The sequence below is a fragment of the Ochotona princeps genome, chromosome 8 (assembly GCF_030435755.1).
Source record: "Ochotona princeps isolate mOchPri1 chromosome 8, mOchPri1.hap1, whole genome shotgun sequence".
Lineage (NCBI taxonomy): Eukaryota > Metazoa > Chordata > Mammalia > Lagomorpha > Ochotonidae > Ochotona > Ochotona princeps.
This window is the reverse complement of record NC_080839.1, coordinates 44369068-44430015: the sequence shown is the minus strand read 5'-3', so window position 1 is coordinate 44430015 and position 60948 is coordinate 44369068. Positions and strand designations below refer to the sequence as shown.

The 60948-nt window shown below is 46.8% G+C and overlaps 1 protein-coding gene and 2 pseudogenes across 3 annotated transcripts; all 3 read left to right on the top strand.

Moving 5' to 3' along the window:
* Positions 1–3581: 3581 nt before the first annotated feature.
* Positions 3582–44934, top strand: C8H2orf42 (chromosome 8 C2orf42 homolog). 3 transcript variants are annotated; one of them, XM_058667925.1, is made up of 9 exons: positions 3582–3689; positions 16897–17731; positions 19995–20105; positions 23746–23850; positions 26734–26838; positions 36323–36430; positions 37910–38010; positions 40024–40186; positions 44266–44934. In XM_058667925.1, the coding sequence occupies exons 2-9, from the start codon at positions 16909–16911 to the stop codon at positions 44472–44474; spliced, it is 1725 nt and encodes a 574-aa protein (XP_058523908.1). In that variant the 5' UTR covers positions 3582–3689; positions 16897–16908; the 3' UTR covers positions 44475–44934. The 3 variants fall into 3 exon arrangements, with proteins under 3 accessions (XP_058523908.1, XP_058523907.1, XP_058523909.1); XM_058667924.1 differs by lacking the exon at positions 3582–3689 and adding an exon at positions 14541–14692; XM_058667926.1 differs by lacking the exons at positions 3582–3689; positions 23746–23850 and adding an exon at positions 14541–14692.
* Positions 14363–14460, top strand: LOC118760709 (U6 spliceosomal RNA; annotated as a pseudogene).
* LOC131481003 (ATP synthase F(0) complex subunit C1, mitochondrial-like) lies at positions 28639–35984 on the top strand (annotated as a pseudogene).
* Positions 44935–60948: the final 16014 nt, after the last annotated feature.

Here is a 60948-nt window from a genome sequence, read left to right as displayed (position 1 = left end):
ATCATCGGACGGAGGATCTTCCTCTCTGTCTCTCCTCTCTGTATATCTGACTTTGTAATGAAAAAATAAATAAATCTTTAAAAAATAAAAATAAAGAAAGAAAAGCATTGTTCAAGAAATGAAATATTTGGGCCCGGCGGCGTGGCCTAGCGGCTAAAGTCCTTGCCTTGAAAGCCCCGGGATCCCATATGGGCGCTGGTTCTGGTCCCGGCAGCTCCACTTCCCATCCAGCTCCCTGCCTGTGGCCTGGGAAAGCAGTCGAGGACGGCCCAATGCATTGGGACCCTGCACCTGCGTGGGAGACCTGGGGGAGGTTCCTGGTTCCCGGCATCGGATCGGCACAGCACTGGCCATTGAGGCTCACTTGGGGAGTGAATCATCGGACGGAAGATCTTCCTCTCTGTCTCTACTCCTCTCTGTATATCTGACTTTGTGATGGAATAAATAAATCTTTAAAGAAAATTCATTAAAAAAAAAAAAAGAGGGCCCAGCGGCGTGGCCTAGCGGCTAAAGTCCTCGCCTTGAAAGCCCCGGGATCCCATATGGGCATTGGTTCTAATCCCGGCAGCTCCACTTCCCATCCAGCTCCCTGCTTGTGGCCTGGGAAAGCAGTCGAGGACGGCCCAATGCATTGGGACACTGCACCCACGTGGGAGACCCGGAAGAGGTTCCAGGTTCCCGGCTTCGGATTGGCGCGCATCAGCCCGTTGTGGCTCACCTGGGGAGTGAATCATCAGATGGAAGATCTTCCTCTCTGTGTCTCCTCCTCTGTGTATATCTGGCTGTAATAAAATGAATAAATCTTAAAAAAAAATAAATAAAATGGAGCAGAGGATTGAGACAAGATCAACTGGCCGGGTATGAGGGAGTAGCCGGCCATACCCTGCTGCCTCCCATAGGGGCGTGTTTGGGTTGCTGCACTGTCCCCTTTCTAACTTCAGTACCCTGTTAATGCTGAGCCCAACAGCCTAAAGTCACTGACCTCCTGGCCGTTATGGACATTTCAGTAGTAAACTAGTGAGTAGGGGTTCTCACAAGTCAAAACTGGGAAGCAGGCTTTTTACTCAGTAAGTAAGATGACAGCAATCCATATGACAGTGCCTGGATTCAAGTTTCCGCTACTTTAAAAAAAAAAAAACATTTTATTTTGTTTTGTGATATAGTTCTGTAGGTTCTGGGTTTCTGCTGATGCACACTATGGGAAGCAGCAGGTGATGCTCCAGGATTTGGGTCCCTTGCCACCCCCATGACAGAGCCCATGAAGCACCAGACTTCTGGCCGTTTCCAGGCATGCTTCTCACTGTTGAGGGCTTTGTGAGAGTGAATTAGAGATGGAAATTTCTCTTTCACTCTGTCTTTCAAACAAATCAGTAAAAATTATAGACAAAATTTAATAGTCAGATATTTAAAAATTTATTAATTTTTATTGGAAAGGTAGACACAGAGAGAAGGAGAAACAGAAGGATCTTCCATCAGCTGATTCACTCTCCAAATGGCTGCAATGGCCAGAGCTGAGCTGATCCAAAGGCAGGAGCCAGGAGCTTCTCCCAGGTGGGTGCAGGGTCCCAAGGCTTTGGGCCGTCCTCGACTGCTTTCCCAGGCCACAAGCAGGGAGCTGGATGGGAAGTGGAGCACTAGGACACAAACTGGTGCCCATATGGTGTCCCAAATTCCAGGAGGAGGATTATCCAATTGAACCATTGTGCTGCTCCCAAAAATATAAAAATTTAAAAGGAGAAAAACCTACCTGAAACAGGATCATTCACTTTCCTGTAGCTGTCAGTGTATTACTCAGGAGCAGCTATCTGTCTGTGAATTACGTGGATTTGTTTTTAAGTAAATCATGAGCTTATCTTCTTAATTGCTTCAAGTATTTAACAAAGAGCACTGCTCATGACAATTGTAGGCAGGATGTAAACAGAAAGAATTTTTGTAATCTGTAACCATTTCCAACCTGAGGTGTGCATTTTACTTGGGACAAACTGGTAAGGGATGAGAACATCTGAGTGGCGCCCCATGCCATGCATACAGTGGCTGGGAAATGCAGTGTCTTGTCCCCACCAGAGCACACACACACCACACTGCCTTGTCACATGCCTGCTAGCAAGTCCAGGTGAACAGTCCTTTATCCCCAAAGCAGGCTCAGAACATGGAATCTACCCTGTTAAACCCAGGAAACACGCAAAGAATGAAGCCCCAGTGAGTGGCAAACTGATGTCCTTAAAGGGCTGCAGCCTCTGCTGGGCTGCTTTGCTGAGCTTTCCCATGGCAAGGGCCCGGTGGCACGGGGTGGGGGAGTGTCCCACCCAGTGACCACAACAGGTGTCTGAGAGGAGAAGGAGCACAAAAGCTCTTGCTCCGTAGTTTAGGCTTTTTGCTTTTTATGTTATCTGAAAGGCAAAGTTCAAGAGACAGAGGAATCTTCCCATTCACTGGTTCACCCCCCAGATGGCCACAATAGCAGGGGCTGGAGCTGGGCCAGACTGCAGTCAGCAGCCAGGAACTCCACCCTGGTCTCCCCTATGGTAGCAGAGGCGCAAGGACCTGCATCTTCTTGAGAAGCTTTTCCCAGGCTGTGAACTGGAAGGTGGGAGGTGAACAGGAAGTGGACCACTCAAGACTCATAGGGGATGCCAGCATTCCTGGCTGTGGCTTAACTTGCTGCACCACAGTGCTGTCCCTCAGCAGCCACTGAGGCCACCACAGTAGCCACCCCCACCCTGGCTACTCGATAATTCTCTTGTCACAGGTTGTCTTGCATATCGCAGGATCTTCAGCAACATTCACGGTCTCCACTCACTAGATGCGAGTAGCAGCACTTCCACTTTAAAAAAAAAAAATTAGACTGCTTTTTAAGCCTGCTGAAGTCCTCACTTGGCACGCATCGGGATTTCAGATTGACACCGGTTCGTGCCCTGGCTGCTCCACTTCCCTTCCAGTTCCCCTAATTGTGGCTGATTGTGGCTGAGAAAAAGTAGAGGATGGCCCAAAGCCTTGAGACCCTGCGCCCATGGGGGAGACCTGGAAAGGTTCCTGGTTCCTGGCTTCAGATCAGCTTAACTCCAGCTGTCGCAGCCACTTGGGAAGTTAATTGGCGGATTAAAGATCTTTCTCTCTGTATCTTGTCTTTCCAATAAAAATAATCTTTTAAAAATTATACATATAGTTATAAAAACTGCTTTCACCCAGCGGTTTGCGTTAATAAATCAGGCATATAAAACACAGTATTATCAGAATTCTTTTTAAAAATTCTCTTTCATTCATATACACACACGTAGTTTGGTGGGCAAGACTTTGAAGCAATTGCTAAGTCCCAGCCAACATCTGTTAATGTAACAAAACCGGGAGGCTTTTACTTGAATTATTAGTGAAACTAATGCCTTCCATACCAGCCAGGTCGGCCAGAAATGACCCAGCAACAGACTAGCCCTGAGCGACAGATTGTCCAGGTGAGCACAGGTTTTGCCCCACCGCCTCGCAAGCCTCCCTAAGAAACTACAACTCCCATCAGACAGCGCGAGCCGAGGTAGGCGGGGGCTTGCCGCGCGTGGGCGTCTCTGACCAATGACGACTGTCGTTACAGCGAACAGTTTGGCCGCATTTGTAAAAGGCCGCGGCAGGCGAAGAGAGAAGAGGTGAGGGCGGTCATCAGCGGAGGGGTCCCGGGGCCCGCGGGGGGGCGCAGGCAGGTAAGGGGGCTGTGACGAGAGAGGATTCCTGGGCGGCTGCGGGACGGTGGGTGTAGAACTGGGAATCCCAGAGCAGAGTGTCTCTACGGAGTAGGGCGCCGGCAAGGTGATGCTTCTCTTCGGGCCTACTCGGGACCGGAAGTGAGCGGCTGCTCGGGGAGGATGCCGGGAAGCGGGTCCCGGGAGCTGTGTTTCCCGGCGAGTCCGTCCCGGAAGCCGGGCAGAGAGGGACGCGTGGTTTGTGGCCTGACGCTCCCGGCGTGCGTGTTCGAGGTCCCGGCGGCCGTTCGCCCTTCTTTGCCGGGCAGTCGTTGCCGTTGCCGCTTCCTTGTGCGACGACAGGGAATCCAGCAGATTCCAAACTCGAAACAGAGTCAGACACCTGCCGGGCTCTGATGATTTCGTCCAACCGTCTCGACGGGGACGAAATCAGGGTGGCGAGAGTGATGACCCATCGACAAGGCTTGGCACGGAGGACGCTCAGCTGGTTTCATTGTTTGCTCGCGGTGGTGGTTCTCTTGCCCGAAGTGTGCTTGGCAAGCGTTCTGCCACCCCCTCCGAGCCGGGAAGGTGTCCAAGGGAACGGTGCCTGGACCCAGAACCCCTGCTCTGGAGCGAGGCTGAGCTCGCTGCCCTGGCACCCTCTCGCTCAGTGCTCCGTGGGCGTTGTTTGGGTTGTGGCGATCGTGCAAACATGGGTATGTGCTTTCCATGTCGGATCCTACAGTACAAACGGAGCTGTCAGCTCGATGGCACGGAGACGGAGGTGTTCCCCATGTGCCTCGCTGTTTCCAACACCGCGACTGTAACATCTGACAGAAAGTACCACATCTGTTTCCGTTTCGCAGTACATCTCGACATTTGTTCCTTATCTGTATACATAGACCCGACTGTTTTTTTTTTTCTTAACGTTTTGTTGTGTGTTTAGTCACTTCTGCTGACGAGCTGTGAGTTTGCTTCTTCATGTGCGTGTATGGACAGCTTTCACAGTCAGGGTCCCTGTTGGCACCAGGCGCACACAAGTGAAACTGGAAGGCATAGCATCTTAGAACCGGGTTGGCTAGGACAGCGTTCACCCTGCTCTGCGTTGGAGAGCCCATGGTGGTCCCCGCCGCCACCGAGTGTCGAGGCCTCTTTCTGCACATCTCCCACTTCACACTGATGGCTTACACAGTTTTGTCCCTTTGCCATAGCGGTATGTTGCAATTCGCTTCTTACTGTTAGGTCAGATAACTATCTTTTTAGGTGCTTTATTCCGTTTTCTGAGATTTCTATCCCTTTTCCTTTTGTAGAAGCTTTTATTTCAGAATATTAGCCCTGTGGTGTTTGGATTTCAGATAGTTTTGCTCTTTTTAAATATAACATCTTTATTGAATATGATTCATTTAACACACAAAAAAATCACTTTACAGGGTTAGCACAGTGGTTCACAGGCTAATCTTCGTGCCACTGCTGGGATCCCATATGGACACTGGTTTATGTCCCGGCTGCTCCATTTTCCATCCAGCTCCGTGCTTGTGGCCTGGTGCAGGGCTCCGATCCTTGAGCTCCTGCATCTGCATGGGAGAACTTGGGGAAGCTCCTGGCTTCTGGCTTTGGATTAGCTTAGCTCTGGCTGTTGTGGCCATTTGGGGAGTGAAGCATTGGGTGGAAGATCTCTCTCTTTGTCTTGCCTTCTGTCTGTAAATATCTGCCTTTCAACATAAAAACAACTAAAGCTTTTGTAAAAATCACTTTTATAAGCAGAAGATTTTCTTTTTTTGAAAGGCAAGGAGACATAAGAAGAGAGAGCTCGCCTATCTGGTTCACTGTGAGGTGTCCATGACAGCTAGGGCAAAGCCAGGCTGGCACCCGAAGCTTGATCCCACATTTGGTGCTGCCCGAGCATGTTAGCAAGAATCTGGGTGGCAAGCAAGAGCAGCCAGGGCTCTAGCTGATCTTCCAGTGAGGAAACATAAGCAGCAGCTTAATACACTGTGCCACAACACTAACCCTCCCACCCCCAGTTATCCCTTTTTAAGTGTTAAATTGGGGACTGGCAATGTGGTGTAATGGGTTAAGCTGTCCCCTGTGCGGCTACCACCTGTGATGTCTATGTTAGCATCGTGTTGAGTCCTGACTGTTCCACTTCCAGTCCAGCTCCCTGCTGATGTATGTTGAACTGGGTAAGAGGTGGAAGATACCTCAAGTCCTGGGAGCCCTGCGACTTTATGGAACATACAGATTTTTTAGAGTGGCCATTGCACCCGTTTGAGGAGTGAACCAGTACATGAAAGATCTCTCTATTCCCTTTCTTTCTATAACTGCCTTTCAAGTAAATACAAAAATAAATCTTAAACAAAATTTTAACTATATTGTAGTGATGGGTTCCCAAGTATATAACTAATAAATATTACTGAATTATCCACTTAAAATGAGTTTTATGTTATATGTAAAGTATATATCAATAAACCTATTTTTTTAAAAAAGAAACAAAAAAATAAATAAAAAGTAAAATCATGTATTGATGAAACTTTTCATGTGTAGCTCATGTACTCTGAGTTTTTGTCATTTAGTCTATACCCCTTCTGAGTTCCGTAAAGCTGTGTGTTTTAGAGGCTGGAGCAGCACATTAACCAGCTGCCTTTGAGGGAGTGCCAACTCAAGTTTCAGCTGTTCTGCTTCATATCTAGCTCCCTTTTAATCTGCTTGAGAGAGCAGTAAAGATGGCCCTAGTTACTTAGGCCCCTGCACCCACATGGGAGACCGAAATGTAGCTCCTGGTTCCTGGTTCTGACATCCCCCAACCTGGGTCATTGGAGGCCTTTAGAGGGTGAACCGGTGGATGGAAGATAACTCTTTTGCTGTTGTTCCTAGTGTCCTCCCAGCCCTGTAACTCTGCCTTTCAAACACATACATACATTTCATGGGCAGCATTATGACACAGTGGCTAGTTTGAATCCTGCCTGTTCCACTTCCAGGCCAGCTTTCTGCCAATGCACCTGGAAAAGCAGCAAAGAATGCCCCAAATACTCTGGCCGCGCCAACCATGTAGGAGGCCAGGATGCAGTTTCTGACTCCTGGCTTTGGCCTGGCCCAGCCCAGATTGCAGCCAAGTGGAGAGTGAACATTGATTAGAAGATCAATCTCTCAAAATTTTCTTTTACTGTCTCTTTTATCTCTCCGTCTCTGTTTTTTTTTTTTTTTTTGCCTCTCAAAGAAATAAATCTGTGGACCTAGTAGTTTAGCCTAGTCACTAAAGTCCTCACCTTGCATGTGCCAGGATCCCATATGGGCTCCAGTTCATATCCTGGCGGCCACACTTCCCATCCAGCTCCCTACTTGTGGCCTGGGAAAGCAGTCGAGGAGGCCCAATGCCTTGGGTTCCTACACCTGCGTGAGAGACCTGGAAAAGGCTTGTCTCCTGGCTTCGGATCAACTCAGCTCTGGTCATTGCAGCCACTTGGGGAGTGAAAAAGCAGATGGAAGACCTTTCTCTCTGTTTCTCTTTCTGCAAATCTGCCTTTCCAATAAATAAAAAGAAAAGAAGTGGAGTAGTCAGGACTGGGGTCAGCACCAGAATTGGATATTGATGTTGCAAGCAGTGACCTAGCTCTCTGTGCTGCAGTGCAAGATGCAGTATTATTTTTTTCCAAAGATTTATTAATTTTTTTATTGCAAAGTCAGATATACAGAGAGGAGAAACAGAAAGATCTTCCTTTCATCAGTGATTCACTCCCCAAGTGACTGCAGCAGCCGGTGCTGCGCTGATCCAATTAACTGAAGCCAGGAACTTCTTCCAGGTCTCCCACACAGGTGCAGAGTCCCAAGGCTCTAGGCCGTCCTTGACTGCTTTCCCAGGCCACAAGCAGGGAGTTGGATGGGAAGCAGGGCCACAGGGATTAGAACCGGCTCCCATATGGGATCCTGGCATGTTCAAGGGAAGGACTTTAACAGCTAGGCCACCGCACCGGGCCCTAGAATGCAGTATTATTATTTTTGAAGATTTTTTTTTTAATTGGGAAGTGAGATATACAGAGAGGAAGATCTTCCATCTGTTGATTCACTCCCCAAGCAACAGCCAGCTGATCCGAAGTCAGGAGCCTAGATCTTCCGGGTCTCCCATGCGGGCAAAGGGTCCCAATGCCTTGGGCCATCCTTGACTGCTTTCCCAGGCCACAAGCAGGAAGTTGGATGGGAAGTGGAGCTGCCAGGATTAAAACCGGCGCCCATATGGGATCCCAGTGCATTCAAGGCTAGGCCATGGCACCGGGCCCAGTCATACAGTCTTGAAGCTGGTCCCTGCTACTCCTACCATGCATCTGAGGTCGTGTGTGGACGTGTGCAGGCAGCAAGGTGTGGGCAGAACCTGTAAGCCAGTGTGGGTGCAGGCAGGCATTCACTACTGTACTGACAAATGCCCTGGGGATCAGACTGAAACGGCACCATGGGCCAAGTAGCCCAGTCAACAGGGGCAGGAGACTCCAGTGGAAAGCATGAACAAGGCTCCTCTCCTGGCTCCCTGGGACGCATGCATCAGGATTGCTGAGGTCCGTTCTATGTGCCAGCCTCCGTTGATGCTTTTCACAATTCACACATGGGTATTACAGCAGACCTGGTAGGCGAACAATAATAAGGAGCAGTTGAGTAGACGTGGTGATGAGGTTGCAGTTCTGCCCCAGAATGGGACAGAGAGCACACAGGAGGTTCACCACATTAACAAAGAGATTGTTATCAATTATTGTGTCTTCTAGAAAAGGACTTAGTGAAGTTGACAGATGAGTTTCCTCACCCCAGGAAAACCACAGAGGCCATGTCTGAGTAAAACCTTACTTTCTTACAGATGAAACAGGAACAGTCACCCAGTGTTTCAACAGGACCAATTCCAGCAGTACAGCAAGCTGTTGCAAAAGCAGCTGGTCACTGCAGGGTGTAGACATGTTTAAAATGTAACCATGTATGCTGCAATAGCTAGAAGACCTGGGTTAAACCCAGAGAAGGTCAGCATTCAAGCAGGAGCCACAGCCTTGGGCGTTCTCTCTCTCTCGGAGAATCTGGCTGTTGGCATTCTGGTTAACCAGTTATATACCCTGGTTATCCAGGGTATACTGGAGGGAATGGGTGGAACCAGTGGTGTTCCGAATGGGGTGGGAATAGCAATGTGTGTTTAGAAACTGAAGTCTTAGCAGTCATTCCTACACTAAACTTGACCCTCATTTCTTTGTAAACTCATAAACTACTAAATGACAGTATGTGAAATCTCAAGACCAAAGTGAAGATGAATACCATCTCTACAAGCACTCAGGTTGACAGCTGACGTATGAATATGTAGTAACTAAAGTGTGAGATAATTTCATTTGGTAATGCTATAAATAAAGGAAGAATCAAATCAGTCTCCGCCCCCTCCCCCCAAAAAAGAGTAGTGGAAGAAGCTACCCCTATGGGAAGCTACCCATATCGGAAACCAAAATGGAGGTGCATGCTGCTTCCTTTACCTTGGCCTAGCACTGGTCATTGCAGCCATCTGGAGAGTAAACTAGGGGTTGAAAAGATTATTCTCTGGCAGCAATTCAGAACTGTTGAACTATCAAAACCACTTGAGTAGTGCCCTCAGAGCATGCCCCATACTGGGGACCCTGGGATGGTTGGGAGGCTGAGTGTGGCTTCTCCCTTTATCTACTCCCTTCCCCCAGATACAGGAAGGAAAAATGAGAATGTGGAAACAGTGGTCTCACCCACTTTCCTGTAGCCCTTGACCCTTTGCACCCTAATCAACTATGTAAAAATCATCAAAAATAAAAAAAGATCATTTTGTCATGCCTGTTAAATAAAAATAAATCTTACAAAGGGATTTTTAAAATAAATCTTTATGAAAATGAGACAGAAAAGAGATCAAGAGCCCACTCACCAGATGCCTGCAATGTTGAGGTTAAAGCCAGGAGCCGGGAATGCAGTCCGAGATACCCAAATGAATGGCAGGAGTGGCTTGAGTCGTCATTGCTACCTGCCAGGGTCTGACTTGAGCAGGAAGCTGGAGTTACTCCAGCTCTAGTGTTGGACGTGAGCATGCTAACCAACTTCTACCCTGTTGTAGCGTCATCGTGATTAAATGGTAAACTCTTGGTAATGAGCAGAAATATTTTTTCCATGTTGATGATATTTTAAACCATCAATCACGTTTTTAAGTTTTTGCTAAGTTCATGTATATATAATGTATAAACAGTGCATATTGCTTTTTGCAAATTAAAAAAAAAAGGCCTTGAATCAGGTCTTTTTTTTTTTTTTAAGGCATAAAGGTGGTTTATTCAGGTTAACCTAGGTCTCCCAGCCACCTCCCCCAGCCCAGCAGGGTTTTTTTTTTTTTTTTTAATTTCATTTTATGACACAGTTTCTTTTTTTTTTCTTCTTATTTTTATGACAGTTTCATACGCTCTGGGATTCTCCCAACCCCCATGATGGATTCCTCCACATTGTTGCAGTAGGACAGTTTAAATCCAGTCATGTTTCCTTCATTGCAAGCATGTACCATGCATAGAGTCCAGCATCTTATTGTCTAGATAAACTCAACAATTTCTTGGGGAGATCATCTCTGGTCTGAAAGTAGAGCTGGCAGAATATCATCCCGATCCAATGAAAAGCCACAACATCAACAACAATTTACAACACTATGGAGTTAATTGACATGGTATTGAGTGACCAATATGTTAGAAAATGCAAGTTCTTAACCACATCCTGTGACTACTTCATTGACATTTTAATTTTAGTTTATACACAACCGGCTGCTATACACCTTAAAATGGTTATAGGGTACTATTCAGCTGTCTCGTGTCTATTTTCATTTTTATATTTAGCATTTTATAGTGTTGAAGCATCATTTTTATTGAACTTGGTGAATTTTAGGATAGTCCAAACCGGCTTATAACTCTAACAAGGCATATGTTAACAATTGAGGCGCAGAACAGTTTTAGGAGGGGTGTGCAGATTCAGGTCTTGATCATGGAGTCAGCTGATGGGAAAGAACACACTAGTTCCTTCATGTTTGGACCTTGGAAAACTATTCTCCTAAGGACCCTGTCTGGCTGAGTGAGAATCCCCACAAAAGAAGTTCACTGAGCTTAAAAGGAAATGGTGTGTGAATAGGCTATGCCTCTAGATCATTAGGTTTGAGCCGGGGTGGTGTTACCCCCAGAAGATTTTTGCATTTTATCTAGAGACAATTTGGTTTCTCTCTTTAGAAATTTGCGTATTTGAAAAGCACAGTTATAGAAAGAGAGGGAGAGGGAAAAACAAGTGGCTTACACCCCATTGAATTTCAGAGCTATCCTCACTTTTTTCTTTTTTCTCTCTCTTTTTTTTTTTTTTAGCCTTCATGCACTGTGATGGTGATTGCTACATAAGGCACTTAGTGTTTCCCTGTCTTTTTTTTTTTTTTTTTTTTTTTTTTTGTTCTGGAAAGAGTCACAAGAGAAAGGTAGGAAAGATGTCTTGCATCTGCTGGTTCATTCCCCCAAATGGTAACATACAGGGCGGGGCCGGGCCAACACCAGGAGCTTCTTGCAGATCTTCTACATGGGTGCAGGGCCCCAAGGATACAGACCATCTTCTGCTGTTTTTCCAGATGCATTAGAGGAAGCTATATCAGAAGTGGAGCAGCCTGGACCCAAACAAGTCCCATCTGGGATGCCAGTGTTACAGGCCCCCACTTTTGTCAATTTTTAAAAAAAGATTTATTTTCATTTGAAAGGCAGATTTACCGAAAGAAGGAGAGATGGCAAGAAGGATCGTCCATCCACTAGTTCACTCCCAAATCATTACAACAGCCAGAGCTAAGCAAACCCAAAGCCAGGATTCAGGAGCTTCTGGTTCTGCCATGTGGGTGCAGGGTCCCAAAGTTTTGGGACATCCTCTGCTGCTTTATCCAGGCCACGGACAGGGAGCTGGATGTGAAGTAGGGCAGCCGGGATATGAACTGGCACCACTATGGGATGCTAGCACTTGTAGGTTAATGATTAGCCACTTGAGCCATTGTGCCTACCCACTTCTGGCTGTTTTACAGGTAAAGTGAAGGTACTGCTGACATCTAGTGGCTAAAAAGTAAGGATGATGATGAATATTCCTACAATGGACAAAGAATGATCCAGTCAGTGTCCAAGTCCTCAGTGTCCATAGTGGCAAGGTAGAGAAACTGGTAGAGATCTTACTTCACAAAACTTTGTTCAGCGGATAGTGGATACTCCCTTTACTAGGTCATGGCACCAGTGAAAGGCAGACATTCTAGATTTTCCAGTTTGTTAATCAGTGCACTATGGGAAATCTGGAGGGAAAATATTTCTTCAAGGCCATCCTGTGGAAAGGGGTGGGAGGTAGGGGAAGCAGTGCTAACAGCCAGCCTGCTTCAAGATGCAGTATCTAAGATGTACCTTGTGATGCTCACATCCCTAGGTCCGGCATAATAGCCTAGTGACTGAAGTCCTCCCGTACACACACCGAGCTCCCAAATGGGTGCTTGTTCATGTTCCGACTGTTCTACTTCCCTTCCAGCTCCCTACTTGTGGCCTGAGAAAGTAGCAGAGGTTGGCCCAAAGCCTTGGGACCACACACTTGCGTGGGAGACCCAGAAGAAGCTCCTGGTTCCTGGGTTCGTGTCAGCTCAGCTCCAGCCATTTTGACCACTTGGGCAGTGAGCCAGTGAACAGATCTTTCTGTCACTCCTTCTCTCATGTAATTCTGACTTTTCAATTAAATAAATAGATAAATCTTTTTTTTTTTTTTAATTCACATCCCTTATTGGAATGCCTGGGTTCAAATCCCAGCTGTGCTTCTGAGTCCAGCTTCCTGCTAATATACATCCCAGGGAGGCAGTAGGTGGCGGCTTAAGTACTTAGGTTCCACCACCTGCATGGGAGACCCAGCTGGAGTCCAGGCGACTGTGGCCTGGCCCAGCCCCAACTGTTGCACACATTTTGACAATGAACTAGTGGGTGGAAGATTTGTTTCTGTTTCTCTGATTTTCAAAACCAAAGCATGAGAAAAAAAATTACAATAAAATTGCCTTTTTAAAAAATAAACATTGGGCCCGGTGGCGTGGCCTAGCGGCTAGTCCTCGCCTTGAAAGCCCCGGGATCCCATATGGGTGCCGGTTCTAATCCGGCAGCCCCACTTCCCATCCAGCTCCCTGCTTGTGGCCTGGGAAAGCAGTCGAGGACGGCCCAATGCATTGGGACACTGCACCCGCGTGGGAGACCCGGAAGAGGTTCCAGGTTCCTGGCTTCGGATCGGTGCGCATCGGCCCGTTGCGGCTCACTTGGGGAGTGAATCATCGAACGGAAGATCTTCCTCTCTGTCTCTCCTTCTCTCTGTATATCTGGCTGTAATAAAATGAATAAATCTTTAAAAAAGATAAATAAATAAATAAACATTAAAAATATTAAACTTGAGCCCAGCGCTGTGCCAGAGTCTAGCGGCTAAAGTCCTCGCCTTGAACGCGCCGGGATCCCATATGGGTGCCGGTTCTAATCCTGGAAGCCACATTTCCCATCCAGCTCCCTGCTTGTGGCCTGGGAAAGCAGTCGAGGACAGCCCAAAGCCTTGGGAACCTGCACCTGTGTGGGAGACCTGGAGGAAGTTCCTGGATCCTGGCTCTGGATTGGCACAGCACCAGCCATTGTGCTCACTTAGGGAGTGAATCATTGGACGGAAGATCTTCCTCTTTCTCTCCTCCTGTCTGTATATCTGACTTTGTAATATAAGTAAATAAATCTTAAAAAAACTAAACTTAATTAGTAATATGCGTGCTGAACTGATGCCTTTGAAATACATAAATATAAGAGATTGACAGAGCGAGAGCTGGATAAATATGTAACAGAAGAAATATTAGCAAAATCTAGTGAGCATAGAAAGAATGCCTTTTTCCTACATGTTTGGAATTTGTAATAATACGGTACTGGGAGTAAGTCACAGGTAGATTCACACCCTTTAGTCTGGTTGGTGAGAGCTGCACTGCTCCCTGTGGCCGACCTCAGGCGTCCTTCCATTGTTTTTGTCTGTATAGCAATTACTTGGCTTAAATGAGATGTCAGTATTCTACATTCCAATGAAATAATGTGGAAGCACTTTGAAAAGCATAAAGCATCCGAAAGGCATAACTTACGTTACTATTGGGAAGGATGAATATTTAACCCTAGGTACTTATTTAAAAAAGATTTGTTTTTATTGGAAAGGCAGCTTTAAAGAGAGAAGGAGATACAGAGAGATTTTCCATCTACAGGTTCACCTCCTAAGTGGCCACAATGGCTAGAGCTGAGCTGATTTGAAACCAGGAGCTTCTTCTGGGTCTCCCACACAGGTTCAGGGTCCGAAGGCTTTGGGCCGTCCTCGACTGCTTTCCCAGGCCACAAGCAGGGAGCTGGATGGGAAGTGGAGCTGCCAGGATTAGAACCAGCACCCATATGGGATCCCAGCATGTCCAAGGTGAGGATTTAGCCACTGAGCCATCACACTGGGCCAACCTAGGTGTTCTTGTTGACCGTGGGATGACATTAGTGTTGTTTTGGTATAAAACAATTAACCATTTTAATAAGAATTGCCAAATAATCCTCAAGTAAGTGGCATGAGTTGGATTCCTATCCTGTCTGAGTCCTAAGAGAAAAATGAATGTAACTTGTTTCTTTGGAGATGGCTAAGATTCCCATGTAGTGCTTGCTTCGGCAGCACATATACTAAAATTGGAACGATACAGAGAAGATTAGCATGGCCCCTGCGCAAGGATGACACGCAAGATTCCCATGTAGGTCAGTGGGCCTCTTTGTGGAACACAGGGCGGGAGCTTTACCATTGGCTGTTCAGGAAGCCAGTAGCAGAATGTCTGCATTGTTACACCAGAGAGTTCTGACTTCAGAACACTCACTGTGCAAGTGCTTATGCCCTTGCCTTTCCTATGTGATCTTCACACACTGATGAAACTCGGGGCAGGGCCTATAAATTCAGGCTACACTGTTTTGCAGATGCCCCGACACCTGGCACAGGTAGGAGGACTTGGCTGCTTTTTTATGGGGAATCATGGAAGGGAAATTTATCTTTCCTGTACTCCCAAACAAAAACAAACAAAACTTTCTGCAGGTAAAAATTAGGTTAACTTACTTCAGTCATTGTATAGGGTCAAACCTAGATACATGTGGGCTTTGAAAACTGTATAGAGAGGTCAGTGTTGTGGCATAGTGTGTTAAGCTGCTGCCTACAAAGCTGGCATCCTGTATGGGGCACCACTTCAAGTCCCAGCCGCTCCTCTTCCAATCCAGCTCTTTGTTACTGTTCCTGAGAAAGCAGTGAAAGATAGGAGATGTGGGAGACCAGATGAAGCTCCTGGTTCCTGGCTTTGGGATGGCCCAGACCAGCTGTTGAGACCATGTGGAGAGTAAACCAACAGATGGAATGTCTCTCTCTCTTTATTTTTCCCTTATTTTCATTCTGTCAAATAGATAAAAATAAATAAATACTTAAAAGGACATTTAACATGTTTAGAGAAGTGGGCATTTAGTACAGTGAGCAGGTTAGAACACCCACATCCTATCTTGGGGTGCCCAGGTTCAAGTCCCAGCTCCATTTTTGATGTCTTTTTTTTTTTTCTTTTCTTTTCTTCTTCTTTTTTTGTTTTCTCTAATCGGAAAGGAAGATATACAGAGAGGAGGAGAGACAGAGAGGAAGATCTTCCATCTGATGACTCACTGCCCAAGCAGCTACAACAGCTAGAGCTGAGCTGATCTGAAGCCAGGAGCCAGGAGCCTCTTTCTGGTCTCCCACGCAGGTGCAGGGTCCCAAGGCTTTGGGCCGTCCTCGACTGCTTTCCCAGGTCACTAGCAGGGAGCTGGATGGGAAGTGGAGCTGCCGAGATTAGAACTGGCGGCCATATGGGATCCCAGTGTGTTCAAGACGAGGACTTTAACCACTAGGCTACTGTGCTGGGCCCCATTTTTTATTTCAACTTCCTGCTTATGTGTACACTGCAGGTGACAGATGATGGCTCAAGGACTTGGGCTTCTGCCACCTGTAAGGGAGATTGACTTCTGTCCTCCTGGCTTTCATGAATATTTGGTGCATGAACTAGCAGATAGAATAACTGTTTGCCTCTCCTTCCCTTTCATATAAGTAGTAACTGAGTAAAAATTAAACATATGGAGTCATGAAAGGCGAAGTTTCTATTGCTGTTACTTTTTTGAGATTTTAAATTGTTGTTTTGAGGTATGCTTTGAAGATACCTAGAGAGCTTCTTTCTTTTTATACAAAGTCATGTTTAATTGTTAATTTTAAAGATTTGCTTTACTTATTTGAAAGGCAGAGTTACAGAGAGATGGGGAAAGAGCTATCTCCCACCTGGCTGATTCAGTACCCAAATGGCCTCAATGGCCAGGGCTGGGCCAGGCAGGAGCCAGGAGCTTCATCTAGGTCTCCCATGTGGGTGCAGGGGCCCAGATACCTAGCCCAGCTTCCATTGCTTTCCTAGGCACATTAGCAGGAAGCTGAATTGAAAGTGGAGCAGCTGGGACTCAATAAGCACCTATATGGAATGAAGGCATTACAGTTAACTGTTTAACTCATTACACAGTGCCAGCCTCAATAGCTTCTTTTTTTTTTTAAGATTTATTCATTTTATTACAGCCAGATATATACAGAGGAGGAGAGACAGAGAGGAAGATCTTCCGTCCGATGATTCACTCCCCAAGTGAGCCGCAACAGGCCGATGCGCACCGATCAGATGCCGGGAACCAGGAACCTCTTCCGGGTCTCCCACGCGGGTGCAGGGTTCCAATGCATTGGGCCGTCCTTGACTGCTTTCCCAGGCCACAAGCAGGGAGCTGGATGGGAAGTGGAGCTGCCGGGATTAGAACCGGCGCCCATATGGGATCCCGGGGCTTTCAAGGCGAGGACTTTAGCTGCTAGGCCACACCGCCGGGCCCCTCAATAGCTTCTTAGTTTATTTGTTGGTCAGAGAGATTTGCTCATCCATTGAGGAAATAGCCCAGGAAGCTGTACTCATACATGGAACTGGAACTGGAAACCAGGGTCTCCAATATGGGATGCAGTTATCCAAAGAACTGTCTTAACTTCTAGCTCAAACACCCATACCAGTGGACAGTTTGTTTACATTTTACTCTCTCTATTAGATATCCTATGTGATTTTAACTCTGTGTGTGACTGTATACTCACACTGATGTATTTATTGCCTTTTTAGGGTCTCTGAAAAATGGAACCCAACTCACTGAGGACCAAAGTCCCAGCTTTCTTGTCTGACTTGGGGAAGGCCACACTGAGGGGAATCAGAAAGTGTCCGCGATGTGGCACATACAATGGAACCCGGGGGCTGAGCTGTAAAAACAAGACCTGCGGAACCATCTTCCGCTACGGGGCCCGGAAGCAACCTAGCGTGGAAGCTGTCAAAATCATCACGGGTTCCGATCTGCAGGTCTACTCCGTGCGGCAGAGAGACCGGGGCCCTGATTACCGGTGCTTTGTGGAGCTCGGTGTCTCAGAGACGACGATCCAGACGGTGGATGGGACCATCATCACCCAGCTGAGCTCGGGGCGGTGTTACGTCCCCTCCTGCCTGAAGGCTGCCACCCAGGGTGTCGTGGAGAACCAGTGCCAGCACATTAAGCTGGCTGTGAACTGCCAGGCGGAAGCCACCCCTCTGACCCTCAAGAGCTCGGTCCTGAATGCCATGCAGGCCTCCCCGGAAACCAAACAGACCATCTGGCAGTTGGCCACTGCACCCACAGGCCCCCTGGTGCAAAGAATCACGAAGAACATCCTGGTGGTGAAGTGCAAGGCAAGCCAGAAGCACAGCCTGGGCTATTTGCATACGTCTTTTGTGCAGAAAATCAGCCCCAAAAGCCTGCCTGAGCGCCGCTTCTTCTGCTCTTGCCAGACACTGAAAGCGAGCAAAGCAACCGCCCCCAAGGACGAAGCCGCCCAGAGATGCATTCATTTCTTTGCCTGCATCTGTGCCTTTGCCAGTGATGAGTCATTGGCTCAAGAGTTCTCAGACTTCCTAAATTTTGACTCCAGCGGTAAGAGGTGTGATTGATACAGTGGCCTCTGGTTTTTCTAAGTGGCAAACGCAAGCTTGGCTGCTGGTACATTTGGAGATGGCTATATAAGTCAAATGGGAAACAACCCTTCATGTTAGCCCAGTCCACATACTCACAGAAAGCTTGCTGGTTATTTAGTTCATTGATTAAAATGAAGGATCAAGAAACTTGGATATTTTGTTGATACAGTAAATCTAAGCCAAGCTAGTCTCACTTTGATCTTTTCTGTTTCTCTGCAAATGCTCTGTGTTAACAAGGAACACAGAAAAAAATCCCTTATTTTGGTTTGTTTGCTTTGAACATGGGAAAAACTATCACCTCACTTGAAAGAAAACCTTTGAAAAAAAAAAGAAAAAGAAAACCTTTGAGAATTTCTTCATCAAGTTTTTGTGTCTGTTGTCATTGACAAACTTTTATCTTATAGACACTATTTTCATTTTGAATGATCATTAATAATCTGTGAACAAAAGAACAAGTTTGGGATACTTTTTTGGTTTTAATTTGCCTTCAATAAGCTGGCAAGGGTTTGGTGTTTGTTTTTTTAAATTTTTATTTATTTGCAAGGCAGAATTATAGAGAGGAATAGAGAGCACTTCTGTCAGATGGTACATGCAAATGGCCCTAAGGTCTGGTCCCGGCCTGGCCAAAGTCGGGAACCAGGAGCTTCTTTCAGGTCTCCCTGTGGGTGCAGGGATCCAAGCACTTGAGCCATCTTCCACCGCTTTCCCAGACACATTAGCAGGGAGCTGAGTTGAAAGTAGAGCAGATGGGGCCCAGTGCCATGGCCTAATGGCTAAAGTCCTCTCCTTGAACGCACTGGGATCCCATATGGGCGCCGGTTCTAATCCCGGCAGCTCCACTTCCCATCCAGCTCCCTGCTTGTGGCCTGGGAAAGCAGTTGAGGACAGCCCAAAGCTTTGGGATCCTGCACCCGCGTGGGAGAACTAGAGGAAGTTCCTGGCTCCTGGCTTCGGATCGGCACAGCACTGGCCTTTATGCTCAGTTGGGGACTGAATCATTGGACGGAAGATCTTCCTGTCTGTCTCTCCTCCTCTCTGTATATCTGACTTTCCAAAAAAAAAAAAATAAATCTTTTTTTTAAAAAAAAAAAAGAAAGAAAGTAGAGCAGCTGAACTCAAAGTGGTGCCCAGACTGGTCTGCTAATATTGCACATGGCAGCTTTCCCCTTTATGCCACAATGCTAGCCCACAAAAGAACTTTTTAAAACAAATATATGTGTGTGTAATATATATATTTGAAACAAATATGTGTGTGTGTGTGTGTGTGTGTGTATACACACAGGAGCCTGACTTGGCTCCAGCCATTGCAGCCATCTGGGGATGAACCAGCAGGTGGAAGATCTCTCTTATGCTTTCCCTGTAACTCTGCCTTTCACATAAGTAAAGAGTAGATAGATAATGCATCTCGAATATATGTATATAATTTACAAATATAAAATGTTTATAGATATTCTATTTAGTTGAAAGGGCAAGTAGCAGAGAGAGTCTTCCACTGTTGGTTCACTCCTCAGATGGCCGCAGTGGCGAGGGTGAGGCAGAGTGGAAGCTGGGAACCTGAACGCCTTACGGGTCTCCTATACGGGTGATAGGGCTGCAGTGCTGGGGTCATCTTCTGCTTTCTTCCCGGGCACATTGGCGAGGAGCTAAACAGAAACTCCACAGGCGACACTGGCGCCACATGCATATGATTAACCTTATAAGCCCCTGGGGTGGCCTCAGGAATTTATTTTTAAAGTGAGCAAATAGGGCCCAGCGCGATAGCATAATGGTTAAAGTCCTCGCCTTGAACGCCTGGGATCCCATATGGGCACCAGTTCTAATCCAGGCAGCCCCACTTCCCATCTGGCTCCCTGCTTATGCCTTGAGAAAACAGTCGAGGATAGTCTAAAGCCTTGGGACCCTGCACCCATGTGGGAGACCTGAAAGAAGCTCCTGGCTCCTGGCTTCGGATTGGCTCAGCTCTAGCCATTGCGGCCACTTGGGGAGTGAAGCATCAGATGGAAGATGTTACTCTCTGTCTAACTTTTCCAATAAAAATAAATTAAAAAAAAATTTTTTTAAGCTCAACTTAAAGTGGGCAAATACTCTATAATTCATTGTTTTGGGTTTTGAATTTTTATGACTTAGTTTTTCTGTAGATAGGGGCCATACTATAACTCTTATAGTTTAGTAGTGTTAGTAATCAATAGTATTTATAATTTGGCAATATTTTCTTTTTTTAGGTCTTAAAGAGATTATCATGCCTCAGTTAGGCTGCCACTCCGAGTCAGCCGTGCCTGCCTGCGAGGCTGCCGCCTCCAAGCCCAAGAAGAGGAAAAAGGACGAAGTGTCCGGTGAGAGGCAGCTTGGTTAGATGGTCGGTTTGGTTGTGGTATTTTTTAAAGGCTGTTTCACTGCATTCTGTATCATTCACTGCGTCTCAGCAATTCTGAGAAATCATGTTTGTTCTTATAACTTCTTTCCTAAAAAAAGGTTTTATCCTCTTCTGCTGATTCCTTGTCACATCAAGTTTAAAATTGGTTTATTGACCAAAAGTAAGAACAACCAAACTCCATTTTTTTAAGATTTCTTTATTTTTATTTGAAATATTTCCAGAAAGAGAAGGACAGAGAGAGGAGAAAGATTCTTCATCTACTGGTTCACTCCCCAAATGGCTGCAGTAGCTGGAGATGAGCCAGGAGCTTCTTCCTGGTCTCTCACGTGGGTACAGGGACCCAAGTATTGAGCCATCCTCTACTGCTTTCATAGACCATAAGCAGGGAACTGGATCAGAAGTGGAGTAGCTGGGACTAGAACAGGTGCCTATATGGGATACTGGCACTGCAGGAGGAGGATTAGATTACTAAACCACCATGCTGCCCTCCCCCAAAACTCCATTTTTATTTCATGTTTGTTCAACTCCAATTCAGGCTAATCTTAGATCCTAACCTTCCTGAATATATATTTTTTTAATTTAAGATGTATTTATTTTTATTGAAAAGTAGGATTTTTACAGGGTGAAGGAGAGACAGAGAAGATCCTCCATCCACTGGTTCACTACCCAATTAAATGAAGCCAGGAGCCAGAAGCTTCTTCCTGATCTCCCACACGGGTGCAGGATCCCAAGGCTTTGGGCCATCCTCAGCTGCTTTCCCAGGCTACAAGCAGGGAGCTGGATGAGAAGTGGGGCAGCCAGGACACAAACTGGCACCCCTATGGGATCCTGGCACTTGGAGGTGGAGGATCAGCCAGTTGATAGAGTACCAGGCCCAATGTTTTTCGTTTTATTTGATAGAAAGAGACAGAAGTCTCTCTGCTGCTGGTTCACTTCTCAGATAACTGCAATAGCCAAGGCTGGGCCAGGATGAAATCAGGAATCTGTGAATTCCCCACCCTGGTCTCCCGTGTGGGTGGCCAGGACCCTCATATCTGAGCCATGGCTTGCTGCCCCCCGGATGCATGTTAAGAGGAAGTGGGGTCAAAGGTAGAAAAGGGAGGATTCTCACAGAGCGCTCATGTAGGATTTAGGCCTCTGAAGTGGTTGACCTCAGTCCTGTACCAAAAAGCCACCCCCAGAGAAGGCTTGACAAAACCTTGTGACAATGGTTAGTTGTATCTGCCACACTGATTTAGGAATACAGTTTGCAATTTCAGCATGTGAAGATCCATAGCACTGAGCCACTCCTTGAGCTCTGTGGGCTTACTTCCCGATAAGCTCATCATTAGTTGAGAATCCTGTCAGTTGAAAATGCACTTAATACTCCTTGCACCTCATAGCTTCGCAGCACAGCACACTGTGGATTAGTAGTTTGTTTTGTTTTTCCTCATGAGCACTTGGCTTCTCTGGAGAGAGTGTCCTACTATGCAGTACTAGCCAGGGATATTCAAATGTTAAGTATAATTTCCACCAATTAGATATTGCTTTTGTACCTTTGTGTAGTTCCACAATCATTAGATTTAAAAAAAAATGGAAAAAAATAAAATGTTTTTATTCTAAGAAAAAGAAATCAGTAAATTGAACTATTGTTAGTCGGGACCATTTGTACACACACACACACATATGTTAAAATTCAAATATTTGATTCCTGTTTCAGTTAAGGTCTCATAAGTCAATATGATAATGCTGAAGTGTTATACTACCTGAGTGTCCAGGGACCTCCATTCTAAACAAAATGAAGATATCATCTGGTCCATTTCGATGGACCAAACCCCAGACTCACTCACTAGTTAGTAGAGAAATGTGCACATTTTAGAGATGCAAAATTAAAACAAGATACTTCTGTTACCAAATTAGCAAATTTATTTGTGTGTTTGAAACAGGGAAAACAGAGAAACAGAGCTTCAGCGCATTGTTTCACTCCCCAAGCAGCAGCAGTCCAGCCCAGACCGAACCAGGCAAAGTCAAGAAGCCAGGAGCTTATTTCCGCATCTCCCCATGTCCCAGGCAGGAATCCAGCCCCCTGAGCTCCCACCTGCCACCTCCCAGGGTGCTCCTCAGTGGGAAGCTGGTCTGCAGAGCAGAGCCAGGGCTTGAAGCCAGGCACCTCAGCGCAGGATGTGGGCATCTCAAGTAGAGGCGAACCATGTGCTGAACGCCCAACGTGACTGAAGATGTAAAGATGTAAAGATGACAAGTCCACAGTTACAGGTGGCAGTCGAGGCGTGCCTGGCTAGCGTGGGGTGACTGGCTTTAACAGTAAATGCAGCCTGCAGCATCTGTCACTGAGCCTTAAAGTGGCCAAATGAGTATGCACAGGAGTCCGTGGGCTGAGAAGTTGAAGTCAAGTGCAGAAACAAAGGGACTGTGTCATTTCAGTGTTTTATGGAGTCAGTTCTGGAAGCAATATTGGGTAGAGATTGTTGTTAAATGTTTACATTATCTAAGAAAATTCAAAACTCTGAAAAGGAGAAAAAAATCCTTACCCTTTGATTTAATAGTACTATTTCCAAACAGTGTTTTTAAAGGAAATAATAGGAAAAGCATTTTGTCCAGCTATTTTTATTATTATTTACAGTGCTGAAAACGAGTTAACATGGTGAAGCTAAATGAACCGTTATAAACAGCCATTAAAAATCATTGTAAAGAATTTGGAGGGGAGCATGGTGGCATTGTAGCACAGCAAGTTAAGCCTCCATTTGCAATCCTAGGATTCCATGCAGGTTCTGGTTCAAGTCCCAGCTGCTCCACTTCTGATCCAGCTCTCTGCTAATGACCTAGGAAAGCAGTGGAAGATGACACCAGAGCTTGGAATCCTCTACCTCATGTGGAAGACCTGGATGACACCCCTGGCTCTGACTTTGACCTGGCCCAGCTCTGGCCATTGCCTCCATTTGAGGAATGAACCGGTGGATGGGAGCATGCTTTCTCTTTTTCTCTCTCTGCATCTTAGATTGAAAAAACCAAAAAACTTGGATTTTAGATAAGTAGTGAGTAATTTATTTAGTATAATTATCTCCCATGCAATATTTGGAACATAATTTACTAAAAAACTGTTGCTTCCATGGGGGGAGAGGAGGGGGAATCCCAGAGCCTGTGAAACTGTGTCATTAAATAAAGTCAAATAAATGAAAAAAAAAGATTTAAATTAGAGGATTAGGGAATTTTAAAAAAAACTTGCTTTTCTGAAATTCAAACTAATGATTTTTTACTCTATTTGGTGATCTTGCTATGATCACAGCTACTTAAAATCACAAAACCAGCAAAGCAAATATAGAAAATAGAGGATTACTCACCAGAAAATTAATCCTGATTGAGAGATGGGAATAATGGGTGAATTTTTTTCTTCTATTTTTTAATCCCTAATTTCCTTTGTGAATATAAAGAAGTTAAAATTTTATGTATAATGGCTAATGCAAATTCCTTACAGAATCTGTGAAACTGATTTTGAAACTAATAAGGATTGTTTGTATGTTTTAGACACTTTAGAAATCAATATAAAATTAATTCGTATTGTGTAGACAGGTTATTAAACACTGTCATGATTTGTGGTTTAGGCCCACAGATGAACAGTTCACTATTGCCTCAAGATGCAGTGAGCAGTAACTTAAGAAAAAGTGGCCTGAAAAAGCCTGTGGTTGCTTCTTCATTAAAGAGGCAGGGTAAGTTCCCTTCCCTTCCCCAGCACAGGCTGCAGTGGTGGAGGGTCGGTCTACACAATCCAGGAGCAGTGTAAGCAAAGAAGTGTTGTGGGCGTGGTGGTCCCCAAAGTTGCTGACAACAACACTTGCAGGCGTGAAGCTGAGGTCTTTCCTGTCCACCAGTTTTAAATCATGCTCAAAACTCAGTTATGTCTGAAACCACAGTGTTGGGAAAAGAGCTTGCTGGTTGTCAAGGGTACAGAGGGTTCAGGAGGAAGTAATAGTCACGATAAAAGGGTGGTAGAGGGAGTCTTGTCATGACTCCCTTCATTTCCTGCATGTGGTGGTCACAGAAGTCTACACATGTGGAAAAATTGCATCCATCTGTGTGTGTGCACACCAACATGGAATCTCAGTGAAGTCACTGGATTGTACCACGTCCTCTTCCTGCTTGTGATGTTGCACTACAGTTTTATGAAACGCTGCTTTTCGGAGAATCTGTGCAGAGTATGCAAGTTTTGTGTTTCTTATTTCACACGAATATACATATCTCTACAAAAGTTTTTAAAACTGTGCAAGAAATGCCTTACAGATTACTAAAATCAAACAAGCAAGAAAACAAACAAAAGCAAGAAACTAAATTATGCCTTTAAATGCATCATTCCTGGTAGGGTTGGGCAGTGTGTGTAGGATGTGTTCCTCCTGTTCCCCCTGCCCTCATGCAGCGAGTCAAAGTTGAAGGGAATGTGTATTTTACAACTATGCAGTGATTGCACTTTGTTGAGAAGGGCAGGTGCCACTTACTTTCCAAAGCCAGGGAAGCTTGAAGATACACCTAAGAAACATTGGCATGGCCATTTTTCTGTGTTTATGAGACAGAATGACTTAATTTGAATGTTATTTATATGTTTAAAAATGTTAACTTTCTACTCAATGCTTAGGCTTAGGGTAATCAGCAGTTTCTTAACTCTCCTTATAAATTGTACAAAAAAGAGTTTAGTTCAACTTTTGCAGTACTTATTAAAAACTTGCTTTGATATGACTAGCCATATAACGCAGCTACCTGGTCAAGAATTGGACATCACCCCTACCTTGGGCCCCTATATCCATGTGGGAGACCTGGATGTTTTTGAAAATAAGACCAATATATAATTAGATAATGCAGGACTGAAAATTCATTTATTCATTAAGAAGTTATACATTGTAAATACAGCTGTTTTTGGAAGGTCAGGAAGTAAACAGATCAACTATCAGGTAGATTTTTTTTTTAACAATGGGTCACCATTTCCTTTAGGGAAAATGAAAAAGAAAGTAACCTCAGTTAAAATAGTAATCACGTTTATCTATGATAATTTTAGTCTCAAATGAGTAGAATGGATGACATTTTTCTCTGTATATAAAAAGGTGAGGGGTCAGCACTATGACTTAGTAGGCTAAACGTCTGTCTGTGGTGCCAGCATCACATATGGGTGCCGATTGGAGCCTTGGCTGCTCCACTTCCAATCCAGCTGTCTGCTTATGCCTTGGGAAGGCAGCGGATGAAAGCCCAAATCTTTGTGTCCCTGCACCCCAATGGGAGACCCAGAAATAGCTCCAGACTCTTGGCTTCAGGGCAGCCCAGCTCTGCGTGTTGCAGCCACTTGGGGAGTAAACCAGCAATGCAAGATCTGTCTGTCTCTCCTCTCTATAACTCTGTCTTTCAAACAAAAAAAATTTTTTAACTCTTAAAAGATTTCACACATATAAAAATATTTTAGAAGCAAAATAGGAAGATAGATCTGTGGAAGGTTTTTGTTTGTTTGATGATTTACTTATTTGCAAGGCAGAATTATAGAGAGAGAGAGCTTCCATCTACTAGTTAACTCTCCAGATGGCTGCAATGGCCAGAGCTGAGCCCATCTAAAGCCAGAAGCTTCTAGGTTTCCCACTTGGGTGCACAGGCCAAGCACTTGGGCCATCCTCTGCTAGCTTTGCCAGATCCATGAGCAGGGAGCTGGATGGGACAGGGAGCAGCCAGGGTGTTATTGCACAGTGTTGGTCCCAGTGGGAGGTGTTGAATCTGAAAGTCATTGGGACTGAGATCCTCATCTTAGAGAGGAGGACCTTTCCATGTACAACATTGTAGATTTTAAGTAGAAAAACATCAATCAAAGCAACCCATGGTAAATGTATCACTCAACTCAACCTTGATATGAAACTTTTTTTTTCCTTTGAGGAATGTAGACACAAATTGATTAGGAAGAAACCTAACCCCTAGACGTCTAGGACAGCTATTGTAGAGCCATTTTCAGCCTGTAGTTTGGTAGTAAAACACTACTGAATTTCTGTGGTTAAATGTCCTGCACCTCTTAGTCTCTCAAAGCCTTTTATTTTGTATGTTCTAAGTAAATACTTTTGAAAAAGTCTGAGAATCTTCTATTTTACTTATTTATCTACTTTCCTTGAATTTCAACTTCCATTTTTTCTATTAAAGCTCAACTTTCTTTCTTTTTAAACAAAAGACTTATTTATTTTATTGGAAAGGCAGATGTACAGAGAGGAGGAGAGACAGAGGGGAAGATCCTCCGTCTGATGACCGCAATGGCTGGTGCTGCGCCAATCCGGAGCCAGGAATTACTTTCTGGGTCTCCCACGTGGGTCTGCAGAGTCCCAAGACTTTGGGCCGTCTTCGACTGCTTTCCCAGGCCACAAGCGGGGAGCTGGATGGGAAGTGGAGCTGATAGGGAAGTGGAGCTGCTGGGATTAGAACCGGCACCCATATGGGATCCCGGGGCGCACAAGGCGAGGACCTTAACCATTACGCTATCGCGCCAGGCCCATAAGCTCAACTTTCTCAAATTTCAATTAAGCATTTATTTTGTAAGAAAAAAGTTTCTAAGAAGTTGTCTTTTCTTCTTTTGCTAGCCTGTGGTCAGCTGTTAGATGAGGCCCAAGTGACTTTATCCTTCCAAGACTGGCTGGCCAGTGTCACAGAACGCATCCATCAAACTATGCACTATCAATTTGATGGTAAGTCTTGATCATCCAGATGGGCTCTTGCTCAAAGGAAAAGAGATTAAGTTGCTCTGTTTTGCTCTATTTTTGAACCTCAGTTCAAGAAAGAAGTCCAACTTGAAAGAAAGAATAATCATGTAATTCATTCATTTATTTGAAAGGCAGAGTTACAGAGAGAGACCGAGACAAAGATCTTCTACCTGCTGGTTCACTCCCCAGATGGCCACAATCACCAGGGCTGGGCTGGGCTGAAGCCAGGAGCCAGGAACTTCCTCCACGTCTCTCAAGTGGATGCAGGACCCCAACCACTTGGGTCATCTTTCACTGCGCTCCCAGGCTATTAGGGAGCTGAATCAGAAGTGGAGCAGGGGCCCGGTGGCGTGGCCCAGCGGCTAAAGTCCTCGCCTTGAAAGCCCCGGGATCCCATATGGGCGCTGGTTCTAATCCCGGCAGCTCCACTTCCCATCCAGCTCCCTGCTTGTGGCCTGGGAAAGCAGTCGAGGACCGCCCAAAGCTTTGGAACCCTGCATCCGCGTGGGAGACCTGGAAGAGGTTCCTGGTTCCCGGCATCGGATTGGCACGCACCGGCCCGTTGCGGCTCACCTGGGGAGTGAATCATCGGATGGAAGATCTTCCTCTCTGTCTCTCCTCCTCTCTGTATATCCGGCTTTCCAATAATAATAAAATCTTTAAAAAAAAAAGAAGTGGAGCAGCCAGAGCTGAGCCAGTTTGAACCCAGGAGCCAGAAGCTTCTTCTGGCTCAAGGCTTTGGGCCATCCTCTGCTGCTTTCCCAGGCCACAAGCAGGAAACTGGATTGGGATATGAACAACCAGGACATGTACAGCCCAAATACAAGATGTCAGCATTGTAGGCGGAAGCTTAATGTCACAAGGATGACCTCTAATCATGTAATTAAAATGCAGTACTAATTGACATGGTATTGAACAGTCAACATGTTAAAAATAAATGCGATTTCTTAACCACTATCTGTGACCCCCCATTCACAGTTCAATTTTAATTTATATACGACATATGACATAACATCATAACATAACATGTTATGCTTAACATCATATCATCTTAAATTAAGGCAAACATGTGGTATCTAACCTTTTGGGGTTGGTTCATTTCCCTTAGCATTATGGTTTCCAGTTTGGCCCATTTGGCCACAAAGAACTGCATTTTGTTTTTTTTAGTAGCTGAGTAGTATTCCATGGAGTAGATGAACCATAGCTTTCTTATCCAATCCTCTGCTGATGGGCATTTTGGTTGTTTCCATGTTTTTGCAATTACTGATTGTGCTGCTATGAGCATAGGAGTGCATGTTGGTGTCTCGTAAAACAAGTGTTCTGGAAATATTCCTAGGAGTGCTATAGCTGGGTCATACGGTGTGTCGATTTTGGGTTGTTTGAATATTCTCCATACTGATTGCCATAGAGGCTGTACCAACCTGCAGCCCCACCAGCAGTGGAGTAGGGTTCCCTTTGCCCCGCAACCTCGCCAGCAAGTGTTGTTGGTGTTTTTCATGTGGGCCACTCTTACTGGCGTTAGGTGGTATCTCATTGATGTTTTAATTTGGATTTCCCTTATTGCCAGGGAGCTTGAGCATTTTTTCATATGTTTATTTGCCATTTGGGATTGTTCCTTTGTGAAATGTCTGCCCATTTCCCATGCCCATTTCCTGAGTGGCTTGTTTATTTTGGTGTTTTGGCTGTTTTGTAATTCTTTGTATACTCTGGAGATTAGCCCTCTATCACCTACAGATAGTGGTTAAGAAATCGCATTTATTTTTAACATGTTGACTGCTCAGTACCATGTCAATTAATTCCATAACGATGTTAATTGTTGCAGATGGTATATTAGTGCCTTTATTTGACCGGGATGATACTCTGCTGACTCTGCCCTCAGACCAGAGAGGGTCTACCCAATAAGTAGTTGGACTTGACTGGACTATAAGATGTTGAACTCTATGCTTGGCATATACTTGCAAAGAGGGAATTTCAACTGAACTTGAACTATGGTTATGCAACAAGGTGGAGGAACCCACCATGGGGGGAGGGTGGGGGGAGTATCCCAGATTCTATGTAATTACAACACAATGTAATTAATGAATAAATTTAATTAAAAAAATTTTAAAAATGCAGTACTAGCAAAACAGATATAGAGATGGAAGAGGAAACATATAACAAGTAATAAATGAGGCAGATACATTGGTCACATGTACGTGCATGTGTATGTGTGTAAATGTGCATACAGATGCTTCGTGAGGGAGATACCAAACTTTAAAAGATCATTCTGTCAAATTCAAAATCAAAATACAAGGGGTAAAAAAGCTGAGTGAAAAATGTGAATGTGTGAGATTAATATAGTTTTTTTTTTTTTGAAGATTTATGTATCTTGGGCCTAGCACCATGGCCTAGAAGCTAAAGTCCTCGCCTTGAAAGCGCCAGGATCCCATATGGATGCTGGTTCTAATCCCAGCAGCTCCACTTCCCATCCAGCTCCCTGCTTGTGGCCTGGGAAAGCAGTTGAGGATGGCCCAAAGCCTTGGGACCCTGCACCCGTGTGGGAGACCTGGAGGAAGTTCCTGGCTCCTGGCTTCAGATCGGCGTAGCACTGGTCATTGTGGTCACTAGGGGAATGAATCATCGGACAGAAGATCTTCCTCTCTGTCTCTCCTGGAAAGGCAGATATACAGAGAGGAGGAGAGACAGAGAGGAAGATCTGTCATCCGCTGATTCACTCCCCAAGTGGTCCTAACCCATGAGCCTGGACTTCCTTTGGGTCTCTCTCATGAGTACAGGCACTCAAGCACTTGAACCATTTTTTGATGCTTTCCCGGGCACATTAGCAGGGAGCTGGATCAAAAGTGGAGCAGTAGGCCCAGCATGGTAGCCTAGCGGCTAAAGTCCTCGCCTTGCACACATCGGGATCCCATATGGGTGCCTGTTTGTGTCCTGGCAGCCCCACTCCCCATCCAGTTCCCTGCTTGAGGCCTGGGAAAAAAGTCAAACGCCGCCCAAAGCCTTTGTACCTGTACCCACATGGGAGACCCCAAAGAAGCTCCTGGTTCCTGGCTTCAGATTGGCTTACCACTGGCCATTGAGGATTACTGAGGGATGAACCAGTGGATGGAAGACCTTTGTCTCTCCTTCTATCTCTAAATCTGACTCTCTAGTAAAACTAAATAAATCTTAAAAAAAAAAAAAAAAATGGAAGGCCAGGACTTCAGCTAGCACCTGTGTGGGATGCCGACACCACAGTCGGAAGCTTAAGTTGCTATACAACAGCACCAGTCCCTACAGGATGGATGTGTGTGTAATATAGCCTCATAGAATCTCAACAATTTCAGACACAGATCGCGTAACATATCCTTACCCTTGGCTTGAAAGCATTGTTGTTGGATGGCTTTTCAAGCTTTGTCCAGAGATGAGGAGGTTGTAGCTTTTTTTTTTTTTTTTTAAGATTTATTGGGGCCACTGTTGCGGTGCTGCTGTTAAGTGTCTGCTTGCAATTCAGCATCACACTTTGTGATGTAATCAATAAACCAACAATCAATGTGAGTCAGACTGCCTATGATCTACATCAAAGAATTGTAAAACCTAATATACTTTTTTTTTTAAACTTTTTTTTTTAAGATTTACTTTATTTGTATTACAAAGTCAGATATACTGAGAAGAGGAGAGATAGAGAGGAAGTGGAGCTGCCGGGATTAGAACCAGCGGCCACATGGGATCAAGGCGAGGACCTTAGCCACTAGGCCACGCTGCCGAGCCCCAAACCTAATATACTTTTAAGACCCTAAGCTACTCGGAAAGGAGGTGGGAGAGCAGAGAAATCTTACATCACCCTAGAAGGTGTGAGGAAGACATGAAGTATAGCCTATCAGGATCATAACAAGTAACTCATAGACAACAGACTTGAATCAGCATTAGACAATAGTAAAACTACAAAGGCATATGGGGGAACCAGAAGCGATCCTGACAACCTCTTAACAGAAGGTCATATGCACAGAGCAGGGGGGTACCCCAGAGTGGAGCAGGTGGACAGGAGGAGGTTTGTATCCCAACCCTGAAGACTCTCAGATCCTCGCCAAGGACTATCAGTATGGGCACCAAGGACTACATCCCAACAGCCAAGGAGAACATGGGGAATTGGAGTGCCTTCAGAGGCCGAGAACTCTGAGGTCACCCAGCCCCATTTGGATCTACCACATGGGATGCAAGAATCCCAAATCCTTCCTCGCAGGATCTAAGGTCATTGGAACAACAGCCAGGAACCCTGAGTGGTCTGCAGAAACAGAAGAACAGTAAACTTCCTTCGGGACCAGGGAGAGGAGCTTTTTCTGGTTCTTACTTAGTTCCAACTTTGGATTCCCACCCTCTCTTTTTTTTTTTTTTTAAAGATTTTATTATTATTGGAAAGCTGGATATACAGAGAGGAGGAGAGACAGAGAGGAAGATCTTCCATCCGATGTTTCACTCCCCAAGTGAGCCGCAACGGGCCGGTGCGCGCCGATCCGATGCCGGGAACCTGGAACCTCTTCCGGGTCTCCCACGCAGGTGCAGGGTCCCAAAGCTTTGGGCCATCCTCGACTGCTTTCCCAGGCCACAAGCAGGGAGCTGGATGGGAAGTGGAGCTGCCGGGATTAGAACCAGCGCCCATATGGGATCCCGGGGCTTTCAAGGCGAGGACTTTAGCTGCTAGGCCACGCCGCTGGGCCCATCCCCACCCTCTCTTGCAATGACCATCAGGGTCGCTCCGGAGCCCCCCACCCAAAAAAAAAAATTAGAATAGACAGAGAAATACAAGGAAAGCTTAGAACCAGACAAGAAATGGTCAGCATGGATCCACATATATCTTGCTAGGTAGGACACAAAGATTAGTTACTCCTCACTAGTTCTGCACCTCAACTGTTGACAAATGCCATGTTAGATTTATAAGCCAGTTTAGACTATCCTAAAATCTGCCAAGTTCAGCAAAATTATGCTTCAACACTATAAACTGCTAAATATAAAAATGAAAATAGACACGAGACAGCTGAATAGTACCCTATAGCCACTTTAAGGTATCTAGCAGCCAGTTCTGTGTATAAACTAAAATTGAAATGTCAATGAAGTAGTCACAGGATGTGGTTAAGAACTTGCATTTTTTAACATATTGATTACTCAATACCATGTCAGTTAATTCCATACTGTTGTAAATTGTTGTTGATGTTGTGCTGGGGCTTTTAATTGATCGGGATGATATTCTGCCAGCTCTACCTTCAGACCATAGATGGTCTCCCCAATAAATTGTTGAATTTATCTGGACAATAAGATGTTGGACTCTCTGCATGGTACATGCTTGCAATGAAGGAATCATGACTGGATTTAAACTGTCCTACTGCAACAATGTGGAGGAATCCATCATGGGGGTTGGGAGAATCCCAAAGCCTATGAAACTGTGTCACATAATGCAACGTAATTAATAAAAAAAAAAAGAAAGATTTATTGGGGCCACTATTGCGGTACTGCTGTTAAATGTCTGCTTGCAATTCAGCATCACATTGTCTGAGCTCCTACTGCTCTGCTTTCGATTCAGCAACCTGCTAATGCACCTGGGAAGACCACAAAAGATGGCTCAAGTACTTACTTGGATCCCTGCCACTATTGTTGGAGATCCAAATGAGCGCCTTGTTCCTGGGTCTGGCCTGACTCCCCAACTCCCTCTCTCTGTGTAACTGTCCTTGGAGAGACCTTCCATCCTCTGTTTTACTCTCTCAGTGGCTGCAATGACTAGCTCTGGGCCGGGTGGAAGACAGGAGCCTGAAACACCTTCTGAGTCTCCCACATGGATGACAGGGACCTCAGTACTAGACCCTCTTCTGTTGCCTTTCCAGGAGCAGGATTGTAGGAGCTGTGTTGGAAGCACATGAGAAACCCAGAAGAAGCTCCAGGCTCCTGGCTTCAGCCTCACACGGCCCAGGGAGGGAACCACGGCCTGTGGGGAGGGGACCAGAGGACAGATCTCTGCCTCCCCTTATCCCTCTCTGTAACTCTGCCTTTCAAATAAATAAGTCTTTAAAAAAAACTATTGGAAAGTCAGATATACAGAGAGAAGGAAAGATAAAGATCTTCCGTTCAATGCTTTACTCCCCAAGTGGCCGGGCTGCATCAGCTGGAACTAAGCTGATCCAAAGTCAAGGGCCCGGATGTTCTTCTGGGTCTCCCATGCAGGTGCAGGGTCCCAAGGCTTTGGGCCGTCCTCGACTGCTTTCCCAGGCCACAAGCAGAGAGCTGGATGGGAAGTGGAGTAGCCGGGACATGAACCAGCACCCATATGGGATCCCAGCGCATGCAAGGCAAGGACTTTAGCCTGTAGGCTACCACACCGGACCAAATAAATAAATCTTAGAAAACATAAAGTTGCAAGACATTAGTTTGAGAATTCAGGGAACCAGGCCAAATGAATTTAGGGGCAGGCACTTAGCACAGGTCTTGCGTGTTAATCAAATATTTTCTTGGGCCTGGTGCAATGATTCAATTGGCTAATCCTCTCTTCACAAGCTCTGGGATTCCATACAGGCACTGGTTCATGTCCCAGCTGCTCTGCTTCCCATCCAGCTCCCTGCTTATGGCCTAGGAAAGCAGTCGAGGATGGCTCAAAGCCTTGGGACCCTGTACTCACATGGGAGACCTAGAAGCGGCTCCTGGCTGCTAGCTTTTGATCAACTCAGCTTTGGCCATTAAACCTGTCTTCCCTCTGCCTTTGGTGACCACTCTTCTAAGCTCAGAGCTACTTTTTCCCTTAACTTGCACATTTGAGAGGGAATATATATATGTGGTGATTATTTTAACATTATGATCAACAGGGCCCGGCGGCGTGGCCTAGCAGCTAGTCCTCGCCTTGAAAGCCCCGGGATCCCATATGGGCACCGGTTCTAATCCCGGCAGCTCCACTTCCCATCCAGCTCCCTGCTTGTGGCCTGGGAAAGCAGTTGAGGACGGCCCAATGCATTGGGACCCTGCACCTGCGTGGGAGACCCGGAAGAGGTTCCAGGTTCCCAGCTTCGGATCGGCGCGCACCCGCCCGTTGCGACTTACTTGGGGAGTGAATCATTGGACGGAAGATCTTCCTTTCTGTCTCTCCTCCTCTCTGTATATCTGGCTGTAATAAAATGAATAAATCTTTAAAAAAAAAAAACGTTATGATCAACAGTTCACCAGTGTAGCTCTACACATGTCAGTATTTCATTCTTTTTTGATAGCTTGGTGTTGTAGTCCTTTGTGTTTTCTTTATCCATCAGTGAAGACCTAGGTTGTTTCATATCTTGGCATTGGTGACAATGCTGCAGTGGACATGGGAGTGCACTTGGTATGCAACTGTCCTTCTGTATACTGTTTGCATTTTATTCAGAAATGTATGTCTCCAGAAGGGGAATGGCTAGATCATATGATGGATCTATTTGTAGTGTTTTGAGCAACCTCCATGCGCTTGTCTTTAATAGTTGTACGAATTTGCATTGCCACCGAAAGCATACAAGGATTCTCTTTGGTTCTACATCCTGACCATCATTCCTTTCTTTTGTTGACTTTTTGGTGGTAGCCATTCTAATGTGAATGAGATGCACCTGACTGTGGTTTTGATTTGCATTTTTCTATGGCTGACGGTGTTGAGCATTTTTCCAAGTATTTGTTAGCCATTTGTAGTTCCTCTTTTGAGAACATCTCTTCATATCTTTTGTCCATTTGCTAACTGGATTTCCTTCTGTTATTGAGTTTTTTGAGTTCCTTATACATTCTGGACATGAATCATTTGTCAGCTGAACAGCTTGTAAATATTTACCTCGTTCTCTTGGTGTCTCTTTGTTTTGCAGAAGCTTCTTAGTTCTATATGATCTCATCTGTCTAATTTTGCTTTTGTTGCCTGTGCTGTGCTCTTCAGACCTCAACATCTCAGTTTTCTTCTCAACAGAAAACCATTGTCTGAAATGATGTCTGAGGAAATCTTTTCCCTATATTTCCTCCTAATGATTTCAAGTCTTACGTGTAGATCTTTGATCTGTCTTAAGTTGTTTTTTATATAAAATGAGAGGTAGGTACAGTGCTTTTATATGGTTGCAAAGGATCAGCACCAGGGCTGCTGACAGTGCTTGGTTCATAGAGGCACATCAGAGACGCCTTTGTGTGAAGAAACTCGGGAGTATTTGTAGTTACTACTCCATTTCTCCCACCTTGGCCTGCACATCAGAAAGCTCACAGATTTCTTTTATGTATATAAAAGGGGGGAGAGAACGAGACTCCTATTGCAGCCACTTTTCCCAAATGGTTACACCTTACAAGGCTGGGCCAGGCTGAGGCCAGGGTCCTGGACTTTCATCTAAGTCTTGCACATTTGTGGTAGGGACCTTAAGTACTTAGACCATCTTCCACTGCTTTCCCCGGCTCATTAACTGGAAGCTGAATCAGAAGTGGGCCAGCCAGAACTCAAATTGGCTTCCATATAGGATTCTGGGATCACAGGTAGCAGCTTAAACAGCTGAGCCAAAATGCCAACCTTCTCCCTGAATTTTTATTTTTATTTATTTATTTATTTTGGTAAGATTTCTTTATCTTGAGCTTGAGCTGGATGAGTCCTGCAGGTGAGCAGGAGTTTTGGGGCAGGGGGAATATGGACTGAAACAATGCATTTCTCTAGCTGTGGTACACTGTTGTACCAGGGATCTTCTCAGGCCTGCGTCTGCCTCCTTCCTGAGTAGGCCAGAGGAGCTACCTAGCAGTCTTCCTACAGCAGCTAGCCACTCCAGGTTGCCAGGAAGAAATTCCAGACCAGAGTTGTCTCCCGGGACACTGACATGGCGGCCAAGTTCAATGGTGCTGGGGCCACTTTGGTTGGTGTGGCTGGTTCGGAGACCAGCATTGGCACAACTTGCTCATTGGCTATGCCAGAAGCCCAGCTTTCAAGCAGCAGCTCTTCTGCTATGCCATTCTGGGCTTTGCACTGTCCAAGGCCATAGGGCTCTTTTGTTTGATGGTAGCCTTGCTCATCCCTTCACCATGTGAGGCTCTAGGTGGCTCACCCTCTATCCCCACTGTCTCCATCCAGGCTGCTTGGACCCCAGGCCAAATGTGGTGCTGGAGTGCTGAGATTCACCATTAAAACAACATTTCTCTAAACCCAAAGGAAAAGAAATCATTTATTTTTATCAGAAAGACAGATTTACAGAGAGAAGGAGAGACTTGCATCCACTGGTTCACTCCCCACATGGCCAGAGCTGAGTTGATCCAAAGCTAGGAGCCAGGAGTGTCTTCCAGGTCTACCACATGGCTGCAGAGTCCCAAGGACCAGGACCATCCTCTACTGCTTTCCTAGTCCACAAGCAGGGAACTGAACAAAAGTAGAGCAGCGAGGACACAAACTAACGCCCAAATGGGATGCTAGTGATTAACCAATTGATCCATTGTGCAAGCTCCCCTCATTGAATTTCTTTAAGTGACTTTCTTTTTATTTTGATAGGTAAACCAGAGCCACTGGTATTCCACATTCCCCAATCCTTTTTTGATGCCCTGCAACAGAGAATATCCATAGGAAGTGCAAAAAAACGGCTCCCGAACTCTACCACAGGTATGGAATTTCCCCTTGAGGATGACATAAATGAATAAATAAATGGAAGAAAGAATGAAAAGATAACAATAGATTATCTTGACCTTAAAGAATCATGTTTGGAAAAATTCCGTGTGGAACTTTGAGGATAAAGACTTCTAGTGACCTTCCTTGGAGCATGGAACCTTCCATAATCAGCTCCTGGGATAGTGATCACATGCCTCGAAGGCCCCACACTGTTCCAGTAAGAACTAATGGAAAGAGTCAGAAAGAACAAGCCAGGTAAAGCGAGAACAATGAGTGCAGTGAAGGGGCCACCAGCAAGTCTGATATTTCTAGACGTGAACCAGTTTCCACCAGAGTGGTACAGTGGTTATTTGGGTCACTTCTTGGATGCATCTGACAGTATGTATCAAAACCAAATTATCCCCAATTTTTGATGAAAGATTTTATTTTTAGAGTAATTCTTATATTTAAAGTATTTTATAATTATATGGTTTCATTTATACCTTTTCTTTGAGAAATCTCAAGATAGTTATTAGGTAGAATAAAGAAACAGGGAAGGAAAGAATTGCTCAGTGGCAAATGCCAATAGCAACAATTATAAGCCAATGCTATTTCTTTAATAAGTTATCATTTTGTTCATTGGAAAAAGAAATACAGAGGCAGGGAGAATCTCCCATATGCTGGCTCACACCCCCAAATACCTGCAGAAGTCACAGTTATGTCAGGCTGAAACTTGAAATTTAGAACTCTATCCGGGTCCCCCATATGGATGTCAGGAATCCACTAGCTGGAGCCGTCACCTGTTGCCTCCATGTGGGCTGCAGGCATCCCAAGCGCTGTCTCAACTGCTATGCCAAACACCGACTCCAGTAAATGGTTCTTTCATGACATAACAGTTATTTCTTAAGGTTTAACTCTATTTTTGAGTAGTACATCACTGTATTTGGGGCCATGAAAATCTTCACAGCTTACCTGACTTATTGAAGCAGCATTTAGTCTTTATCTTAGTTTACACTTTAAGCCAAATACATCCATTTTAACTTATCCCTTAGCTATTTCTACAGGCCTTTTGGTGGAATTGCTTTATAATCCTGCAGATAGGACTGTGAGTGGCAGTGATGTTAGCCATTTTCATGGAATTATTTTAAGGACTCTGATTTGATTTCTGTTGTATCTGAAGTGGTAAGATGCTGCTTTATAATGGAGTCCTGTGCATTCTGGGCTGTACCAAAGGAACAGGTTTCTAAAGTACCAGTAGTGAATAGCATCTCAAAGAAGCATCAGAGACTTACAGATATAGATGGATAGATAGAGCACAGATTTGTATCACTTACCTGTCTCTAGTTTGTTTTGTTATATGCAAGCTCCTATAATTTCTTTTCAAAAGTGCTAAGATTCTATGAGAGAATAGCACTGCACTGAACTTTATAGAAATTAAATAAAAATTTGTTGGGCATCTAATTTTGCCCTGTTGTTGTTGTTATTTTATTTCAGCCTTTGTTCGGAAAGATGCCTTGCCTCTGGGAACCTTTTCCAAGTATACCTGGCATATCACTAACATCCTGCAGGTCAAACAAATCTTGGACACCCCGGAGGTGAGAATTTATTCTTACCGTGGTGGGAGGACTCAGTGAGGGAGAGGGTAGCAAACGCAGGCAGAGTGTGTGCAAGGGCCCCGAGTTGTGGATGCTGCAAGAGCTGCTCTTGGTCATGCCGAGAGGTTCTGCAGCAATACCCATGGCCTTAGAGTTCTTAGACTTGAAGGGGCATTTCCTGTTTCTCAAAAAAGTATCTTAAATTGGATTATGCTCTTCTCAGCCTCTTCAGAAAACAGGGAAGACTTCCTTTATAAATTCAATAATAATCCCCTGGTAGCTGTGATGAACCTAAGCATGACTGGCTGGTGGTTTGAGTATATAAATCATTGTAGGTGATGCATGCTCCGTGACGTCTCAGTGGGTCCTGCACAATTACACCCTCCTCACCAGACTGCAGACTCAATCTCATTAGAGAAACAGACCTTGGTTAGGGTTCCCTTGCACTAGGGAAACATCAGACATGTGCAAACATGTTTTCTTCAAGCAGTTCCTAAATCTCTTCCTATGTAATAACACAGTGTAGTTTCTTTTTTTTTTAAAGATTTCTTTATTTTTATTGTAAAGTCAGATATACAGAGAGGAGGTGAGACAGAAAGGAAGATTTTCCATCCGATGATTCACTCCCCAAGTGGCCACAAGGACTGGAGCTGAGCTGTTCTGAAGCCAGGAGCCAGGAGCTTCTTCCTGGTCTCCCATGTGGGTACAGGGTCTCAAGGCTTTGGGCCATCCTCCACTGCTTTCCCATGCCACAAGCAGGGAGCTAGATGGGAAACAGGGCTGCCGGGATTAGAACCAGCACCCATATGGGATCCCACTGCATGCAAAGCAAGGACTTTAGCCACTAGGCCATTGCGCCGAGCCCTACATTAGGATCTTAATTGCAAACTATTGTTATGTTCAGAAAAGCACTGAGGGTGGATGACCTCATCGAGCGAAACTGGCAGCGATTCATAACTGGAGAACTATTAACACCACTCGAGCACATATCTCAGAGCATGCCCCACATCCGGGACTCTGGGTGGGCGGGAAACCGGGTGGGGCTTCTCCCTCAATATCCCCCTTCACCTCAGATACATGATGGAAACAATATGGACATAATAGCATTACCCACTTTCCTATCCCCCTGAACCTTTTTTTTTTCTTTCTTTTTTTCTTTTCTTTTCTTTTCTTCTTTTTCCTTTAACTGTAATTAACTATGTAAAGATTGTCAACAACAATACAATAAAGAGAGAAAAAAAAAAAAAAGAAAAGCACTGAGCTGGTCAGTGGCTAAAGAACATGTATGTCAACCCCAGAAACAGTGTCTGTTAGCACTGAGCGCATTCTGTGGATACAGATGTCACAGAGGCAGCGCCCAGCCGAGAACGTGGCCTTCAGCAGGGTGCTGAAGCGACCCAGGCTGTGGGCAGGTGAGAGGAGAGAGCTGGTGATCATGGATCCTCTGTCATTCGGGCGGTGTTGACCTATTTCGTGTCACTTAACCTCCCGCCTGGGCACTGGGAAGAGCACGGACTTCATTCTGCAGATGAGAGAACAAGCTCTGAGAAGATCAGCAGCCTGGTCTGGGTCACCTTGCTGGCTGGTGGCAGAGGCAGAATGCTGTTCAGGTTCTGTCTGGCTCAGGTCCAAGGACAGTGTGATGCGAGGCAGCAGACTGTGCAAGAGAAGGGCGGCTGCAGCGCAGCAGCAGAAGGAATGAAGCCGACTTTTAGAGCAGGTCTATGCCAGTAGCAGTTGTGAGCCTTCAAGGGTTAGACATCAGCTGGTATATGGTTTAACCAGGGCTGAAGTTAAGGTTATAGAGACGAAAGAAAACCATGACTAAGGTAAGGGAGAAGAAGGCAGATTTGTTCATTGGATCCACTTGAATGAAAACTTATGGCAAATTTTAATTAATGTGAGTGTAGCCAACAGGAAAGTACGTAGTAAGGGATCTTCAAGCATGCAAGTGATTATCTACTCATTGTGTGTTCCCTGTCTCGCCTTTCTCGTTACCATATTGGTGTCCAGATGCCCTTGGAAATCACCCGTAGCTTTATTCAGAACCGAGATGGGACCTATGAGCTGTTCAAGTGCCCCAAAGTGGAAGTGGAGAGCATAGCCGAGACCTATGGGCGCATGGAGAAGCAGCCAGTGCTGCGACCCTTGGAACTGAAGACTTTTCTCAAAGTTGGTAAGTGACTTGCAGCCTGACACTGTCTGAGGCTTTAGATGTTGACCTGAAATAAGGAAATGACACATTTCATTCCTTTGGTAAGTGCATCATGGGATAAGGTGTTTGTTCCATTTGTGGTAGCTCTTTCAAAATAACACTACAGAATGTAGTACATGTTCTCCATGGAGAAATCACAGATCTATGGAGCATATGAACAAAAATTAAAAACCACCTTAAACCCAGGACAGGATATGACATCAGTGTTAGGATTCTGGTGTATGCCTTTTCAGACACAGAAGGTTTCAAAAAACACAACCTTTTATTTTATATAAGCTGCTTTTTTTTTAAGATTTATTTTTATTTTTATTGGAAAGTCAGATATACAGAGAGGAGAAGAGACAGAGAGAAAGATCTTCTGTCCGATGATTCACTCCCCAAGTGAGCGCAACAGCCGATCCGAAGCCAGGAGCCAGGAACTTCTTCCTGGTCTCCCATGTAGGTACAGGGTCCCAAGGCTTTGGGCCATCCTCAGCTGCTTTCTCAGACCACAAGGAGCTGGATGGGAAGTGGAGCTGCTGGGATTAGAACCGGCGCTGATATGGGATCCCAGCAAGTTCAAGGCAAGGACTTTAGCTGCTAGGCCACGCTGCCAGGCCCATAAGCTGCTTTTTTCATGAACAGCTTTCCATGTCTGTCTGAAAATTTTGCTTTAAGATTTATTTTCTTGAAAAACAGTTACAAAAAGAGGTCTTCCATCTGCTTCTTCCTTTCAAAATGGCCACGACAGTCAGAGCTGGGCTTGCCCGAAGCCAGGAACCAGGAGCTTGTTCAGATCTCCCAGATGGGTGTAGGAGCCCAAAAATGTGGGCCATCTTCCGCTGCTTTCCCAGGCTAGATCAAAAGTGCAGCAGCCGGGACTCAAATTGCTGTCTGTATGAGATGCCAATACAGCAAGAAAAGCCTATCCTATTAAACCGTGGCACTTGCCCTAATTTTATACTTTTCAAAAACATTTTATAAATTTGAGTTCCTGGGGCCTGGTGCAGTAGCGCAGCAGTTAAATTTCTCACCTTGAACGCGCCAGGATCCCATATGGGTGCTGGTTCTAATCCCGGCCATCCCACTTCCTAGCCAGCTCCCTGCATGTGTCCTGGGAAAGCAGAAGAGGATGGCCCAAAGCCTTGGGATCCTGCACCTGTGTGGGAGACCCGGAGGAAGCTCCTGGCTCCTGGCTTCGGATTGGCTCAGCTTTAGCCGTTGTGGCTGCTTGTGTATCTGCCTTTCCAATAAAAATAAATGTCTTTAAAAAAAAAAAATTTGAGGGCTTGGCAGCGTGGCTTAGTGGCTAAGGTCCTCGCCTTGATCCCATGTGGCTGCTGGTTCTAATCCCGGCAGCTCCACTTCCTCTCTAGCTCTGCTCCTCTCAGTATATCTGACTTTGTAATAAAAATAAAATAAATCCTTAAAAAAAAAAAAATTTTGAGTTCCTGGGCCCAGCGCAGTAGTCTGGTAGCTAAAGTCCATGGCTTGCATGCACAGGATCCCATATGGGCACCGGTTCTAATCCTGGCTGCTCCACTTCCCATCCAGCTCCCTGCTTGTGGCCTGGGAAAGCAGTCAAGGATGGCCCAAAGCCTTGGGACCCTGCACCCATGTGGGAGACCCATAAGAAGCTCCTGGCTCCTGGCTTTAGATTGGCTCAGCACCAGCCATTGTGGCTACTTGGGGAGTGAACCAGCAGATGGAAGACCTTTCTGTCTGTGTCTCCTTTTCTCTGTAAATCTGACTTTCCAATATGACTAAATAAATTAAATAAATAAATAAATAAACAAACAGAGTTCCTGAGGGCCCAGTGTAAAGGATCAGTGGCTAAATCCTTACCTTGCAATCACCAGGACCATAAATGAACACCAGTGTGTCCCAGCTCCCTGCTAATGGCCTGGGAAAGCAGTAGAGAATGACCCAAAGCCTTAGGATCCAGCACCTGGTACTTGGAAGACCAAGAAGGCCTGGGATTGGCTCTGCTACAGCCATTGTTGCCATTTGTGGAGTGAACCAGTGGATGGAAGATCTTTCTTTTATTCTTTTAAGAGAAGATCCTATTCTTTTAAACAATCTAGACATCTATGCCAGTGTCACACTCCTTGGTGATTGCAGATTCGTAATATGTTCTAGAACATTGAAGATGTGCATCTTGCTGTTTTGTGGTTTCCTGCAATCTTGACTTTTTCATGGCATTCTCTCTTCTGATCTCATCCAGTTGACTTTTTTTGTTAACTCTGGGCTCACTGTAGATGTCTCTTGGCCCCATTTTCATCAAGACTAGATCTTATGGGGGAAAAAAAAAAAGACTGGATCTTATTTCATTCTTTTCTGGATGCCAAACAGTTTCTAAAATTTTCCATTGGATAGATACTGCAGTCATTGCTTTTCTTCCCTGGGTTCTAATCGATTCTCATTTAAAAAAAAAAAAAGGCGCTATTATCTGCTTGTTATCTGTTTCTAGACAGAATGAGATTTGCCTGACTCCTGGGGACTACTCCTGTTTTGGGCCATTCCTGGGTGAGGGCTGATCTCTACCCACCATCCTCCCGCTTGGCAGGCCTGGTGTTTCTCTTTTTCCACTGCAGTGGATTCTCCCAACCATCTCTCCCTCTAGCTTTGCTGCGAATGTGATCTATGAAAAGACCCCTGAAACTAACATTGTTGGCATGTGGCATTCTAGGTTGGTAGTTTGTTTTTTATCTTTTTCCCTTACCCATACTGCTTTACCTATACAGGTTACACTTTGAAAAATGTCATTACCTAGACTCTCCCAAGTTTCTTGGCAGTCCTCAAGGATGCAGATACATGGTGGAGAGGGGGGCAAATGTCAGACTCTCTGAAGGGCAGAAAGTAGAACTGTTTTCCAGTTTGCACAAAGGACTTGAGTCCGGGAACTCTGGCATGGCATTCAGGCATCCCAAGCAGCATCTTAACCATTGAGGCAAACGCCCATCCCTCCCTTTAGTGTTTAAATTGGTAGCAGTTCAGTGGAGCCTTCTGTGCTAACATTTTTTCAAGGTTTTGTTTTGTTTTTATTGGTAAGTCAAATATACAGAGAGGAAGGGAAAATCTTCCATCCGTTGAGTCACTCCCCAAACGGCTGCAACGACCGGAGCTGTGCCTGGCCCACCCATAGCTTTATGCATTTGCAGAGTAATTACAGCAACAAATAGAAGATTTCTGTTGGTCTCTCTCTTTGCCTCTCTGCCTTCCAAATAGAATGAAAATAATAAATAATAAATGGAAGGAAGATATATAGAAGGGTTGGCTGGTGTAAAGTGGAGGGGATAAGACAGTATAGTGAAAACAGTAACTTATGAAGTCAGAATTAAGTAGTACTGAGAGGAAAAGGGCTACAATATATGTTTGTATTTAGGTTTTCATTTTCCTTGTTTTCATAATTTACATAATTGTCAAAATTTAGATTTTTACTTTAACAGCCTTCATTCTTTATCTGTCAGGCAGAAAGAAAGAGAAAGGGAGAAAGAGAGAGGGGCAGGGAACTCCTGTCCCCTAGTTCACTCCCCAGTGCTTGCCACCACAAGGGCCTGGTCAAGCTGAAGCCCAAAACTGGAAACTCAGTTTGGGTTTCCCATGGGGGCGTCAGGGAGCCCACTTGAGTCAACCCTGCACCTCAGACTGCATGAGCAAGGAACTGGGATGAGCACCAGAGCCAGCACTCAGACATGAGGCTCCAGCACAGGATGCAGGCATCCAAGCAGCATCTTAGCCAAATACCTACCCCACCTCCATTCTTTACGCTGGCAAGTACAAGTCACTGAAGGTGAATGTTTTGGTTGTGTGTCTGCCATTTGACTGTCACTACAGCCTTGTGGCATTAGTAAGAAAGACCTAAAATTATTAAATATGTATAATTTAACTTCACAGTTACCAGGAAATATGATACTCCATCCCTACCTAGTACATAAATCCTATCCAGTTTTGTGATTATCAGAGCTGAGGCCACTGGGTTCCGATTCAGCCAGCTTCCCTCCACTGGGGGTGCCAGGTGGCATGGTGCTAATTAGCATCCCCTCTGTTTTGGTTTTTAGGAAACACTTCCCCAGATCAAAAGGAGCCAACACCTTTCATCATCGAGTGGATCCCAGATATCCTCCCCAACTCCAAGATTGGCGAGCTGCGGATCAAGTTTGAATACGGTCACCACCGGAATGGGCATGTGGCAGAGTACCAGGACCAGAGGCCCCCGCTCGAGCAGCCCCTGGAGCTGGCCCCTCTGACCACCATTACTTTCCCATGAGCAAAACAGGAGTGTTTTACTGCTAAATTTGCACATCCCCATCCCTTGACCACTTTAAATCCTTGTTAGCTAGCGCAGGCAGCCCCCAGCCTCAGTGACCTGTCACAGCTGCCATGCCGTTTCTCAGTGCATTCATGTGCGTGCGTTCAGTGCAACAGACCTCCTCCTCATCACAGCCCCTGTGGTGCTGCTGTGTACAGTCCTCATCATACCTTGGGCAGCATTTCTGGCTAGAAGTTTAAAAGACCCCAGCTTCCTTCCCAGAACTCTCTGTGTGTGTCTGACCCTTCGTCTGGCTCTCTAAGAAGACGGCAGCACTTAACCTTCCACTGGCCCTGCAGGAAGCTTAGCCCCAGCCTTCTCGGCACAGGGAGGGAAGGACTGGCCCAGAAGAGTGTGCCAGCCATGCTTTGTATTGCATTCTCAAATAAAGCGGCACAGTGTCACTAGTTTTTTCAAATCACAAGTCATACTGGCCTGTTTTTCAAAGCAAAGACCTTTTGAGGAATTTAGCTGATAGTGAAATGGGGAAAAGAGGTTAGGTGTCAGGGCAAACTGAAATTTCAAGCCATGTTTGTAACTACCTCTTCATTTATGTCCTTCTTAATATCTTTTTTTTTTTTTTTTTCAATTGGAAAGTCAGATATACAGAGAGGAGAGACAGAGAGGAAGATCTTCCATCCGATGATTCACTCCCCAAGTGGCCGCAACGGGCCAGAACTGCATCAATCCGAAGCCCAGAGCCTTTTTCAGGTCTCCCAGGAGGGTGCAGAAACCCAAGGCTTTGTGCCGTCCTCTGCTGCTTTCCCAGGCCACAAGCAGGGAGCTGGATGGGAAATGGTGCCCATAATGGGATCCCAGCACGTGCAAGGCAAGGACTGTAGCCGCTAGGCTACTGTGCTGGGCCCTATATATTTTTTAAAGATTTATATATTTTTATTGGAAAGGCAGATTTAGAGAGAAGGAGAAACAGACAAGGTCTCCCATCTGCTAGTTCAATCTCCAAGTGGCCACAATAGCCAGAACTGAGCCAATCCAAAGCCAGTTCTGGGTCTCCTATGTGGGTGCAGGGTCCCAAGGCTTTGGGTCATCCTCTACTGATTTCCCAGGCTATAAGCAGAGAGCTGGATGGGAAGTGGAGCAGCCAGGATACATATGGGATCCCAGGGCTTGCAGGGGGAGGATTGGCCAATTGAGTCATTTCACTGGGTCCAATTTTCTTCTTTATTCCTCAGAAAGTTTACCAACAGGTATAATTCTGTCCTGTTTGTGACCTCATTGATCACAGAATGAAGATACACTGAAACACAGGAGTGGAAGTCTGTCTTTAAGGAGGGATGGGAACAAACATTCCTGTGCCCACCCTGTGCCAGGATGTGCCCTTTATATTCATACCTCACCATTTAGTTCCCTTTTTTTTTTTTTTTTTTTTTTAAGATTTATTCATTTTATTACAGCCAGATATACACAGAGGAGGAGAGACAGAGAGGAAGATCTTCCGTCCGATGTTTCACTCCCCAAGTGAGCCGCAACGGGCCGATGCGCGCCGATCCGAAGCCGGGAACCTGGAACCTCTTCCGGGTCTCCCATGCGGGTGCAGTGTCCCAAGGCATTGGGCCGTCCTCAACTGCTTTCCCAGGCCACAAGCAGGGAGCTGGATGGGAAGTGGAGCTGCCAGGATTAGAACCGGCGCCCATATGGGATTCCGGGGCTTTCAAGGCGAGGACTTTAGCCGCTAGGCCACGCCTCCGGGCCCTCCCTTTATTTTTTTTAAGATTTTTTTAATTGGAAAATCAGATTTACAGAGAGAAAGACCCTCCATCTGCTGATTCACTCCCCAAGTGGCTGTAATGGCTGGAGCTGTGCTGATCAGGAGCCAGGAGCCTCTTCTGGGTCTCCCATGTGGATGCAGGGTCCCAAGGCTTTGGGCCGTCCATGACTGCTTTCCCAGGCCACAAGCAGGGAGCTGGAAGGGAAGTGAAACAGCTGGGATATGAACTGGCACCTAGATGGCACTCCAGCACACACAAGGCGAGAACTCCAGCCACTAGGCTATCACACCTGGCCCCAGTGCCTATTATTCTTAGAGCTCAGGCATTTTTCTTTTATCCAATAAAGAACTGACTACTCTGAGGTTACATGTCTTGCTGGAAGCGCTATTAAAAATATTTACGGCCTCATGCGATGGCTCAATTAGCTAACCCTCCACCTCCAAGCACCTGCATCCCATACAGCTGCCAGTTAGTGTCCCGGCTGCTCCACTTCCCATCCAATTCCCTACTTATATCCTGGGAAAGCAAACAGGGAATGAACCAGTGGAAAGAAAGATCTTTCTGTCTCTCCTCCTCTCCATAAATCTGCCTTTCCAATAAAAATAAATCCTAAAAGAAATAATATTTAGTTTTATTTAAAAGTTCCTAATCTTTCTACTTCATGTTGCTTTCACATAGATTAGTTATAGTTGTTCTTGGGAAGACCAAAAAATCCACATTAAGTAGGCTTTTTGCTGTAGGTAATATCTGCCCAACTCTAACCAACTTATTCAGAAATGGCACGCTGGGATGGAGCTAGTTCATGGGCCTCAGGAGTTGTGTAGCCAGGGTACAGCTGACCCATGTCTGGCTCTCTCTGCGGCTTCACTCACAATGGGATTTTTAGCCGAGCTGCTGCCTCTCCATTCTGCAACACCATTTGTATTCTGCAAGGAGCAGCTCAGAGCCTGCCACATCCACACAGCCACCTCATCCACACAGATGATCTGCAGTGTAGCAGGTTTAGCACAATGGCCGACCACCACCTCCTCGACGCCACCTTGGCTGGGCTACCTCACAACACGGCTAGCATGAGAATGACTTGCTATTCCTGTATCCAGAATGCTTTGGTCCTCTCATGTCCTCGTCCCCGCCAATAAAGCTGTCATCAGAACAGCTTGGTTATTGCTAAAAGGCCATGGGGGACGTCCAAAATATCTGACTCCAAGAACCACCCACCCAGAGGAAGGTGGGTACCAGATGTCATTAGCGCCCAGACCTTCTGGGCTCAGCAGTTCCCCTTCATGTCACTCCCCTACTCCTGTACAAACTACTGTGGCAGACTTCTGTCAGTGTCCAGTTCTTCCCTCCCGCCCACTTAGGCTAACACAGGGCACGCACCAAACTCCGAAAGCTACAGTGTACCCATGGATGTCATCCCCAAACCACTGTTCACACTGTCACAGTCAGCACGTGGCCCTGGTTCACCCATGTCAGAAAGAGCCACTAGAAAAATCCAAGGAAATCCCACTTAGGGCTTGGCACAGGGCTGCCCTCTCCAAGCCCTTTGAACTGCCAGGCCCCTGCCCACTCCAGCAGAAATCACAGCAACAGAAAAGCCAGCCTCCAGCAACAGCCCTCTTCCTTGTCAGTTCTCCTGAAGTGGGCCTGCTGACCTGCTCCAACTCATTAACTTCCCACACTGTGATCTCCTGGTTCTCCTTTGCAGTTTATGCTGTTTTTTAGCCTCTCGTATGTATTTTTGGATCACTGCCCCTGCTCCATCCTCCCTTCCACCACATCTTTCTACCAGCCCATCTGCAGCAGCTCCTCTTAAACCTCCTGAAGCAATCACCCCTGGACCTAGTTACCTAGGCTTCTCTTTCAGGAGTTGCAGAAAAGGGGGAGGGGCGCCAAGATGCTGTATTTACATTTCCAGATGATGTGGAAAGTGCTGGGTTGCAGGGATGTTGCCTGGCTGCTGCGAGCATTAAAGCAGCCAGGTGTCATGCCTCACCTGGGAGGTAGCCTCCTCCCTCCACACCTTCACTGCCACTACTGAGGGCGGTGCTTGGAGGCGTGTGGGCCACGTGCCAGGGCACCTGAGACGTTGTGCCAGCTCTAGCTGCTGCAGGGCACTCCCTCGGTCAGCCTCGTTCGTCAGGGGCTTTCTGCCGATCCTGTGGCCCGCTGTCTCCTGCAGTCTCTTCTCCCTTCTGCCACGTGCCATTTCTGTCACCTCCCTATTCAAAGTCTACACCCAAAGACATGAGTTCCAAACCCCTTTCCACCATGCAACTTTGGGCGATAATTGAGCTCCTCATCCGGCTGACGCGAAGGACTCGTCATGGTTACCTCTACGGCTTGCATTCTGTCCTGCTAACTTAGCATTCAGGCTCGAATGACACTTTGTCTCCCTTCTTAGGATATTTTGTATTTCACATCAGTCACACACTGCCACAATTTTAAAGAAATAGAACGGCTGGAAGGAAATGTGAAGAAAGGTTAAAGATGACTGCAGATGCTAACATTCACTTTCTTTCTCTTTTCCATTTTACCCCCAAAATTTTCCAGAACGAACTTCATTACTTTGAAAAGTTCTATAACATGCAACCAAAAAACAAGCACAGCCAAAAATTTAAGCTTCCGCACTCCCTGCTGACAGGAAATAAAGAAACACCGAACGAGGGAGCGAATATCACACGCTCGGCCCTGCGCGATGACGTCAGGCACGTTTTCCTCTCGCCTGCGCCACCACTTCCGGCCTGCTTGGCCGCTTTGCTTCCACCAGGCGGCGCCGTAAGACGGTCAGTAAGCGACTCCTCCTACGCAGCCGCACTGGCGCCTCGGCCACGTCACCACCTTCGCGTCTTTTCTGGAGAGCGCGGGAATGCGACCGCTGGACGGGATGACGTCACCGGGGTTCCCCGCGTGGCTCGCGAGGGCGGGGCCGGGGACGTGGCGCGCGGTGCGCCGGCGCTGGGCGGGGGAGGGGAGGAGGACGGGGCGCGGGGCCGGCCGGGCCTGACCTAGCGGCGTCCGCCTCGTGACCCTCCGCCAGGCCGAGCTGCGGGGAAGGTGCTGACGAGGCGTGCGGGTTGGCGCGAGGCTCTGCCGAGGTCGGACGTTGGCCCGCGGGGCCCGGGCTTGCCGGCATGCCGGGCGGCCACGCCCTCGGGCGGGCGGCCCCGCGTCTGTCCCGGGAGGCCGCGTGGACTCGGGGCACGTCGAGCCGGGCCCCTCCGAGAGGCCAGGCGGCGCCCACGCCCCAGCGGGCCGCTCCGCTGGCCTTAGCCGCCTCCGCGCGGGCGGGGCAGAGCGGGTGAGGCCGGAAAGACACGTGGGTTTCACCCGGGGCCACTGCGAGCCCTTGGGCCTCTCGGAGGCCCCATTTTCCCCTTGATAAGGAACCATCAGCGCGGGCCAACCCACAGGCTTGTTCAGGCTGCGTTATTGCGATTCCCTTTCCAACTTCTCTCCACCCATCAGGAGAGCTATCCCTAGTGGGCCCCCTCTAGCTCTTGCTGTCCTTTTCCAGAATGACTGGCTTTGTAACGTCCTAGTCCTCGTCCCTAAGATAACCTGACACCGCGGGACAACCGATCCCCAGTAATTTCCAGGACGCTGATCTAGGAGAGAGTTGTATCCTGAGGTGCTTGCTTCACATTTAGCCTGCCCATTGGGCTCTGCCAGGTGTTCGACACAGGGAACTTCGTTTGACTGCTTGAGGGCTCTTGTGAGCCAGGTGGAGTCGTCATCCATTTAGATGAGAAAACTGGTTCGGCTGGTTTAAGTAACTCCCCTTCTCACAAAACTTGGGGGAGCCCATCCCCTTGATACTGCTGTTGTAAAGAAGCAGCACTAAGGGGTTCTGAGTGGGAGTTGCTCAGGGTGTAAGTAAGCATTACTCTGTCTCCCCAGCTGGCCACTCCTGCCATTTGGGGGTGGGGAGATATATTAATTCCAAGAGCTAGTATCTGTATGGTTCGCTCTCCAAATACTTTTAAGCACTGGTCCATGGCCATGCCAAAGCCAGGAGCTTGAAACTCAGGGCCTGCCATGTGGGTTGGCAGCGACCCAACAACTCGAACTTTGACCTGCTCTTTCCCAAGGCATGCGTTGACAGCTGGAATTGGGAGCAGCCACTCTAACACATGGATGTTTTAATCTTCCAGCTGAATCCCCATCCCGCCCCTGCCTTTTTTGGGGGGGGGGGGGAAATTGGATGAAGTGACCGCAGTGGTTGAGGTAGAAGCAGCAAGCCTTCCCTTGTGCCTTGGCTAAGGACAGGTTAATGGCAGCACTCCTGTGTATCAGACGTGGGCCTTTTTTTAGCACCAAACTGGCAGGAGTCACCTCTGCTGCACCTGCTGCTTCTGCAAACCATTACTCATTTGCCAGGCAGCAGTGCAAAAGGCAGAACCGTGGTGCCTGTGTGACTGGGATCCAGTGTGCCTCCGTGATGGCTCTGTTCTCCAGAGCGGAAGAGAACAGAGCAGCCCCGACACATGCCTGAGCGGTATGGGAAACCACAAGGGACAAGAGAAAGACATCAGAAACCCAAAACAATCTTTTTTTTTTCCCCCTTAAAACCTTGGACTTGGCCAGATCATGGGGTTGAAATTTCCAGGTTAAAGGGATGATGGTTCCACCTAGCTCTCAGGACCCTCAAGGAATCAAGTGAGGTCACTTGGCTGGAAATAAAGACCCAGATGTTTGGAGATAGTTCTTCAAATCCAGGGCATTGTGTGAAGGTGTTACTGGGTTTTGGACAAGGCAGGTAGCATCTGTGTTTCACATCTGGACAGCACATTGCCCATGTGCCCCAGGGACACTGATCAGGGAGTGAGTTTTTCTCTACTTGGCTGCTTGAAGCAGCTCTTAATGACCCAGATTGGCTTTCTCAGTCAAGACCTGTAAGGAATGGACCCTAGTAACTCATCGTCTCACTGTTTGGAAGCTAGATAGCAAATGTAACCTTGAAAGTCTGACCAGTTAACCTGTAAACCAGTTTGGAGAACGGAACAGAGAAGCTTTGGCCAGTCTTGGAAGCAGAGAAGTCAGCCCCAGCAGAGTCCCTCCCAATGCTGGACCAGGCAGCGCAGGGCCTGCCCGAGGGAATGGGAGCGCTGCCAGTTCCTTAGGCTGCTCCTGGAACAGGAAAGCGGCTTCTGCCTTAAGGAGAGACCCGAGCCTGGGTAGTTACCTTTGCTCCAAGTCTATAGTGGCTACGAAATCTTTAACCCATGGGAGGAAGGGGAGCCAGTCGGGCCAATGTCCACCGCTCTTCAGTATAAATCAGCAGAATAGCATTTGGATTGTGTGTCCCTCAACCCTGTGAACTTGGTCCATAGGAGTTTGAGAGTTGGGCCTGCCGGAAAGTGGCAGACTCTCTGGGTTGTTGTTGATGTCCAGCAGGGTAAGCACTGCTCGAGGGAAGCTGTGGGGGAAGGGAGGAAGGGTAAGGAAAAAGCCAGCTTTACCCAGGGTGTCCCAACCTGGGTCTCCCTGTTGGCCTTCCTATTGTAATTACTTCAGAAAAGGTCAGTACGAGGCACAGAGTGCTTCAGTTCTAGGTGGCTGCCTGGTCAGTGTGGGGCAGGAGCAGGTGAGTGGGTGGTGGGAGGATAGGGCCTCTCTGGAGGTGGCTGTATAAGAAAGAGGGGGAAAGGGAACCCGATCCCAACCACTCAAGTGAAGCCTGCCTATAGAGTGGAGGTAAAATGTGTGGTCCCTTATTGCTTAGCTGTTAAGCCAGAGGAAAGGTATTTTTGTGGCAGAAGAGGGAAGTGGTAGGCCCCAGAGAAGAGGAAGGAAAAATCAACTCCTCATCCAACGGTTTGTTCAACATCACTGAGTACCTATTGCTGTGTGTGCCAGGTGCCAGGTGGGGCCTGGGAATGTGCTGATGAATGAACAAACAAAAGCCCTGTCTCTCCAAAAGAGGGAAAGAGAAAAAAGGAGAAAGAGGCAGTGGTCAGGTGAAAATTGTGTACTGTTTCAGACAATGCTAATTGCTAAGTGCTGTGCAGTGAGGAAACAGGAAGGAATGTTCAGGTTTTTCCACAAAATTCTATTTTTTAACTTTTTAAAAAAGATTTACTTTTATTGGAAAGGTAGGTTTACAGAGAGAAGAGACACAGAAAAAGATCTTCTAGCCACTGGTTCACTTTCCAAGTGGTCACAACAGCTGGAGCTGAACCGATCTGAAGCCAGGAGCCTCTTCCGGTTCTCCCACAGGGGTGCAGGGACCCAAGGCTTTGGGCCGTCTTCGACTGCTTTTCCAGGCCACAAGCAGGGAGCTGGATGGGAAGTGGAGCAGCTGGGACACAATCTGGCATCCTTTTAGAATCCTGGCGTGGGCAATGCGAGGATTTAGCCACTGAGTCGTTGTATCGGGCCCTCTGTTTATTTGTTTATTGAAAGGAGGTGAGACTTACTATTGGATGTCCACAGGGAGAGAGCAGCACAGTGGAAGTCCTTGTTAGCACAGGGGCCGCATTTCCAGAGCACCATGATTTGGGGTGCATTTGACCCCCACAGCCATCAAGAATGAGTTCTCAGCCACTTTGTCTTCAAATTCACCTATCATAAACTTGGTTACAGCCCTTGTTCTACAGCCTGATGTGGGTCGATAGATGACTTGACCAATATCAACCCTGACCACAGTGCCTTGGGGCTTCCCAAGGGCATTCCACATACCTGCAGCCCAGACTGGGCAGAGTCTGAGATTGGGGACATGAACGCCATTGGAAAGGCCTCTTTCCAAGTTCCCTTAAGGCAGTTTATATAAGCACAGGCTGTGTACATTATCAAGAAGCTGTTATGGTCAGCTGTTGCATGCCAGGCCCCCCAGGTCCTCTAAAATTTAAACAACATGGGGCCCAGCGGTGTGGCCTAGTGGCTAAAGTCCTCGCCTTGAACGCGCCAGGATCCCATATGGTGGCCTGTTCTAATCCCAGCAGCTCCACTTCCCATCCAGCTCCCTGCTTGTGGCCTGGGAAAGCAGTCGAGGATGGCCCAAAGCTTTGGGACCCTGCACCAGCCTGGGAAACCTGGAGAACATTCCTGGCTCCTGGCTCTGGATCGGCACAGCACCAGCCGTTGTGCTCACTTGGGGAGTGAATCATCAGACGGCAGATCTTCCTCTCTATCTCTCCTCCTCTCTGTATCTCTGGTATCTCTGACTTTGTAATAAAAATAAATGAATGAATCTTTAAAAAAAATAAAATTTAAACAACATAAATGCTAAAGGGACCTACAGTCTTTGATCATTTTCTGTGAATTGGGGGAGCTGATCAGGTTATACTCCAGGAATGTGCACAAATATGCCTCATTGCCTGGGAAAAAATAAGCCAAAATCTCCGAATGGGGCATTTTCTCAGAAAGCTAGAAAAGGCAGATGGCCCAGCTGGCAAGTGCCAGCACTGGGTGTAAGTCATGTCAAGCTGGACCCCAGTATCCCCTAGCAGGCACAAGATCCAGGACTGGGAATATGCCTAGCAGGGGAACTATGGGCTGAGCTATACCTTGCTAGGTTATACCTGACTCTGGTGAGCAGAGCACAAGAACCAGGAGTGGCGAGAGCCAGGCTGGTCAAAACAGCAGCACCAGTAAGCATACATGAAGGCCAGATCTGGGGGCAAGCTGGGCTGAGCTAAGCTGCAACACCCATGGGTGTCCAGAAGAGCCAGGTGGGGTACAGATTGAGCTGGGCTAAGTCACAGGAGAGGCTGGCATGTGCAAAAGCCAGGGCTGAGGTAGGGCCTGGGAGGGGTTTTTGCAGATTGCCCCAGACTAGGCCACTAGGCCAAAGCACCTGCTGGTATGCATGAAAACCGGGTCTGTGGTGGGCTGGGCCTCAGCACCATTGGTTTATGTGAGACTGAGCTAGGTGCAGCTGACCAGGCAGCTGTATCCGCTGTTACGTGCTTTGCAGGTGACAGACCATACCTGACCTTGTGCTGGCTAGCGCTTGAAAGTCAAGTCTGAGATCACCCAAGCAAGGTTTCTTGGGGGAACTTTCCAAGTAGATGGCTGGACTCAAGCCCTGGCTAGAGACAAAACCACAGGATGTGTGGGCTGACCTTGGAGTGCATGTATCAGGATTGGGCCTCCTCAGTTGCTGATTGATGCCTGTGCAGTGGACAGCATGCCCAGTTGCACACGGGGGACATGATGGCCAGCTCATCTAGGCCAGCAGGGGACATGGAGTGCCTCATCAGAGGATGGAGAGTCAAACAGGTTGGACAGTTCTGGCCAAGCTAGCAGCATGTTCCTGGGTCTGTGGCTGCGCTAAGGTGGACTGTCAACCAATAAACCTTGTGAAGATTTCTCAACCCTGGAGCAACAAAACCAACAACTTCTCAGAACTATCAAAGCCACTCAGGTAACATCCTTGGAACACTCTTCCCTACATCAGGGTCTCTAAAAAATCAGATGATTGTCCTCTATCCCCAGGTGCTGACAGAGTTTGACAGCAAGGAGCAGCCCTCTCCACCTTTCCCCTGTGGACACAGGAGAACCACAACAATAAAAACCTGGAAATATTTATCCCACCTACATTCCTCAGTAACTGAAACCACCCTTCACCCTATTGGAGGCCCATGCATCCCTCTCAACTATGTAAACAATATTAAAAAGAAAATATTTTTTAAAAGGAAAAGAAATTTTTTTATTATTATTATTATTTTATTTTTATTGGAAAGGCGGATATACATAGAGGAGGAGAGGCAGAGAGGAAGATCTTCCGTCCGATGATTCACTCCCCAAGTGAGCGCAACGGCCGGTGCTGCGCCGGTCTGAAGCCAGGAACCTGGAACCTCCTCCAGGTCTCCCACATGGGTGCAGAAACCCAAGGCTTTGGGCCGTCCTCAACTGCTTTCCCAGGCCACAAGCAGGGAGCTGGATGGGAAGCAGGTCGGCCGGGATTAGAACCGGTGCCCATATGGGATCCTGGCGCGTTCAGGGCGAGGACTTTAGCCGCTAGGCCACGCCGCCGGGCACAAAAGGAAAAGAAATTTTATAATCCAGACTCTCCAGACACAAACACCATGACCCTAAGGCACTTCTGCTTACCTCCATTGCCCTCTGCTGCACATTTTTTCTGAACCAGAATGTTAGAACTTACGAAGTTTATCATGGCAGAAATGAAATGGGAACACACAGAAAAAAAAATGGGAACACAAAGAAGACTTGCATATGGCTTCTAGACATTATGGGGCAGAACAGGAGGTAAAAGTTTAGTTGGAGAGGGAAAGATGAGGGAATGACACAACTAACATGTTAGTAGGGTCCATGGACACAGCTGAGACATGTCCTGCAAGTCCTCTAGAAGCTTTGCTGACCTGCAGGACCTCCATTTCAGGAGCTAAGGACACGGGCAGTGATGGTAGGGCTGAGCAGCAGGGGGAAAAAAGAGGATTGGTAGCTAAACTGCTCAGCAACGTAGCTGTCCCCTGCAGTCGTCCCATCTCTGAACTACAAGATTGGGTGAAACAGGCAGGAGTTTGGCCCAGCAGTTGAGCTGTTCCATACCAGAGTATGGGTTAGTACTTGGCTCCAGCTCCGGACTCCAGCTTGCTAGTAATGTAGACGCTGGGAGGCAGCAAGGGTGGCTCAAGTGACTTAATACCTGCCATCCACATGGGAGAGGCCTGGCGTCTAGGATCATTTAGGGAATGAACCAGCAGATGGGAGCGAGCTCTGTTTCAGCAGGTGTGTGTGGATGGGGGAGACGTGCTTTGGCTCTCCCATTCTCCGGCCATGTCCCTCTGCCATGTCCCTCTTCCTCTTGGCCTTTGACTTCCTCTTGGCCTTTGACTTCCTCTTGTGATGACAGAGACCTGAATTGGTCTCTGGGGCCTCTAGGCTTGGAGGTCCTATAAAGAGGTAAAGTTAGAGATTCTCCACCTCTTGCCCTCCCTGTTATTGGACAACCAAGCTGACCACTTCAGTGAGTAATACCAGTTATACCATCCTTTTTCTGAACTGGCTCTTCCCTTTCAGCTTCCTCTTCACACAAGGGGCCGTGGGAATAAGCACAAGGCAGGTTCCCCCGGGGCCCTGTGAAGTGGCCTCAGCCCATAGACACAGGAACGTGTGGTGGAGACTGCCGGTTTCATAGCCTACCTTGCAGGAGCAGGAGCACACTGTAGTGTTGCGGGACCTGCAGTGTGAACATTGCATGCTGCATGTGGTCTGGCAGTGCCCAAGAGAAACCATGAAAACATCCACACTCTTTGACCCAAAATGGCACCCTCTGTTTCTCTTAAGCCACAAACCAATTACAGGGTCCATCATTTCTCCCCGCTCCTGTGGCACTACCTGGCTTCCGCCCTCCTGCTGAATCACCCCAAGGTGGTTCTACCAGCTGCTCTTCCTGTTTCTACTCTCACCCTCTTCAAGTGTTACCCAGGCATGCCTATCTACGGCATAAATCTGCTTATGTTACTTTCCTGCTTAAAACCCTCAAGGATTCCTGTCATCAAATGCTTACTGGCAATTGATTGTATCCATCTCCATCCCCACCCCATGAGGGACCAAAATAAGTAAAGACTCAGCCCCTACTTAGCATGGCAACAATAACCTTGGTCACCTGAACTACTGGCTTCATCATCCATCCTGGGCTCTTCCTCCCCACCCTTCCTCAACTTTACTTTCCTTCCACCCTGAATATCAGGGCAGTTGACCCAGCTGTTTCCTCTCTCTCTACTATAGCTTGGCACATGTTGGTCTTCCAACCCAAACATTCTTTTCTTTCCCCACTTCCCATGGCTAATTCCTGCTTCCCCTTCAGGCATCACAGTGTGTGGTTACTCTTGCCTAACTTCCACGTGCCCATGGTTGAAACATGGCAGGGTACACAACACTAATAGTGGCAGTACGCTGCCAGCTTCTATCTTACTGTTCTCCTGCAACTTGGCTTCCCTGGCTCTCTGCCACGAGACTCAAGGTAAAGACAGGGAGCTGTCTTCAGCTTCACATTCCCAGTACCCAGCAGAGTGCTTGGAAACTCAGAAGGGCTCTATGTCTGCAGAATGGGTGAGAGAGGAAGTCACTGACTGGATGAATGCACTGTGCGATAGGGAACCTGCCGTGACAGGCCTGGACCACAGGACCCTGGCCTGTAGACTCATTTCAATGGATTTCCCCTTCACCTTGCAGCTCACTGTTCAGTACCAGATGGTGAGGACCACGGGACTCACGGGCATGGGGGATGTCACAGGCACTCTTCAGAGATATAAGCAAAATGTGACCTGCTGGGCCCGGCGTGATAGCGTAGCGGTTAAAGTCCTCACCTTGAATGCACCAGGATTCCATATGGTCGCCGGTTCTAATCCCAGAGGCCCCATTTCCCATCCAGCTCCCTGCTGGCCGCCTGGGAAAGTAGCAGAGGATGACCCAAAGCCTTGGGACCCTGCACCCGCATGGGAGACCCAGAAGAAGCTGCTGGCTCCTGGCTTTGGATTGGCGCAGTTCCAGCCGTTACAGCCACTTAGGGAGTGAACCATTGGACAGATCTTCCTCTGTCTCTTCTTCTCTCTGCATATCTGCCTTTTGGATAAAAATAAATAAATCTTAAAGAAAATGTGACCTGCCACCTTTATAATAATGCTTGTCCTCCAAGTTTGTCAATGTCCTTAAGAGAGCTGACCCAAGGCAGTTGACCCAAGACTTGGCCTGGCCTGCTTGGTGTCTGTGTGTGGCGCCTTCCATGGAGTCGCTTCATGCCCACACGATCCTGGATTCCCCTTTCACAGAGGGAGAAAATGCCTGCTGTTCAAGGGAAGAAGTGAGCTTCCTGCATGTTTCTGAGCCCTGCTTCGCAAGCTGACAGAGTTCTGAGACTTCTCAAGGACATAATCTGGCGGTTTCCATTTGTGGGTTGTCTTACATTTTTCAGCAACTACCCCGTGTTTCAAACCAGGATGTCCTGGCAGGAAACCTGGGTAACCTATTGTCCTCTGGCTTCCTGCTGGTGCGTTTTGGATGATACGTGGGAGCCAGCGCTGCTGTGTGGTAGCTCCTGACGTCTCTGGCGCTCATTATCCTGTACCTGGCTGGGGCTTCCTTTTGGGAATAAGTCAGTGAAGAGTATCCAGGTATCACTCCTGGTGATGCAGTACATGATGGGGAGGGCTGCCTCCGTGGGACCTGCTCTGTGATCCTGACAAAGCTAACAGCCCTCGAGGGGAGCTACTATTCTAACCCAACATCCTCTGGGAAAGACATGGTATGCCTCTAGGTGCCCGAACCCCTGCCAAGCTCAACCTCTCTGAGGATAACTTGCTTCCAGCCTCCCATTTGGTTTGGACCAAACTGTTCAAGTAACAAACCTGGAACACATGTCAAATTTCCTGCACATTAATGAAGGAATTCTAGTGAATGAATGTTGTGATACTGTTACGACTAAATTAATACCCTAAAAGTTCAGTGAAATTTATGTGGACTATTTTACCTAAAGTGTAACCTTGGCTATGATTTTTATTAGAAGATGTGGCTATGATTTTTATTAGAAGATGTATTTGAAGGCCTGGCAGGGTAGCCTAGACATGCCTAGATCCCACATGGGCACTTGTTCTAATCCCGGTAGTCCTGTTTCCCATCTGGCTCTCTGCTTGTGACCTGGGAAAGCAGTTGAGGACAGCCCAAAGCCTTGGGACCCTGCACCCACATGGGAGACCCGGAAGAGCCTCCAGGCTCCTGGCTTCAGGTTGGCACAGCTCTAGCCGATGCAGCAGGTTGGGGAGTGAATCAGTGAATGGAAGACCTTCCTTTCTGTCTCTCCTCCTCTCTGTATATTTGACTTTCTAATTTAAAAAATATATTTAAGAAAAAGAAGACATATTTGAGAACCAATATGGTAGTAGCTCAGTAGGCTAAGCCTCCACCTGCAAGAGCTAGCATTCGATATGTCCTGGCTGCTTCACTTCTGATCCAGTTCTCTGCCTGTGTGTGGCCTGAGAAAGCAGTGGGGAGGACGACCTAAAGCCTTGAGCCCCTGCACCCATGTGAGAGGCGGGAAGAAATTCCTGGCTCCCAGCTTCACATCAAATCAGTTGTGGCTATTGCAGCCATTTGGGAAGTGAATGAGCTGATGGAAGATCTTCCTCTGTCTCGCCTCCTCTCTGTAAACCTCCTTTTCAAATAAAAATAAATAAATCCTTAAAAAAACAGACTTATTTGAAAGGCAAAGTGAAAAGAGGCAGAGAAAAAGAGAGAGAGAGATCTTCTATCTGCCGATTCACTCTCCAAATGGCTGCTATAGGACATACTAGGTCAGGCTGAAGCCAAAAGCCAAGAATCCCATTCAGGTCTGCTATAAGGGTAGCAGGACCCAAGTACGTGGACTGTCTTCCGCTGCTTTCCAGGTGTATTAGCAGGGAATTGGATTGGAAACACAACAATTGAGACTTGAACCAGAAGCTCTGATATGGGATGTTGTCATTGCAAGCAGCCACTTAACCCGCTGTGCTAGTGCTAGTCCCTGGCTATGATCTTTGCGATATAGCAAAACCTTAAACTGAGTAGAGCAGAGAGAAAGAGCAGAGAGAAAGCCATTCCCCCAAATCATGTTTCTGGTGCATAGCTAACCATGAAATGTCCACAACTCAGTGATAGCATTAATATCCTGCAAATGGATTTATGATGCATAAATTATTCCAGACATGCTGATACGCTGCAGGTCTCCTAGCTGGGTTGCCAGATTTGAGGACAGGCACTGAGCCACCTTTGTGTGTCTGTCCCCATCCCAGGGCCTCAGACAGCGATGGATGCATATTAGGTGTCGATTAGCAGTCACAGAATTACTGAATGGAAATTTACTGGAGCTCACTGTACTGCCAGAGTCTGCACACAAACAGACCTGCCCCGTGGGACTCTTCACAAGAGCAGATATGTTATGAGGGCTGTCACTTCGAGTTGATTGGACAAAGTGAAACCAGGGGATTGTATTTTAAAACCAAATAGATTTGCTTTGCTAAATCTTACAACCAGCATATTCTACTTTGAGTGGGGAGTTGGACAGAAGACATTCAGATTTGGGACTGATGGGTTCGGGGGAAAATATGAATTTGTTTTGCTTCATTTTGAGACAGATGAATGCAGCAGGCAAGCCGGCATGAAGCATGAGTGCAGTACTTGCCTGAGAGGTTGACACACGCGAAGGAGAGGAGGGAAAAACCAGGTAGCCACAACTGGTGAAGCCCTCTGCAAAGCAGGCACAGAGCTTTCCAGGGTTTTCTGGAAAAAGGAAGAAAAGGAGAATAAAGGGCAGAAAGAGGACTGGTTAACAGCTGGCTTGAGAAATGCTGACAAGCACGTTTGCCTGCTGGTTTTGTTTTTCTAGGTCGGCAAGAAGCAAAGAGGGCCCGCTTGGCCCCGACTGCTGCCTGGCGGGACAGCTGGCCCAGCCGGCCGGTCTGCGTGCTGCAGCCGTCCTGCGGGCCACCACGCACAGGGGAAAGGGGGACACCAACTGCCTTCCAGAGATGCCTGAGGCACAGGGTAGGGTGGAAAGGAGAGCAGTTGCATTTGTTTGCTCTAAAATGTTGATATTTACTTTCCTGTGTGTGGGTGATTCCTCTACATGACTCAAAACTCAGCAAATATATACAAATGCACATATCTCTCTTGTTCCTGTCCCCGTCTGCCCAGTACCGCCTGGGCAGTAGATGATGAGATTTTCACTGAGTTTCCAACATTGTTGTATTCATATTCAA

Excerpts from the sequence above, each read along its gene's own strand:
- C8H2orf42 (XM_058667925.1), top strand. The coding sequence starts at position 16,909 with ATGGAACCCAACTCACTGAGGACCAAAGTCCCAGCTTTCTTGTCTGAC. Across the intron at positions 23,851-26,733 it reads TTCTTCATTAAAGAGGCAGG|CCTGTGGTCAGCTGTTAGAT; the intron begins GTAAGTTCCCTT and ends TTCTTTTGCTAG. Across the intron at positions 40,187-44,265 it reads GAAGACTTTTCTCAAAGTTG|GAAACACTTCCCCAGATCAA; the intron begins GTAAGTGACTTG and ends TTTGGTTTTTAG.